The following is a 68,730-nucleotide window of genomic DNA, read 5'->3' on the forward strand; positions in this document are numbered from 1 at the left end:
CGCGAGCGGAATGGGCCGGAGGTGGAGGTGCATTTCTGCACATCTCAGGATCAGAGCCCCGGAGGCGGCGGTTGAGAAAGTCCGCAGGGCTGGTACTTGCGGGTGTGTGGGCAGGGATTTACGAACATGCCCACAGCCGCTCTAATGAGCGTGCCCCCTACCTGCGCTCCTCGGAAGGGACGTGCTCCATCGCCACCCTCCTACCCCTTCCCCCAGCGGCCAATCCCACCTTGGCTCGGGCTCCCGGAGCCTCCTCGGCAGCCGGGAGGCGTGGCCTCAGGTGGCCCGTCCCTTTGATGTGCGCCGGCTCCGCTGTGATTGGATTGTCGCTTGTGACGTGTGGGGACTGCGGTGGGCCCGGCTGCTGCAGCAGCCGCAGCGCCGGCCGCGGCTCCGGCTCCGGCTCCCGGGCATTTAAAGGGGACGCGGCGGCGGCCCGGGGGGATGGGGGGCAGGTGGAGGGGACGGCCCAGACGCACATCATCCACAGTCCCTCGGGACTGGAGGGACTCGTGAGCCGGAGCCCAGAAACCCGGGGGTGGATAAGACACCGCGTCCCCTCCAAATCCCTTGCTCCATCCTGCGCCCAAATACCTCAGCTAGCCCCCCTCCCCACTCCTTACACTCCAAACTCAGCCGGGACAGACCTCTGCCGCCGCCGCCCCCACGTGAGTCCTGGGCTCTGGGAGGTAGGGGAGGGCTGGGGTCCCGGCGCGGGGTGGGGGCTGCGTGGAGTTTGAAGGCGCTCCTTCACGCGCCTGGCCGTGGGAGAGTCCTGGAGCAGAGGAGTGAGTCCCCTTCTCTCTCCTACCCCGGGAACGTGGTGCGCGGGTGTCCCTCTGTCCCCGACTCCGGCAAAGCCAAGGAATCGGTGCCCCCTTGCTCCCCGCCACCCACAAGTCCTCTCCCGGAGCTGCTCACCCCCCGCCCGCATTGGAGCGAAGCGCCCGCCAGCTGGGGGTGTGCCAGAGTGCCGGCTTTTCAGTCACCTCTAAAAATATCTCTCCCCCCACCCCACCGGCAGCTGCCACCTCCCTGCCCCTGCCCAGTGAGGATCCCCTCCCAGCTTGTCTGCCCAGGCAGGGAGAGCCCAGAGGTGACGCCTAGTCCCAAATGCCTCATGGGCACCAGGGCGCCGGGTCATCAGCGCCAGCTGGTCAGGACCTCAAGCTCACACACAGCCCAAGGGGGCCCCCAGGGCACTAGGGGACGCTCCAGCTGCAGTTTGCCCAAGAGGCACCAGAGATGACTGAGTTCTAATCCTGATTCTGATGCTGTGTGACCCCCACGATGTCAGCCTGACTTCTCTGGCTCTCTGTGTTTCCTATTTGCTAGCCGGGGGTGGTGAGCACGGAAGGTGGTCAAGCCCGGGACGCTGTCTGGGGGAGGGAGGGAATTCCAGCTTAGTTCTTGGATCTGATTTCTCGTGATTGATAGGAGGAGACTTGTTCTTGGCCAGAGAGGGCTTGTTACTGTTGTATTTCTGGGGTCCTCATGCTCCCGTCCTCATCCTGCACATTTCTGGTGGAAAACTGTCTCAAAACTTTCCTTGGGGTTCCATCCATCCAATAAGAGGGGAACTTCAAACTCAGGGTCTATGCCAACCAGAGGCCTGTGACTCCCTTCTACCCCATTCCCACAGATTTAATCTGAGAGCATTTGTGTAAAGGGCAGGAGGGAGCAGGTAGGTAGGAGTGTGACCTGGTATGGGATCAGGGAGGTGGCACTGCTTTTAGATGGGACAGTATTATGGACTCTCTGCCACCTCCTAGAAACCCTTCTCTCCCTCTAGCCTGTGGGAGAAGCTCAGAGATCCTGCCCCCCTTTTCTCTTTGGTGACCACAGAAGGATTTGATCACTCAGGACAAAGCTGCCTGAGGTGAGAGACCATTTGGAACATCACAGGAACCAGATTCCATCTGGGGACAGGGTGGGGCATCACAGCATGGCCTCAGTTTCCAGAGGAAGAAACCCAGGAGGCCTGGCATTCTCCTTGGAGACTAAAAGAAAGGAGGGCAACTCACCAAACAAAAAGTGTTTTAACTGATTTCCCTAAATATAATTAGATGAAAAAATGTAACCATGTCTTTTACGATGAGAAATGAGAAGTTTTGAATATAAAGATCAAACGAATATTTTTTTTAAAAAGGAAAGAAAAAACAAGAGCAAAGTAATGAGACCCTTTTCTATGGGTTGAAAGTTGGTCTCTGGGTGGCTGCCAGTGACACTTTTCTTTGTATCTGCCCCTTGCTTCTCCCCATGTGACACGTGCCTGTCCATGTTTGCTTTTACCACGACAGTGGCATCCCTGACCTTTCTCCTCTGATTCACCTGGCCAAGGTTAATTGTGTAGACAGCCAGGATTCCAGAAGGCTGGAACTCCCAAATGGGGACTGGGGATGGTCATTCCTGTGTCGCCAATGCCTCCCTCCTTTCCTTTCCCACCATCTTCTCTTCCGCCCCCTCCCTCTCTTTGCCCGCTGCCCACCCAGCTTTGACCACCCCTCCCAATTCCAATATTAAAAGTTCTTAGGGAAAAAACTGATACCCACACCCCACCCCCACTGAAGGGTTTAATGCATGTGTGGTCAGGGAGTTGGGAGGGAGGGGGTACCTCAAGGTGGAGGGTGCTAGAGCCTGTGCCCTGCTCCTGGGATGTGGGACATCTCTGTCCTGGGGGCAACTGCTTCTCCCTGCTGTCCTGGGATGGTGAGGGAAGAGTTTCACCTTGACAAAAGTCAGAGGGGTTTACAGTGTCACCCATTGCCACCACCAGAGGGCAGCAGCTAGCCAGACCTTTGCTCCTCTCCTGTTCTGGTCTCCTGGATCTCAATAGCTAGCCAATCCTGTCCCAGCTGCCTCTGGTCTCTCATTCAAACCCAGGATTAGGGGTGGGAGAGTAGGGAGGCACTGGAAGCTGTAGGTGGTGTCCTTTGTAGCTGTCTCGGTAAAGTCTTTAAGAGGCCAAACCCAGTCCCCAAAGCCACACGGCAAAGTCCAGCAGAGATTTCAACCTGTCTCTCTTGTCTGACTGCTGGATCCCTGAAAGCACAGGGGAGGCCAGTGCGGGATCACTTGTGCGGACCCCGCTGGAGGCCTCAGCCCCCCAGCTATGGTACAGTAAGCCCTGAGTCTTCTGCCCCTTCCCTTTTGGGGGCATAAGGAAGGCAACGCTGTGACCAAGTGTTCGTGAACCAGGCTCTGCCCCATGCAAACAGCATGGAACTCAGTTAACCTCTCTGAGCCCTTCTTTTCTGCCGAACTCATACTTTTGTGATGAGCAGTGAGAGAATAGGAGTGAAGGTGATTTGTAAACTGTGACGTGCCATACACATATAAGGGGCCATGATCATTCTAGAGGAAAAAAGCACTAGTCTCAGCTCTGAGGCCTGGGTCTGAGATCTGTCCCTGCCACTCACAGTAGGTGGTCTTTGGGCAAGTCAGTTAACCTCTCTGGGTGTCCAGTAATATCCTCTGGAATCTCTCGGGGTCGTAGGGGATTGCTAAGAGGATGCCTTAGCAAGGTGCTGTGTGGTCTATGATTGCTGGGCCTATGTGAGGGGTTGGTTTTTCTGAGACCCTGGGAGTGGCTCCTGGGGCTCAGCAGAAGGACCAAGCCCAGGTGGGTATTAGTGCTAGAAGCAAAGCCAGCCTACTGAGCATGCTCAAACAAACTTTTGTGGTTGTGACAGCTGGAGGCCGACCGAGTCCCTGCAGGTGGTGCCCAAGGTGATGTACTGACCATGAGCGGGTGTTTCCCAGTTTCTGGCCTCCGATGCCTGTCTAGGGTAAGTGGCTCCCTCCAGGGGTCTCTTAGGATGAGGCCTCAGCCCCTCCCTTTCCATTGTGGGGTGGGAGGACCCTATCCAACCCCTTTTAGGCTTTGCCCTCACCTCCACTGGGGCTTCATTAATCCCTGGAAGCTTCCATCCCCGCTGTGGAGTCCTGATGTTTTACATCCTCAACTCCAGGAATCCTGGGCCACTGAGACTCCCAGCTGGATGTTGGTGAGACCAGAGGGTGACTCTAGGGATGAGGCTGGAGGGACAGTTGTGTGAGGGAGGCAGATAGGCAGGTTCAAATCCTGGTTCTGAAATGGGGAACTTGGACTTGTTTCACAAGGTGTGCCAGGCCATAAACATCCCAGGAATATTAGAGAGGGGGTTAGGAAGAAACCAGAAGGAGGAATGGCTCCACCTTGATTAACTGGGGTGGGAGGCAGAGAGGCCGAGTGTGGATAACCGGAAGCTGCACGTGATCTGCTCGCTCTGTTCCTCTCACGCGCTGGCAGGCAAAGGTGGTGGGTGTGCTCAGGGCTCCTGCTGACTCCATTTGTTTGTCTTTGTGCCGTGACACTTTCCCTGTTGTCCCCCATCCTCTCCCACACTGCCCCCTCAACCTCCTCTCCTCAACATGACTCTGGCCCATTTCCTGGGGCTCCCCCACCCCTACTCTGCATTCCTGCCCAGAGGTCTGTCTCTGACTCATGACTTCCTCCTAGCCCCCCCACCCATGTCCCCATTAGCTGCTCACTCCTCCTCTGCCTTTTCAGCCACTGCTGCTCTCTCCCTTACCTGTCTCCCAGGTATGTCGTGGCTTGGTGCGGGAGGCTCCCACCTCCCTAAGCCCCACTGCTTCTCCTGCTGCCGGCTTGCTTCGGACTCTGGCAGAAACCCCACCCGCTGACACGTTCCTCCCGGGGAATTGGCAAGTGATTAGTGATGAGCTGTCAGCACAGGGCCCTAAAAATCTCTGGAGAAGCCGTGCCCCACCCCTGGACCCCTGCCCCTGCCCAGGGCCATCTGGCTGGAAGCAGCTCCCAGAAAGCCTTCCTGGGTCTTGTGTGGTCAGTTTACCTACCTAGTTATTCCAAGGGCTAAAATCCAGTTCTCTGGCCAGTGCAGAGGCCCAGGCCAGTGCCCTGTAGCCTGGCACTTAGCTCCCATCCAGGCCTCATTGTTCACATGCCTTGGATGACGCCAAAAGGAAGGAGGAGTGGGCCTCCTTACCGTCCACCTCAATCCCAGGACCCATGGGCTCCCCATGGCGCAAAAGGGGATGACGAAGCTGATCTAGTTGGGCCAATGGGCGGTTTCCCTTGACTCTGTTAGGGAATGAGGGAGTGGAGAGTTCCTGCCACCCTCTCTCTATCCACACCTACAACACGGGCCTTTGGAAGTCTCCAGTACAGTCTAGTCCAGAAACCTTCCCAAAGCGGTGATCTTTGGAAGCTGCTCTTCTGTCTTTTAAACTGACCCCTCATGAAGCCCCAGATAAGAGTAGCAGAAACAGAGAAGCCCTTCCGGGTTCAAGAGTAGGATGGTCCTCTGGGCATAAACCCCAGCGCAGTTAACTGAGAGGTGCCAAGCGGGGGGTAGGCAGGGAAGGCTGGGGATGGGGGGGTGGGGTGGTGTGCGGGACTCCTCCCAGCTTAACCATCCTTGGGTCCTCCTCAGGTCTTGGATGTGCCAGCACCTCTGGCCGTGGCCCGCTAACCAGCCTCTCCCCGGCCGGCTCCCGCCGCGCCCCCTCTCGCTTGCCCCTTCCTCCTCCTGCTGCTCTCCCCCCTGCTCCCAGGACGGCGGCATGGCCGCGCAGGGCGCGCCTCGTTTCCTCCTGATCTTCGACTTCGATGAGACTATCGTGGACGAAAACAGTGACGACTCAATCGTGCGTGCGGCGCCTGGCCAGCGGCTGCCCGAGAGCCTGCGTGCCACCTACCGCGAGGGCTTCTACAACGAGTACATGCAGCGTGTCTTCAAGTACCTGGGCGAGCAGGGTGTGCGGCCGCGGGACCTGCGCGCCGTCTACGAAGCCATCCCTTTGTCTCCTGGCATGAGCGACCTGCTGCAGTTTGTGGCCAAGCAGGGTGCCTGCTTCGAGGTTATTCTCATCTCCGATGCCAACACCTTTGGCGTGGAGAGCTCGCTGCGCGCTGCCGGCCACCACGGCCTGTTCCGCCGCATCCTCAGCAACCCGTCGGGGCCCGACGCGCGGGGCCTGCTGGCGCTGCGGCCTTTCCACACACACAGCTGCACGCGCTGCCCCGCCAACATGTGCAAGCACAAGGTGCTCAGCGACTACCTGCGCGAGCGGGCCCACGACGGCGTGCACTTCGAGCGCCTCTTCTACGTGGGCGACGGCGCCAACGACTTCTGCCCCATGGGGCTGCTGGCGGGCGGCGACGTGGCCTTCCCGCGCCACGGCTACCCCATGCACCGCCTCCTCCAGGAGGCGCAGAAGGCCGAGCCCAGCTCCGTCCGCGCCAGCGTGGTGCCCTGGGAAACCGCCGCCGACGTGCGCCTCCACCTGCAACAGGTGCTGAAGACGTGCTGAGGACGGCCGCCTGCAGGGGGCGCCCCGGGCGGACGGGCGGAGGAGGGGGCGGGGAGGGGGGAATTGGGAAAGACAAACCTAGTTTAACTACTCCCTTTCCCTTTTGCTTTACTATGTCCCTGGCGGGGGGGGGGGGGGTTCTGGAATCTCGTCCCTTTGGGGGCTGGGGGGGGGCGGGATTCGAAGCCGTCCCTATCTATGCAGTTAACCCAGCTCGGCTGCCTCCCCCAGTTCAGTTCCACCGCAAACAGTTAACTTCCGGAGTCTGGACCAACGCGGGGTGTTTCCACAACCCGTGCCCTGCGAACTGGGAGGAAGGTGCTCCCGCCGGTGAGAGAAGGAACGTCTCCCACTGCTGTAGCTGGGCGCCTGACCTCCCCTCCTCCAGTCTTCTGTAAAGGGAACCCAGGACCCCGACACACCCATGGCCACAAGGATCCCTGCCGACTGTCCCAGGCCTTCTCGATCTTCACCCACCGCAACCCCACGCTATTTCTGCACTCGCTACACCTTCTTGCCTTCCGCCCCCGGCCCATCCCTCTAGCACCCCCAAAGGAAAAAAAAAAAGCCGGAGGGACTAGCGGCCTCCCGTTGGTGGAACGAGGAAGCACACTGTCCCCGCTCGGGTCTGGCCAGCCAGGGACCTGGTAGCGTGGGACAGTGTTCTCCTCGAACCCCAGCCTCGTCTATGCAGCAAGAGACCAGGGACTTCACCAAAGTCGCCCCGGTGGGCTGGGCCCTCTGCGCCCGGCTCCTCTCGTTTGGAACAGAAAGCCATGATGTTTCTAAGCTGAACCAGCGAAACCCAAGCCCCTCCTCCCTCTGGTGTTTTAGAACTATAAAGGAGGTGAAGGGGAAGAGACGACTGAGATCTCTTGCGCCGCAGTCTTGGGTGATAGGTTGCTTTCTGCTCTCAGAAAGCCCCACTTAAGTCAGGGATATCGTCCCACGCTTGGGCAAGTGCCCAACTTGAGAAACCAAGACTGATCACAACACACACAGCAAGCCGTGGGCAAAAGAGCCAGTTGCAGTCAATGACTGCGGAGGCATCTGGGGTCTAGTGGTAGGTGGCGCTTAGTGAGTACTAAGGAAATGGGAGAGGGGCTGCTGGGGTGGGGGTGGTGGGCTGTGATTAGCAGGATCCTTAGAACGGGGATGCCATTCAATCCCCCTTCTCCCTTGCCCCCCTCCCCTGTGGGGCAGTCATCAAGAGGTCATCGGTTTTATTCAAAGTTGGCACTTGCTGCTGGAGACCCCACCCTGCATGGAGTAACGTTTCTCTGCACAAACTGCTTGGCCTTCAGTTCTTTCCCCTGGGCAGCAGGTCTCTGGGTACCTCCTCACTTTCCCCGGGACCCCTTACCTCCACCATGGGGGGAAGGGACAGGAAACAGCTCACAGCCCGAGAGGTGGGCAGACCTAGTCCAGCCATGACTGGTGCTGGCGTGGCTGGGGCTCAAGAGGCCCACTCCAGTAGAGCCTTGGTCAGCTGAGCCCCAGGCGGTCAGCAGCTGGGCTCCACATAGTTCCCGGGGAAGAATCCAGTCCCCTCTGAGCTGACGCCCTCACACCAGCCGTCCGAGTAGCGTCGGGTGACGCAGATTACAGTGCCCTCAGAGAAGGAGAGTTCGTTGTCCTTCTGGCGAGTGTATGGGTACAGTGTCACCACTGCAGGGCAGGAGGAGAGGGTGCCATGAGATATGCCCCTTGCACCCTCCCCCCATGGGTATGCAGGGGCCTAAATACTGAACTCGTGCAGGGGAGAAAGCTACAGAGGAGGGCTTCCTTCAAGCCTTCAGGACCCCTCCTCAGCTTAATGCTCATACCAGGCCAGCTGCTCTCTTCCCAGTTTGGTTCTAAGCTCAGTGCATCAGAAAAAGGAGGGGAGGAGGCAATAACAGGCTCAGATCTTTGCAGAGGGAGGGAAGGTTGCCTCTGGGGTGGGGGGGGGGGGGCGGCGGTCAGGGCAACAGAAACCGGAAGATGGGATCTGGTGCCCTTCAGTCCCAGGAGTCAGGTACCTTTCTCCAAGTATGTGGCAGGGACCCAGCTGGGCTCATCTGACTCAAAGCCTGGCGGGGGTGGAGGCGGCAGCCCCAATTCATCTCCATCCAGGGGTGGGGGAGGGGGCAGGTCCAGGGGCAGGGGCAGCTCTGGGCCTGGGAGGGAAACCAGAAAGGCTGCACGTGTGGCACAGGGACCTCCCCTTCATTTGCCTCTGGAAACTTCGCTGCTGGACAGCAGGGCTCCAGAATCCACCCATTTTATGGTTATCTCCCTCCAGCCCTTACCCGTCCTGGTCCTCCCACAATGCCTCTAGCACGTAGCAGGTGTTCAGTAAACACGGAAAGATTGAGCAGTGTAAGTTAGCCAGACTCTGCCACGTGTTAGCTGGGTAGCCCTTGAGCAAGTCATTTAACCTCTCAGCCTCAGCGGCTTCGTCTGTTAAATGAGAGCGTACAGATCCTCTTAGGGTTAAGTTTAGACGAGAAAATAGATGAGAAGCTTCGAACACGGCCTGGCATAAAGCAGGTGCTAAGTTAGTTCACCTCCGCCGACTTCCCTCCCGTCCGCTTTCCTAGGACGAAGCGTTCACTGAGGCTGGCGGGGTCTGATCCAAGAGGGGTGAGGTGGGGAGGCCCGTCGGGAGGTGACAAAGAGACCCCGGGTCAGGAAGGAGGAGAGGGCGGAGCTCCTTACCCGGTGGGGGCGGGGACAGCTCCTCCAGCGGAGGGGGCAGCAGGAAGATCTCGTCCGCAGCTGGTGGAGGGGGTGGGGTCGTGGAACCGGGGAGAGGTGGGGGTGGAGGTGCTGCCTGCCCCTTGGTCGTGGAGGTCCCACCGACACCTTCGGCGCTGCTGAAGGCCAGAGACAGCGGGGCTCGGATCGGGGGACGTCTCTAACTCAGCATCCCCAACTGGCCCCACCCCTCCACTCCTAAGCCCCGCCTCCGACTCTGCCCCAACTCTGCACCTGTGACCCGCAGTCCTCTCAACCCCTGTAGTCACTGTGACAACCCACAGGAGGCCCCCCTCAAAAACCACCGCCCGCCCACCCACTCGGACTTGTTATTAGGGCTCACCCGGCCGAGGCCAGGGAAGAGGCGGATGAGGCTGCAGAGAGCTTGCCATCGCGCACCACGGGGGGCTGCACCGGCTCGGGGATCCGGGGGGGTCTCCTGGGGAGGGGGAGTATGGTGAGCAAGGAAGCAGGGCAAGCAGGGCCGGCCGGGTGCGAGGAGGAGGAGGCGGCGGCGGCTGTCAGAGGAGGAAGTTTGGCACTGGGCATAAACACGGCATGATGGGCACAAGGCGGGGGGTGGGGGGGAGGGGGCCGTGCCGAGCGGGGGTGCAGAGTTTCAGGATGGCGCGGGGCAGGGCCAGGCTGATTTGGATCGCAGCGAGGCCTCACCCCAGCGTGGCAGAAACGGGTGTGGCAGGCGCCTTGATGCTCTTTCGAGACAGGGTCCCGGTCCGCGACAGCTGCGTGCTCAGGTCCTGCGAGGGTGCAGGGAATGGGGCTGGCATCTGAAGTGGGGGGGCCAATCCCCACCCTCATCCCAAAGAGGAAATGGGGGAGGGGCGGAGGAGAACTGGGAGGGAGCGCACAGCAAGTTCCCCCTTCCACTTCCCAGGCCCCTCTCCCACCCTTCCCCCAGCCCCACCGCCCTCTCGTCATTGCCTGGGCCTTGGGCCTCAGTTCTGCCGACAGCCACTTCCTCTGTGCAGCCACAGCGGGCTGAGTGGGCCCATCACCCCCTTTCCTCCCCGAGACCATCTCAGAGCCGGGGAGCTGGAGCCCTGGCTGGTCCCCTTTGATTAGACCCAATCCCACCAGGGACCGAGGAGGGGGTGAGCAAAGGACAGGACACATCACACGGAGAAGTCTCCCACCTCCCATTTTCGCAGACCTGTGGAATTGGCTTTGGGGAGTTCAGGGCAGACAGGACCAGGACCCAGGACACTTAGAGGGAAGTATACGAATGACAGGATGTAAACCCATATGCAAGAGGACACCTCTGTTAGCGATGGGGTTTCCCCAAAAGTGAGCACATGGGAAATGATATTCTTTGTTCGTTGCATTTCACTGCAGACAAGGCAAAAGGGACCTGAGCTGAAGCATAAAGAGTTTAAATGGGGGGGGGGGGGGGTGACCCCGCCTGTAATCCCAGCACATGGGAGGTGGAGGTGGAAGGATAGCTTGAGCCAAAGAGTTCAAGACCAGCCTAGGTAACATAACCAGACAGTCTCAAAAAAAAAAAAAGAAAAAAAGGAATTTAAGTTGGACAATAGGAAGAACTTACTGATGGGGAGGAGGCCTGGTGACTGAAGAAGATAGTTTAATTTCCCCTTTTCGGGGGACTGGTATGTTAAGGATATGAAGGGAGTCATTTAGACCCAGAGACTCCTAATCTAATCTGGGATGTTGAAGTGTGGAGACAGGAGTTGACAAATGGGATGGGTGTGTGTGTGTGCGTGCCCTCTCTCCTCCCTTGCAGAAGGAGATGGGCTGAGACGAAAATGCCAGAGTCATGCCCCTCTCTCTCCACCATGTCCCCTTCGTGTGGCTGCATCCCCGCCCCTTCCACCAACAGCAGCTCTGGGGTGCAGTGACCTCAAACCCCAGACAGAGGAAGTTGCTGTTCTCATGCGGCTGGGGAACCACTCTCATGCACACCCTGGCCTTTTCCCTTCCCCCTCTTCCCCTTCCCACACAGCCAGCACCTGCAAGGGGAGGGGGGGTGCACAGGATCTCACACTCAGCGTCTGAGCACAGGGTAAGGGCCAGCTACGGAGGGAGGGGGTCATGGAGGGATTACAAAACAACGGGGGCTCAGCATAATGGCTTCAAGGAGTGAGGAAAGAAAGGGGCTGTAGGTTGAGACAAGAACGCGCAGGAGAATTGGGGACCTGGAGAGAAAGGGGCCATGAGGCAGGAGAGGGTGCATTGTGGGGAAAGAGGAGGCCCCTCTCCCTACCTTGATCCCGTGGCCAATGTCATCCAGGCAGCCAAAGTTGAGGGGTCTCCTGTAGTAGGGCGTGAGTGGGGGCAGGCTCTCGGGGGCGATGACCTTCTGGCCGGGGGGCAGCCGCTGCACAGTGGCTAAGGTGCCAATCTCCCTCCGGGCCACCTTCTCCATATGCATGTTCACCATCTGCATGACAGGGTTTGAGGTGACAGTGGGGCAGTCTGTGTCCAGCGCCCTTCTCCCTGAGGGAGGAAGAGGACAGCAACTTTTAGGTGGGGGTGAGGATCATGGGAGGCAGTGAGGTCCAGACAAAGAGTGAGTTTTGTTCCCAAGGCCACATAGCAATTGGGAAAAGAGTAGCAGGGAGAGGATGGAGCCACTTTGGAGCCACTTCCTGGTGGAAGCAAATGAGGGTTATTATTAGCTGAGCAGGAACAGGAGGAAAAGAGAAAACACAACATCCCTGGGGATGCTGGAAAGAGACGAGCTTGGGGCTGGCTTGGGAGCAGAGCAGGGTGACACTGAAGTGGCAGAGCATCGAGGTTGGATCAGTTCTCCCCTTTGGGGGACAAATAAGTGAACTGACTTCCTCTTGGAATGTTCCATGGAGAAACCTACAGCACTGAAAGGGTGGGGGCTGCAGTCTGCTGGGGTGAGAGGAAAAGACACACCCCGAGCACTGCGCATGTAGGTGATGCGCAGGCCGGGCCGATGTGTAGCCGGATCTGTGCATGTGCTGTGTGGGGCAATTCCTCGGTCAAGGATCCAGGAAGGAAGGAGGAGGGTGTGTGTGCTGGAATGGGTGGGCGGGGGTGTTACTGTGTGCTGGTGGCAGTGCTTCCAGGGCTGAAGATGGCCTTGCCGAGCAAGCATCCTGGGTCTGGAACACTTATTAAGTCATCGCCTGATTTAGATGCAAACAGGGTCCATTAGCATCTGTCCTGTACTATGCAGCCACTGTAATTAGTAGACATTACTTTCTAATGTCCAGGGTAGAATTTAGAGAAAGAAAAAGCTCTGCCTTTAGGGAATTCACAGGGTGACGGGGCAGCGAGGCCCTCCCTTGAGACATAGCCACAGAGATAAGGAGGTCCCCAAAGCTTGGGAAGTGCCCACCCTCTGCAGTAGAGTAGGGTATTTGCACGTGGAGGCAAGCAAGCAGGAGGGAACTTTAGCAGCAGAAAATGTCTGAGTGGGGCTGAAGAGTTGTGGCCCGATGCATGACGCCTTCCTGCACCCCTTACCTGGTCCAGCGTGCTTACGCGGGCTTCCACCTGCCGCAGGCAGGCTCCCTGCAGGTCCAGCATGCGCAGAGTGTGCCCGGCCAGGTTGCCCACCTGGTAGGCCACGCTAGCCAGTGCCTGGGTGGTGAAGGCCATGGTCTCCTCCAGCGCCTTCCGCTTGTCGGTGGCCTGAAATACACACAGCCCTGGGCTGAGGCCAGCATCTCCCACTGGGTGGGGTGGGATGGGATTGGATGTAGTGAAGGTGGGGGCTGAATTGGGAGAGTGTGGCAACCCTTAGATGTTTGAGGTGGCTTCCATAAGAATGACATTGTAGTAAGAGGGACTCTGGGGACATTAAAAAAAAGTGAATCTGCAGCCTTGGGGATTGGGCGCAAGGGGAGGGGAAGATACCCCTCCTCAAATAGTCAAGCCGAGGATTGAGTTGAGATGACCTAGCCACCTTCCTGAAGACTTCAGTAACAGGGTGTCCTTTTGGGGCTTGCAGGCGGTGAATAGTAGAAAGGGAAGAGGAAGGCACTGCTGGCTGGAGCAGACATTCCTAAACTTGAAAGACACCAGCCAACTTCAAGCCCCAACCTCAGACCTTCAGACCCTAAGAGAGTGGCCAATGAATGTGTGCCATTAAAAGCTCTCTCCGGCCAGGCACGGTGGCTCACGCCTGTAATCCTAGCACTCTGGGAGCCCCAGGTGGAAGGATCACTTGAGCTCAGGAGTTTGAGACCAGCCTGAGCAAGAGTGAGACTCTGTCTCTACTAGAAATAGAAAAAAATAGCCAAACAACTAAAAATAGAAATAAAAAATTAGCTGGGCATGGTGGAGAGGAGTGCCTGTAGTCCCAGATACTCAGGAGTCTCAGACAAGAGGATCTTTGGAGCCCAGGAGTTTGAGGTTGCTGTGAGCTAGGCTGATGGCACGGCACTCTAGCCCAGGCAACAGAGTGAGACTCTGTCTCAAAAACAAACAAACAAAAAAGCTCTCTCGGTGACTCTTGTTTTCCTTATTTAGCTCCCGTCTGCAGGTTGGTGTTTGGTAACTCAGATAAGGAAAGTGAAGCCCAGAACAGAGTGACTTCATTCATTCATTCTCTCTAATAGCTTCCCAATACACTAAGAATAAAATCTAAGCTTCTAATCATGGCCTGTGTACAGCGACTTGGGTCTGGCTCCTGCCTTCCTCTTCACCACCCCCTCCTTTTTTTTCACCCCTCCAGCCACAGTGGCCATTGGATTTCTGTTCCTGAGCAAGCTAGATTGTTTCTACCTCAGGGCCTTTGCATTTGCTGTACTTCCTTTTAGAATCCTTCTCAGTAGCAGGTCTCAGCAACTCAGAGACACATTCCCTCACCATCCTAACTAAGATTTCCCCCAGCTCATCTCTTTGTTGACCCTCTGTCATATTTACCCTGTTCTCTTTTCTTCCTGACTTTTAGCACTATCGAACATTATCTATTTACCTTTTTATCTATTCCCCCCTCTGCTAAAATGGAAGTGCCATGAGAGAAGGGAGCTTATCTGTTTCATTCTTTATCCTACTCTGGAATACTGCCCAATACACACAAGATACTTCATAAATACGCACTTGTGAGTTAATTAGCAGGTCGAATGGGAATCAAAACACCAGCTGGGCACGTTCCTACTGCATGCCAGGCCCTGTGCCAGGCGCCGGCCAGGGTCACACTGCCAGTCGGTGGAGGAGGGGTGGGCAGGGAGTAGTGAAAACAAGAGTTTTTTTCATTCCCAGATCAGACCATGGGGGCTGGGGCAAAACTTCTCTGGTCTTTGGTTCCCCAGGCAGCTTCCTCATTCCTGGTCCAGTCATGGAGTTTGCTAAAGTCTAGCCTGTACCTTTCTCAGGAGGCAGGGGGCGAGTCCAGGGCAAATCTGGGGCAGGGGATGGACAAGCAAGGCTGCACACTGGGGTCCCCTTGCTTGGCCCTCGGGTGCCCCTCAGTGCCTGTCACTGCAGAGCAGACCTAGAAATGATCAGAGAGGGGTCCAGACAGAGACCAGGTGCCTCCAGGGTAGCCCGAGCCAGAGCCTTCTGGGAAGCCCATGCTGTGGTTCTCCCCTCCCTGCCTTTCTGTTCCAACAATGGGAAAGAGATGCTCATTTGCATGCCAATTTACACATTATCGGTATATGTAACCGAAATGCCATCTCATCAGCATAGGTCACCGAGAGCCTTGACTAGGCAAAGAAATCACCTCAGGATGCTAAAACCAGAAAGGGTAGCATGTCTTGATCTAGTTCAAGACCTCCCTTGAATAAGTGAGGAAACAAGCCCAGAACACACCAGTGACTACTTCTCCATCTCCACCCACATTTCTTAGCTTGCCTCCCTTCTCCTGCACTGTCCCCTCCCGGGCTGAAATGTGGAATTGTCAGCCCAAACAGGAAAAGAAAGTATCTGCTTGGGCTCAGCCCTGAGCACCTCAAGCCTGGAACCCTACTGACCCCTGACTGTGATCTTGGCCCACAGTTAGGTCTGGAGGGACAAGGGTCTGGGATCCATGTTGGAGGCTGACTGCTTGTTCGTCATGCAAATCGCCCCGTCTGTAAACTCAGTCAACCCTGACTGACGACTCTGCAGCTGACCCCAGTCTGCCTTCCTTAAGTCCCCATGGGTTTCCTGACACCTGGTTGGCGGTTGGGGGATGGGGAGGATGGAGGGCATGGGAACCAGTCCTCATTCAAGAGCAGTTCTGAGAAGTCATCCAAAACCTTCCTAGGCATTTGCTCCCCAGACAAAGATCCTCAGAGAAGCCAGGAAAGGGAACTGGTTGTGTGATCTGGTAGTTAATGTTCTGCAAGAAGGACACAGGAGTTCAGGGATTCCAGCCTGGGTCAGGGCTTCCAAGGCACTGCATGTTTTTGCAAGGAACACTTCTCCTCCCTAGAAGTGAGTGTTATTCTCCATCCTTCTGATGAATGCTAATAATAACAGTAATGGTGATAGCTCTTTCTTCTTTTTTTTTTTTTTTTTTTTTGAGACAGAGTCTCACTCTGTTGCCCAGGCTAGAGTGAGTGCTGTGGCGTTAGCCTAGCTCACAGCAACCTCAAACTCCTGAGCTCAAGCAATCCTACTGCCTCAGCCTCCCGAGTAGCTGGGACTACAGGCATGCACCATCATTCCCGGCTAATTTTTTCTATATATATTTTTAGCTGTCCATATAATTTCTTTCTATTTTTAGTAGAGATGGGGTCTCACTCTTGCTCAGGCTGGTCTCGAACTCCTGAGCTCAAACGATCCGCCCACCTCGGCCTCCCAGAGTGCTAGGATTACAGGCGTGAGCCACCGCGACCGGCCAGCTCTTCCTTCTTAAGGACAGGCACTGGGCCGAATGCTCTAATACATTGTCACATTTAACCCATGTAACCACCCCTGAAGGAAAGTGTAGGGAAACTTGCCACAGGTCCTGCAGCTGGTAGGTGGCAGAGCTGGAAATTGGACTCAGGTCTTGGTGACCCCAAATTGTGTGTGCACACCGTGTGTGCAAAAGAGAACCCATGAGGAAGCACTTTAAGATGTGCAGAAGTTATGGAAGGAATGGAAAGGACTCCTGTCCATAGGGCAAGCATGCCTCTCGGCGCTAGGGCAACCGGCTGGTTTGCAAGCCACGTTCCTTCTCATCTACAGGTTGGTCACTCAACATCCGTACAGATGGAAATTATACCCAGGGTAGCATTTTCACCTAGTGGTATGGAGAGTGGGCTCTGGAGTCAGGTTTCTGGGTTTGAATCTGGGCTCTGCACTAGCGTGGAGACTTTTGGGAAAGTGACATAACTTTCCAAACCTCAGCTTCCTCATTGTGTAGTGGGAAAAGTACTCATCTCACAGGCTTGGGGTGAGGAAGAAACGAGGCCACGACAGTAATATGCCTGGCCACAGTAAGGACACAAAGCATGTTAACTGTCATTGTCATTGACTCCCTTTAATCTGTCATTTCCCCATAAGCACTTGCTCATTTTTTTCTCCTTCCAACATTCTTACTACGGTAGGAGGTCCCTGTGCCTCTTCTCACAGTTTAGTTAGTATGTGTTAATTGATAAAGTTTTATCAATAAAAAATTTTAAAAAGAAAGAAAAAGTTTTGCACAAGGGGTAACAGATTTAGCCTGGAGCTCTTAAGGAATCGAGGACAGAGAGTGCACATAAACTGTCTTCAAGTCACGCAGTGTGTCAAGGGGCAGAAAGAAGGAAAGGAAAGAGCTCCGTGTCAAACGACAGGGAGGCCTGGACTGATGCCTGGCGCTGCCATTTGGAGCTGTGTGATCTTGGACAAGGCACCTGGCCTCCCTGAGCTGCTGTTTCCACATCCATAAAATAGAAATTATAATACTTGTCTCGTGAGGTGGGTATGAGGATTTGTGAAATGTCAAAAGTGTTCCGTCATGGTTAAGTGGCCTTGCCTCTCCTCCCTTGATCTGGGGTCTATATTTTCAATCCTGGAACAGCCACACAATGTCAAAAGCTCTTCTACAATGCCACCCGCCTCACCTTTTGCTGGAAGCCCGCTCCCAGCAGTCATGCCGGCCAGCCCCCTGCCTCTGCGTGAGACCTCCTGTCTCTAACCCAGCCTACTCTGACTTCTCCCCACTCTCCCCCGAATGTCAGGGAAACAGCTCCTTTCCCTCATCCACCTCAGGTTCCATACGCTGTTTGGGAAGTTCTGAAGCCCAGGTAGGGCCTTCACGCCCAGCATGAAGTGCGAGGACCGGGCTTTGGGTCTCCGGGGCGTCTGAGGGAGACGCACCTGGGTGAGGCCTGAGAACAGGATGGAATCGTGCTGGCTGTCTGGCCATCTCCCAGCTCTGAGACGGGGCACATGCCAGGGTAGCATGGGGTCAGGGTTAAGTTTTCGCGACTGGGAGAAGGCCTGGAGTGGGAGGGTTTCTCAGCTAAGGGCGGGCCTGACAAGCACCTGTCGGGATGGCTCCCGTGGCCCTGCCTGGGGCTGGGCTTCTGGGCCCCCAGAGGGGCTGGGGAGTCCGGGCCTGTGCCCGCTCCACTTACCTGCACGTAGTTGTTCTCGCAGTAGTCGGCAACCCGCAGCAGGGCGCTGTGGTTGCCCCGCAGAGCCTCCCGGCCTGTAGGGATGTCAAACTCCTGCAGCTGCTGCAGCTCCGCCATCACCCCCAGCCTCCGTCTGGCTCCCCGGGGAGCCCGCGGGTTTCGAGCCTCACCCTGCCCTTGATTGGTCGCTCTGCCTTCCCTCCCTCTCACTGCTTTTGGTTTCCTCTGCGTGAGAGAACCAAACCTGCCTGCAAAGGGCAGGCATGCTCATTCCGGGACAAGAGGAAGTCAGTCCCTGCTCCCGGGGCCTGCGCCTCTCTCTCCCCTGCCCAGAGGAAGGGGGAAGCCAGGGGCCTGTTTGGGGGCCCAGCCCCCAATCCCACCCAGCAGAGGAAGCCAAGGTCGGGGCAGCTGTGATTGCTCCCTGGTCCGGGAGAGGAAACTGGTGGGTGGGGGGATGGGGTAGGAGACTGGGGAGGAAGGGGGCTGGCCTGTTATGGGGGGGAGGTGGACTTTCCACTCATGGAAGGGGGGAGGAAAGGGCAGAGGGTGGGGGCTTCCTTGGGAAGCTCAGGGATGAGTCACCAAGGGACGAGGGAGTGGAGGGTGGATAGGATATGGAGGCCAGTCACTGCGGGGGACTGTGGGGTGGCAGCGCAGCAGCAATGGAAAATGGCCTATGCATCAGCAAGAGTCAGGGTTGGACCCCAGGAAGACACACCCAGAGGTTCCCAGAGAAGTGTCGCCAAGCCTGCGGAGGGTCATATTCGGTTAAGGTCTGCTGTACATGCCCTGTGCCTGATGGAGGCAGGACAAGATGAGATTGACCAAGTGTAACGTGAGGAACTCAGATTAGACAACAGGAAGGACTTGGATTTGAGAAGCACCAGGCTCCAATTCCAGATTAACTTGTTGGTTTTAGGAAGCAGCCGTGCACAGAGCACTGAGCCTGGCGCAGGAGGGAGGGGCTGTAGGTCACCCGTTAACAGGGGGTTGGACTCGATGACCTGGAGGATCCTGTTCTGATCTCAGATTCTTAGAGCTCACAGCTTGAGTGGGACTCGGGTCCTGGAAGGGAAGTTAGGATGGATCACGGGCTCCTTCCTGCCCCTCCCACCAATCAGTCTGTCATCCTAGAGGCAGGAGAATAAGAGGGGGAGGCTTGGTGGCAAAAAAAATGTGCCTCCCCCATCATACCGGAAGCTTCCTGGACTAGGATGGGGCAGGCGTGCAGAAAGGGTGTGAATATACCATATTGGTCCCTCAGCTTCTGGTCATAGAGAAGGTCCCTTGTCATTGCACAAGTGTCCCAGAGCAGGAGCTCGGTGTCTGTTAGATTGCATAGCCCTTGGGTGATCCTGGGAGGAGACCAAGAGAAAGACCAGAATGTGGGACCTGAGCTCAGGGACTGCAGATAAGGGAGACTCACACTCAGGGCTCAGGGGGAGGCGTGGTGGCAAGAAGCATGGACACAGGCATTAGGTGGTACCAACTGGTATAGCATCGTAAGCGAGGATACACTTGTATTGAATGAGTGAATGAAGAGTGAGCTAGGAGAGCCTTGGAAGGTGAAATCGTGGGGAACCAATGAGGGACACGAAGGCTTCTTGGTTAGGGAAGCTAGGAGCTGGTCTAGGACTTGTCTCATCGGGAGGAACAGCCTCAGAGCAGGCTCAGAGGTAGAGGACCAGGAGGGAAGGAGGAGGCAGGGGAAGGGCAGCAGGTGGGATAGGGTGCAAAGTGGGGAAATTGGAACCCTGGGGACTTTAAAACAGGGGTGTCACTAACAGAGTGAGGCTGACACAGGGAGCAGGGTGGGGAGAAGGTGGCCTAGAGGCAGCCAGATGGAAGATGGCCTCTGTTTCCTGCTTTGCTTTTGTGGGGAGATGTCAGTGTCTCTCAGTGCTGGTAGCAGTGAAGGCTTGGAGGCTCAGGCAGTGGACGGGCTTAGAACCTTGAGCCTATGATCAGCTTAGGCAGCAGAGATTTTGGTTTCCAGACCATCTGCCTTATCCGAAGATTTTCAGCTGATGAGGAGCTAGGAGGCTCAAACACCATCTCGTCTGGGTCCGGGCCGAGTGACTTGGAGAGCACGCTCTTCCCTGGTAGGTGAGATGGGCTGCGGTTGCCCTGGGCTGGGATCTAGTCTTAGTGTTACTGAGGTTAGGCCCCAGGCAGGCCTTCCTGATAACTCTGCAGTAATAATAATGGCAATAGTTTTATTATTAAAAAAAATAATAAATGTATCATGTTCATTATGTGCCAGGCAGTGTATTAAAATATATACATATAATTTTTTTTTTTTGAGACAGAGTCTCGCTCTGTCACCCTGGCTAGAGTGCCGTGGTGTCAGCCTAGCTCACAGCAATCTCAAACTCCTGGGCTTAAGTGATCCTACTGCCTCAGCCTCCCTAGTAGCTGGGTCTACAGACATGCGCCACTATGCCCAGCTAATTTTTTTGATATATATTTTTAGTTGTTCAGCTAATTTCTTTCTATTTTTAGTAGAGACGGGGTCTCGCTCTTGTTCAGGCTGGTCTCGAACTCCTCACCTTGAGTGATCCGCCCGCCTCAGCCTCTTAGAGTGCTAGGATTACAGGTGTGAGCCACCTCGCCCAGCTATTAAAATATTTTATGTGCATTATTTTCTCAATACTCTCAGTAATAATATGAGGTAGGTACTATTATTACACCCATTTTGCAGATGGGGAAACTAAGACTTAAGGAGGTTGAGAAACTTGCCTAAGGCCACACAGTGTGGCAGCAGCAGAGCTGGGATCAGAGTTGGAGTCTGGCAGGCCCCAGAGCCCCTTCTCTTGGCCACTGGGTTATACTCTCCCCTGCCAGGACCTGGAGACAAAAGAGAAAACTTGCAACCCAGTCATTGTGTGGAACAACAACTTTGCTTCCTGAATCTTCTTCATTGTAAGAAACTCCTTTTTTCTTACTTCTCTGCTTCCTCCTTAGACAGGTCCTTATCTAGAGGCAAAAATGGACCCTCCCCCATCAGACTGGGAGCTTCCTGGGCTAGGGTGGGGCCAGGGTGCAGGGAGTGGGGAGTTATGCTGAGTGATGAGGGATACAGCAGGGAGAGGACAGAAGTTCAGGTGTGGGGGCAGCGGGAAGGGCTGATGGGATTTGCGATCCTGGCTGCTGAATCCTTCCCGGGCCGTGTCTGTCCAGGGCAGGATGACCCAGGAGCTCAGCGAGAAGGACCTGCTGCGGATGGAGGTGGAGCAGCTGCAGAAGGAAGTGAAGAACTCAAGGGTCCCGGTGAGCCTCCTGGCTCCTCCCTGCTCATCCCTTCCTGTTCCTGGGACGCGAAGGCGGAAGGGATGGAAAGGGATGGCGGGCCTTTCCAGGACAGCAGAGGCAGCGATAGGTGCCTCTGGGATGGGGGAGGATGTAGGAGGCTGGGGTTTGACCCCAAGAAGCGCCACCTTCCCTGAGCTCAGGAGAGAGCCTCGGGGCCTGGGAGAGCGCAGCATGTCCATGTCTCGGATCCTGAGAAAGCTCCCGGGGCTGTAACCATATCTTGTGTTCTCACAGATTTCCCAGACGGGAAAGGAAATCAAGGATTATGTGGAGGCCCAAGCAGGAAACGACCCTCTTCTCAAAGGCATCCCTGAGGACAAGAACCCCTTTAGGGAGAAAGGCTCCTGCATGATAAGCTGATGGCACCGGAGCCCTCACCCCGAATGTCTGTCCCTCCTCGGCCAGCACCAAGTACCCTAGGACACTCAGGGAGCCAGCGAATTTTCACCTTCTGTTCGTCACAGAATGAGTAAAGATTCCTGAATGAAGGTGGCCTTGTGCATCTATTCCCCAATCCCACCTTCCACTCTTTTCTCCTCCCCCTCTGGGTCCCTGCTGCCCCGGCTGGGAACACTCCCAGGAGAGCTCCCGGCAGCTGGCACTGCGGGTGGCAGGGCGTGGAGAGCCGTCCTTAGGAAGCACTCACTCCTCCTTAGAACTCCTGCACCTTTTCCCTCCGCTCTCTTCCTAGGAAAAAGGCATTTCCCCATTACAATAGTTTGGGTTGGGGGCCCGGGGTCAAGGGGTCCTTATTCCCCATCTCATGTCCAATCCCCCCCAGATGACCCGATGACAAAAAGAGTTTGTGAAGTTATGATTTCATAATTTATTTAATATTGTTGAGTGTCTACTATGTGCCAGGCACCTGGGATGGAAGAGTGGGTAGGATTAACACGGCTTCTGTTTTCGTGTAATTTTGCAGAGAAGACATGAAACAATTTACAATGAAGTCTATAAAAGCTGCCATGGGGAGAGTCAAGGGCGGTGTAAGAACACACAGCAGACAGACGACGGGCAGTGAGCATGGATGCAGGGCAGGCCAAGGTGGATGAGAGTGGAGGGGGCGCAGAACAGAGGCTAGAGAAACACAGGGCTGGAGGCGGGGGGCCAGGGCCAGTCTCGAAGGACCTTTCTGTGAGCTCAGTCACTTCCTCCTTCCTCCTAAGGTCAAGAGGAGGCCTAGGAAGGTGTCTGAGCAGCCAAGAGACAGGCTTCGCTTAGCAGAATGGGGACTGGACCCTGGTAAGGGCTGGGGATGCCCTGATGGGTGAGACTGGCTCCCAGGCCTTGTCAGCAAGGAGAGGACTGTCTCAAGGAGCCACAGACTAACTGACACTCTCTATATAACGTCTGCGTGCGATTTGGGAGGAGCCCACAGGAGGGCCACCTAATCTCGCTGAATAGGCACACTGAGTCCTGGGAGGGAGGCCAGGAAAGGTTTCTAGGAGGAAGTGGTAGCTGGAGCTGAGTCCTAAAGGGTTAAGTTGCAAAGGGGCAGATGGTTGAAGGGCCAGTGTAAGCAGAGGCATGGATATGAGAAAAAAGAACCTGGTTTGAATGGGAACACCAGTGAGGCAGGACTGGGGGTGTCAAGAGGGAGGCCTGGGTCGGTAGGGTCTGCTGGTTAGAGAGGTGGGCTCAGATCTCGCTTGTTCAACTGAACAATCTTATCTGCTGCGAGTGACTTGGTAATGTTTTTGGTAAAGAAATTTGCTTTGGACAAGATTGAAAGGGGAAAGAGGCCGGGCGCGGTGGCTCACGCCTGTAATCCTAGCATTCTGGGAGGCCGAGGCGGGTGGATCGCTTGAGGTCGGGAGTTTGAGACCAGCCTGAGCAAGAGTGAGACCCCGTCTCTACTAAAAAAATAGAAAGAAATTATATGGACAACTAAAATATATATATACAAAAAATTAGCCGGGCATGGTGGCACATGTCTGTAATCCCAGCCACTCGGGAGGCTGAGGCAGTAGGATCGCTTAAGCCCAGGAGTTTGAGGTTGCTGTGAGCTAGGCTGACGCCACGGCACTCACTCTAGCCCGGGCAACAGAGTGAGACTCTGTCTCAAAAAAAAAAAAAAAAAAAAAAGAAAGGGGAAAGAGTGAAGGCGGAGAGGGAGTTAAGGAGGTGCTTGTTAGATCGGGGGAGAGGTGAGAAGGCCTGAATTAGGGCCATGGCTGTAAGTCTGAGGGTGGGGAGGGTTGAAGAGTTCTTTGAGAAATAAAGTTTTCAGAGCTCGATATTTCTTTGAGTTCTGGGTGAGGGACGGTGGGTTGCCAAGGATGACGCCCAAGTTTCCAGCTTGGGAGGTTTACTAGATGCGATTGAAAGCAAGTCTCTGAAAACAGACCTAACGTAACACAGTGATCCTACATACAGCTGCAAACTCAGCCTCCCTGCCCCAACCGGCCGCAGCCCAGAGGCACATTACCAAGGGTAAGGTCCTGAGGCCACCATGGTCAAAATCCAGGCTGTCCAGTTCCCAATTCCGTGCTGACTCCATCTCACCATCCGCAACCTAGAGGAAATTCAACCACTCTCAATACACTCCACTCAAGGGAAGGAAAAGAAGAGGAATGAGAAAGAGAAAACATTGAAATACAATAATTCTTACTTCAGGAAATGGGGAAAGTAAATATTCCATATGGCTCTGGCAGTACGAAAGGAAAAACAGGTGGGAGCTGCAGTCGTGTGGCTGTGGCTCCCTTCTCCCACCACCCAGTCTTTGTTCTCCTACCTTCGGGCAGAATCTCACTGGTTGGAGTTCTGGGTCTAGGGAGGCGACTCTAACCTTTATTCCCGAGGAGTCTGAACCTTTGCTGGGACTCTGTGTAGAGCAGCAGTTTCCTCTGTCTGCCTTCGCTGGGACACTGTGCCCCAGGCGTTCTCTGGCTCCTCCCATACTTTTCCTGGCCATCCCAAGGTGAGGTAACAATCGTAGGATCCCCTAAGTCTCAAGAACAGTCATCCACCCAACACCCTGACCCCCTTTTCTGTCTGTTTAATGAGCCTCAAATGGCCGGGTAGAGATCTCAGCTTCCATTCAAAGGAATTACTACATTGTGGCCCACTAGCAAGTTAGGAGGATGAGAATGATCATTCTGAGCCTGGATCATCAATGCCATCTGAGCCATCCCCACCGCTAGCACACAGACCTTTGAGTATTTTAGCTGTGAAAGAAAAGCACTACAGGTTGTTCAGAGCACAGCCAGCAGCCTTTGGACAGCACCTCATCTGTGCAAAGAAGTGTCTCCTAGCTGATACCACCCAGGGTCTTTGTTTTTTTTTTTTTGAGACGTAGTGTCTCTCTGTCACACCAGGTAGAGTGCAGTGGCGTCGTCATAGCTCACTGCAACCTCAAACTCCTGGGCTTAAGTGATCCTCCTGCCTCAGCCTCCTGTGTAGCTGGGACTACATGAGCGCACAACGACGCCTGGCTAATTGTTCAATTTTTAGTAGAGATGGGATCTTGTTCTTGCTCAGGCTGGCCTCTAACTCTTACACTCCACCAACTCTCCCACCTCGGCCTTCCAGAGTGCTAGAATTAAAGGCATGAGCCACCGTGCCCAGCCCCACCCTGGGTCTTTACTAGGCCAGCCTGTCCCTCTGTAAAGCCACCTGCTTCTAGATGATGGACATATGATATCAGCAAATCCTGCTGACATTAGCTCCTGGCCTTACTTCTTCTTTTTTTTTCCCAGTAGTTTTATTGTGAAATGATTTAAGGGCTGGGCACAGTAGCTCATGCCTGTGATCCCATCACACCTATGATTCCAGCACTTTGGAAGGCCAGGAGTTCAAGACCAGGCTGGACAACATAGCAAGACCTCGTCTCTACCGGAAAAAAAAAAAAAAGAAAAAGAAGAAGAAAAGTTACAGAAGAGTTGCAATGATAGTACAGAGAGTTCCCATATATCCTTCACCCAGCTTTCTCTAATGTTAACGTCTACATAGCCATGATACTTTTATGAAAATTAAGAAATTAACATTGGTACAATACCATTAACTAAACTCCAGACTTTATTTGGATTTTCCTAGCTTTTCCACTAATGTCAGTTTTCTGTTCCAGGATCCACATTACATTTATTGCCTTACTTCTTTTTCTGGGAAGAGCTTCTTGGTTGGAGATAGCCTGGTCTAGGATGCCATGACCATCTAGAAGACAATCCATGAGTCCATGGATGGTGGTGTTGGCAGGGACATGACAGGGAATGCAGACACAATTCCTGAATAAGTGTCTAGGCCAGTGAGGGCAACTCTCTGTCCCCACCACTGACCTGCCACCAGAGAGCTGTCCAGTTGCCTTGAAGTCTGGCACTGCTTGAGGAGCTCAGGGTTGTCACCGGTGCTGGCTCGTTGGGCAGTGGTGGAGCCGTGCTGACCTTGGTGAAGGGAAGTCTTTGCTGCTTCACCCAAGCATAGCCTTGACTCCTGCTTCTCTGGCTGCTTGTTCCGTGGGCCCTTGTCAGCCCAGTGGTCACCCTATCTGTGAGTTGTGAAGAACCTCTTCTGCAGGGGCCTTTCAGGTAAACATGTTCATGACATTTGACCATTTTCAGTGTCTGGGCTCACCCAAAGAGGTCCGGCCACATAGCTCTCCCCAGATCTCCTTGTCTGAGTCTTTCAATTATGCTACACGTCCGTGATCACCTGACCAGAGCCTTCCTTTGCTTCCCAGGAATCAGGAAGGAAGGAATTCTCTTCTCTGCTGACTTTCAGGGCCATGCTGAGAAGGGCAGTTCCCAGAGGAAGGGGAAACACTACGGTGCAGCCACCCCAGTGTGATCAGGACCTGAATTGGGGAGATAGAGGAAGAATGGACGGGAGGAGGGAAATTGGAGAGATAGGAAGTAGAAATTTCTGGGACCTAGAGATTGATCAAATGTTGGAAGGACGGACAGGAGACCATCCAGCATGCTCTCATGTTTCCTCTTTGGGTGACTGGGTGAATGGTGGTGTTGCCAGTTGAAAAGCCGTGCCCACCAGGTGTCTACGTGACTCCCTAGGCTTCTCCTCCCTCCCCTGTGCCCTGTTGAGAGTCACTGAGAGATGGTAGCTGCTACTACAAAAATGAGCAAGAGGCCTGGCGCGGTGGCTCACGCCTGTAATCCTAGCACTCTGGGAGGCCGAGGCAGGCGGATTGTTTGAGCTCAGGAGTTTGAGACCAGCCTGAGCAAGAGTGAGACCCCATCTCTACTAAATATAGAACGAAATTATATGGACAGCTAAATATATATATATATAGAAAAATTAGCTGGGCATGGTGGCACATGCCTGTAGTCCCAGCTACTTGGGAGGCTGAGGCAGGAGGATTGCTTGAGCCCAGGAGTTTGAGGTTGCTGTGAGCTAGGCTGACACCACGGCACTCTAGCCTGGGCAACAGAGTGAGACTCTGTCTCAAAAAAAAAAGGGGGGGAAGACTGCTCAGGAGGGTTGTGTGGATGGAGAGAAGAGGGCCAGGAATAGCCTTTGGAGCAACTCAGGCTGGGTGGGGGAAGGAGGGCAGACCAGACCAAGAGCAGAGGGCCAGAGGTGACAGGGTGCCAAGCAGAAACTGAATGACTGAAATTCTCATGATCCGCAGCAGTAAAATGATGCCAAGGCAGGAGGAAGAGGGAGGGGATGCTCTTGAACTCCTTGATTTCCTGGTCAAATAACATGGAGCTAAATCACTCTCAAGTTTCAAGTTCCGGCCAGGCTCGGTGGCTCACGCCTGTAATCCTAGCACTCTGGGAGGCCGAGGTGGGCGGATCGTTTGAGCTCAGGAGTTCGAGACCAGCCTGAGCAAGAGCAAGACCCCCATCTCTACAAAAAATAGAAAGAAATGATCTGGACAGCTAAAATTATGTATATAGAAAAAAAATTAGCCGGGCATGGTGGCGCATGCCTGTAGTCCCAGCTACTTGGGAGGCTGAGACAGAAGAATTGCTTGAGCCCGGGAGTTTGAGGTTGCTGTGAGCTAGGCTGACGCCATGGCACTCTAGCCCGGGCAACAGAGCGAGACTCTGTCTCAAAAAAAAAGAAAAGAAAAGAAAAGAAAAGAAAAGAAAAAAGAAAGAAAAAGAAAAAAAGTTTCAAGTTCCATATCACCTTCCTTCCACACTCTGCCAGGGACTCCCAGGGTGGGACTCCTGCGGAGGAGGAGGAGGGGAGGGGAAGCCGGGAACAGCTGACTGCCTCAGCTCCTGGGCAGCCAGCCCCTCCCACCCTGTGCCTTTGGGATCTTACCCACATGCCTGGAGGGAGTGGGGCAGGGACAGGGTCCTATCTGCTTGCATCTGAGTGCTTTGTCACCATGACCTCAGGGCCTCTGGCAAAGTCAGTCAGAGCCTCCAGTTCCCTCCACCCCCACCCAGTTTCCTCCCTGCACTTGAGGCCTGGGGACAGGAGCAGCTTTGTGGGCATTTGCCTTTGCTGTGGGTTTTTTTTTTTTTTTTTTTTTTTTTGGTGCGGGGATGGGGAGGACACCATTGATTGGAGTGCTGTCACCTTCTTGAAATGCTTAATAATTTTTGAAGAGGGCGCTGCATTTGCATTTTGCACCAGGCCCCACATATTGCTTGGCTGGTCCTGTGCTAAGCAGAGGCCCCAGCCTGATGGAGGAGGCAGGGTGCGGGGGCGGGGTGTCAGGAGGTGTCCAAATTAAGAGCCAAGATGATCCTGCTCCCCGCCCTGCGGCGCCCCACAACCTCCCCTCGGCCCCTCTCACTTTCTCATTCTGCAGCAGACCACGGTAATGGGAGAAGTGGGTGACTCATTGCCTGCCGTGTCTGGGCTGAGGAAGCAGGAACCAGGGAAGCCAGGAGAGGAGACAGAAGGGAAGAGGAAGCCACACACGGACCTGGCTCTTCCTGCTCTCCCTTCCCATCTAATCGCGCTGGTTCCTAACCAAGTTAATTCTCAAGGGGTCCACCTTCCAAACCTCTCACACATCCACCTGTTTATGGCTTTACTCCCTCTGCCACGCCCTCGGTTACCGCCCTGTGGCCGTTCACCCTGGTGGTTGAACAGCCCCTGCGGAACGCCCCTCCTTCCCCGCCCACTCCCCACTTGGCTGCTCGGGTATTCCCTGTAGCTCCCTTGCTTAAAACCCGTCGTGTCTTTCCACTCCCTGCGAGACCTAATCTAGACTCCTGGGCACCGAGGCCACCTAGGCCCTTGCCCATGGTGGGGCCCTGCTTGCCCCTGGGCCTCATCACCTCCTCCGATCCGCCCCCTCCCCCCGTGCCCCGGGCTCCAGGCTTCAACCTGGAGCTGCTTTTATTCCTTGACCCGCTCATGCTGCGCTTAAAACACCCTCCTCCTGCTGCCCCTCCGTCATCTAGCTAATCCGTTTAGTAAGTCACAACTAGGTTTAAGCCTCACTTTAAGCTTTCTCTGGCTCCCTGAGTCCCTGAGACTTTGTCACCAAATGAATAGGTAATTAAAAATTAGCTGGCTCAAAATTCAAGAGGTGTAAAAGGGTATACAGCGAACAGTCCCTTCCTCCTTTCCCTGGTTTTTCCCTGGAGAAACCAAGGGTTCCAGTTTCTCATGTAACCTATATTTTATGCATACCCAGGCCAATACATATAAACGTTCTCCCCTTTGTATACAAATGGTACCGCTCACATGCTATTCCGATCTTTTATCTGGATTTTTTTTAACCTTATCTAGTTGGATTTCATTCACATTTGAGTCCACATATACTCCTGAATCTGTTGTTTTTTATTTTAGTTTGATGAAATTTGTACTTTAGTCTTTGATTTAGTCACAATTTCAAGCTCCTCGAGGGCAGAGATCAAGTCTTTTTTTACTTGGTATCTCCAGCACCTAGAACGTGGTAGATGTTAAATGTCTGTGTGTTCTATAATTTGTAGGTTTACTGTATGCTAGACAGCGTGATAAGTGTTGTACACACTTTGTCTCACAGTCAAATTCATAAACAAAGAAGAGAATGAATGAACGACCAGGGAAGGTGGCAGTCGGGGAGGCCAGGCTGGGCACAGACCTGGCTTCCCTGGTGGTACTGAGTGCCAGTGCTCTGCCCTCTGCCGGTGACTCTGGTCAGGGACACATGCTGCAGATGCTCCCTTCTGGAAAATGCCATCCGGCTCCCCCCCCCACCAGAATAAAACCATTGGAAGAGGCTCCTCAGACTGTTGAGAGAGAGAGAGAGGTTCTCCCCTAAGCTACTGGGGGTAGAAAGAGAAGGAAATGTGGAAGGAGTCTCAGAGAAGCTGGAGCCAGGAGAAGGACATTGGGGATGGTAGTGAGCTCCTAAGAGTTTCATGAACTGTGAGTTATAAAATCAAGTTAGAAAGTTGTGACCAGCTTCAAAAAAGTAAAACACCCAGAAAATAATCAGAGTGTACTTTAAATATTGTTTCTTAAAACTTTGTTTCCATTTTGTGTATGTGTGCACTGGTTCTTGATGTGATCTTAGTGAGGGTCTTGGTATAAACAAACCAAAAATGGTGAAAGCCACAGGAGAAATAATGAAAAAGCTCACGGTGAGTAAAGACCTGAACTGGGAGCAAAGATTCACAGCAGAATCAAACCTCAGAGAGGAAGGCAAGGTACCCTTTATGGGGCCCAGTGTCCATTTGAGTACAGACATCTTCCCACACCCCCAACTGACGAAGACCTTTGAGCCTCCCTGGCAGCTAAAAGTTCCATATTTGTCAAACTTATTCTGTTGGTGGACATCTCAAGTTGTTAGAAAGTTCTTCCCATTTGCCTCTCTAACTTCCACCCAGGAGTTCTCATTTTCTGCTTCTGTTGCAACCCAAACTAGGAACAAGTAGGCAAACAAATGAAGATGGTTATCTTGTGCCCTTTAAGTTTCGTTTCCTCCAAGTATTTGTTCTTTTCTAGAATATCTGAGCTTCCATAGATTTCACTGTTCTGGTTGTCTTTCTAGCATTTACTGTTATTGAGTATATAATGAATCAGACATAGACATAAGGACTTTTCATTTCTATTTTTCTAATTCTCACAACACTGCTACACAAAAGTCACCATTATTATCCTGTTCCAGACGAGGCTCAGAACATTTAAATTGTATACCCAAACGCACCCAGCCAGTTAGTGGCAGGATAAAAATCTGTCAATGTCTTTTGTGTGATGCCTAGAATTGAACTTGATCCTCTGAATGTGGTTTGGCTGGCTCAAAGTATTTATCCTGATTCCCCCTCTGGGGACAAATTTTTCTCAGACTCCTTATCTGTAACCAGGGCAGAACCATGTCTCTAAATAGGTACTTTTTGACCTTCTTGAGAAATATAACATACATACAGAATAGTCATACATCATAAATGTGCATTTTAACATTCACCCAAGTGAACATCTACTTAACCTTCACCCAAGACCAGATGTAGAACAGCACCAGTACCCTCTAGTGACTTCTGCTGGCCCCTCTCCAATCACCACCCCTCCTTCCCCAGAGGTATGCCCCATAGCAAAAGTATGAACTTTGGGCTGGGCGCAGTGGCTCACGCCTGTAATCCTAGCACTCAGGGAGTCTGAGGAGTGGAGGATCACTTGAGGTTAGGAGTTCGAGACCAGCCTGAGCAAGAGCGAGACCGTCTCTACTAAAAATAGAAAGAAATGATCTGGACAGCTAAAAATATATAGAAAAAATTAGCCGGGCATGGTGGCACGTGCCTGTAGTCACAGCTACTCGGGAGGCTGAGGCAGAAGGATTGCTTGAGTCCAGGAGTTTGAGGTTGCTGTGAGCTAGGCTGACGCCACGGCACTCTAGCCTGGGCAAGAGAGCGAGACTCTGTCTCAAAAAAAAAAAAAAAAAGGTTCATCCATTTTGTTGCATGTAGTTCATTTGTTTTTGTTGCTGTATAATATTCCATTGTATGAAGTTCTTGCAAGTTATTTATACATTCTACTGTCAAAAACATTTCAGTTCCTTCCAATTTTTGGCCATTACATTTCCAACAACATTCTTATATATGTCTCTAGGTGCACATATTTCTGTGAGTAGATGAACAAGAGTGAAATTGCTATATCACAGGGTAGGAGCATCTCCAACTTTAATAGTTAATGTCAAACTGTTTTCCACCAATTTACTCTCCTTTGACGGTTCACATTATTCCATATTCTTGATAACATTCAGCATTGGCATTCTGGTGAGTGTGTAGTGGGATCTGATTGAGCTTTTAATTTGCATTTTCATGATGACTAATAATTTTTTGCATCACTTCATATGTATATCAGTTATTTTGGGTTTCCTTTTTTAGTGATGTGCCCTTTCAAGTCTTGTCATTTTTCCATTACGTTGTCTTTTTTCTTATTGTTTTTTTAGGATTTCTTTATTGTAAGCTAGATTTGAGTTCCTTGTCAGTTATATATTACAAATGTCTTTTCCTATTCTGTGGCTTACCCTTTCACTTTTTAAAAATTTTTTTATTATTTTTTGAGACAGAGTCTCACTCTGTTGCCCAGGCTAGAGTGCAGTGGCGTCTCAGCCTAGCTCACAGCAACCTCAAATTCCTGGGCTCGAGCAATCCAACTGCCTCAGCCTCCCGAGTAGCTGGGACTACAGGCATGCGCCACCATGCCCAGCTAATTTTTCTATATATATTTTTAGCAGTCCATATAATTTCTTTCTATTTTTATTAGAGATTGGGGGGGGTCTCGCTCTTGCTCAGGCTGGTCTCGAACTCCTGAGCTCAAGCAATCCTCCCCCCTCGGCTTCCCAAAGTGCTAAGAACCTTTTGTGTCTTCTTTATGAAGACTTTCTTTACCCCGAGGTCACGAAGATATTTTCCTACGCTGTCTTCCAAAAGCTTTATTACTTTTTCTTCACATTGAGGTCTATAATTCACGTGGAATTTATTGCTGTGTTTAGTATAAGTTTGGGAGGGATCTGATTTCATATTTTTCTGTATGAATACTCAATTGTCCCAGAATAATTTATTGAAAAGTAGGTCCTTTTCCCCACTCCTCTGTTGTGCCACCTTTGTCACACATCAATTGTCCGAATACGTGTGGGGCCGGATTTGGGTACCCTACTCTGTTCCATTGGTATGTTTGTCTGTCCTTGCACCAGTACCACACTATCTTAATTCCTCTAAGTTTATACTTGGTAATCAACTTTACTCTCTTGTAGAGCAAGTCCTCCTCCCACCTCTCATGTCTAGGTATTTTTGAGGCCGGGATCGCTCATACACACAGGTCCATTCAACCGTTTAGGGAGTGCGTGGGGTAAGGTGGGGGGAAGGGGGGAAGAGGGGTGCTCAGGGGAGAGATGGGAAGAGCAGTGCGAGGATCCTCTCTGTTTCCATGGCATCGTCCCAAAGGGCGGGAACATAACATAACCACAGTACCAATCACCCTGTAGGGAGATCATAACTGCGTCAGCGGGCTCCCTCGTCACTTATCCCAGAGGGACAGACACTTCTCAAAACCCAGATACTAATCCAAAGAAGACAACAGTCCACGCACATCTCTTCCACACTATCCTAGAGGCAGGCCCTTTCCCGCAAGTCGCGTGCGCTGGTCAGCACCCTTAACACGGATCCTGGGCAGATTGGTCCAGAGAGACGCGCTCGACCATTTGGAGAGTCCCTTAGAGATTCCTGTCCTTCGCTCGGGAGAAATACCCCATCCACGGTGAGAAGCCGCCAGCCGAGATACCCTGGGGGAATGAGATGGACGAAAGAACCCAAACCGTGACTGAAGGACTGTTTTCTGACTGAAAGACACAGACAGCCTCAGCGCCTGAGCACTGGACAACCGAGGCAGACGCACTAGAGGGTTCTCTGAACCGCCCACATACCCCTTCAGGGCCTGCAGCCTTGTTTACTGCTCGTGACCAATGGGAGTCCCGCGAGTGCCGTTTCCCCGCCCCTTGGCTTGGACCGGCCCCGTCATTCGCGACTCATGGAGCAGTCGCGTACCGCTCTCTGCACAGTGGCCAATAGGAGAAGGGCGCCCGGCAACATTGGGCAAGGGTGGGTCTCCTACACCGGCAGACCGAGCTGTGCCCCGCCCGAAGCAGCATCCTCGGGATCCTTCGGGCTCTTTCGGGTGCTTCCCTCCAGGGTAAAGTCGCGTTCCATCTTCCATCAATACCTTTATTTTTCTGCCCGGCTCTCGCGCGTGCGTAGTGAGAATATCCCGAGACCCTGAAACGAAAGCATCTTGAGAGAAGGGGAGGGACCCTAAGCCGCGGTCCGGTGGGACAGCTGGGCCACCGCACAACCCGAGGTGCTGCCTCAGCAGCGGTCCCCAAAACAGGAATTACAGGATCAAAAGATGTGGAGAGGTCCCACCGAGATTTGAACTCGGATCGCTGGATTCAAAGTCCAGAGTGCTAACCATTACACCATGGGACCCGCTGGCTGCTTTAGGCGGCCGAGAGTCTTCTCAAGCCTCACGGCGCGTTGGGCAGCTTTTCGAAAGCTGCGGCAGAGCCCGGATGCGTCCGGCTGGACCCGGGGCTCCAGGCCTGGCCGCGCGGGAGGCGGAAGCAGGGCTACGAGGGCTTCCGCGTCCCTCCGTTCCAGGCGTTCCCGGTCCCAGAGGTGTCTTATCTTCCCGCCGCTCTTCCTGAGCTCCTCCGGGGTCCGGACCCACGTCCCAGGATGTCGGAAGGGCGGTGGGCTGGCTGGATCCGCGATTGCTGGGCCAGACTGGGGTCCGGAGAAAGCCGGGTCCAGCTCCAGCCCCCGGACTGGAGGCGCGGCGCACGCAGCTTGGGCTTCGCATTTGTTTATTTATTTATTTACTTGGGGAGTACCGTGCAGGGGACACTTTGGCCAAGCGGGAAGGGTAGCGGACTGGCACCTGGGGGGCCAGTGGTTCAAGCCCCAAATCGCCCCTGGGATGCGCGAACTTGAGGCTAGGAGAAGCACGCCCGCGTCGGTGTGTGTCCCGGTGTTCCGCAGGGAGATTTGTATCTAACGCCTCACCTGCACTTTGTGTCTTCTACAGCTGCCTGGTGGGACTGCTAAAATAACACCAAAATACTAACTTGATAAGCGATTGCCGTTTAATGATTAGTTTCAATCAGATCAGTTAAAAAGACACTCCCCCTCTGGGCTTTCTCTCATACCTCACTGAGAGTGCATGTAAACAAACAAAAATGTACTTACCAATTAGTGTGTATAATAAAATCTCGCTTATATACAAACATGTGTAATGGGCATTTGCCTTTCCTTTTTATGACATCTGACTCCTTTTCTTGAGGGTTCCAACATTGTGTGGGTGTAGATGGCAGCAGGCCTGTGTCCCTAGGTAGCTATACTCAACTCTGCAGGCTTCTGGCTGTCAGAGTGAGAGTGAGTGTCTTTTGCTTGGCCAATTGGACTTAGAATCCAGAGACTGATGCCCAGTAGCGGGGGCGTTTTAGAACTTGTTCTGCTGCTGGTGGTGGCTGTGACAACCAATGTCCCAGGGTCAATGGGGGCAGCGATGCCATGTCCACTGGCAGCAGAGCTGCCATCCTAACCAGACTGCCCAGGATCCTAACTTTGCCTGGACTCCTGACTGCCTAGTTCCCCTGGGTTTTTATCCATTTTCCTGATTTTGCTTTTTCAGTCCCCGTCTGGTGCTTTGAGCTATCTGACATCAATAAGTCCCTTTTTTGTTTAATGTACCCAGTCCTTTTGTGTTGCACGCAGTGAAGAGCCTGGTTAACCTAAATCTGAAAAGGTCTGTTGATGTGTAATCTCTGGGGAGTAAATTTATATGGGCCTTTCTGTATTGCTTAAAAACATTTTCTTATAACTCTGGTATACTGTCAGAAGAAACAGTAAAGGTTTTTCCATTTTGAGAAACAAACCAATTTCCCCTTGAGCTCCTATGGTGGGTTAAGGGTATCCATCCAGTTAAGGCCTCAGCTTCCTGAGTAGCTGGGACTACAGGCAAGTACCACTGCACCCAGCAAAATGCACAAATCTTAGCTGGAAAAAATCAACGTGTTTTTTTTTTTTGTTTGTTTGTTTGTTTGTTTGTTTTTTACAAATGTATAGGCCTCTGTGACCATCACCTAGACCAAGCTATAAAGCATTTCCATCACCTCAGAAAGTTCCCTGGTGCTCTTTCCAGTCACTACCTCCTACCCCCCTGGAGTCACTGTACTGGTTTCTATCACCATAAATTATTTCTGCCTGTTCTTAAATTTTACATATATAAAATATATGTTTGTGTCTATATATATGACATTTACTTGTATCATACAGTATCTTTTGTGTCAGTCTTCTTTTGCTCTATCAATATTTTTGAGATTCATCTGCCTCATTTTATATATAGTAGCACATTTATTGCTGAGTAGTATTCATACCATATCAAATTCCAAGGAATGGAATTGCTGGGTTATAGGCTACCTGTATACCTAAGTTTATTAGGAACTCCCAAACAGTTTTAGACCAAAGTGGTTATACTATTTTATACTCTCACCAGCAGTGTATGGAAGAGTTCCTGTTGCTCTACATCTTTGTTAGTAGCTGGTATGTTAATCTTTTAAATTTTAGCCATCTGGTGGGTATATAGTGATCTCTTATTATGGTTTTAATTTGTATTTCCCTGATAGTGTTGTTAAACATCTTTTTTTACATGCTTACTAGCCATTTGGATATCTTCTTTTCTAAGTGCTTCTTCAAGTATTTGGTCCATAAAAATGTTTTTATTAATTTATAGGAATTCTTTATATATCCTGATGTGAATCCTTTGTCACATATATGTATAGTGAACATATTCTCCGAATCTGTGACTTGCTTTTTCACTTTCTTAATAGTGTCTTTTGATTAGTAGGTTTTAATTTTGATCAAGTGAAATGTATCCTTTTCTTTTCTTTTATGATTAATGCTTTTTGTGTCCATTGCATGTGGAGAACTGGGTTCTTTAAGAGCACAATGGGATAGGAAGGGGACATATGCAATTATACAGGTTACTCAATTACATGGTGAAAATCTTGCCAGGCACCCATGGCTCACATCTGTTAATCCCAGTGATTTGGGAGATGGAGGTGGGAGAATCACTTGAGGCCAGGAGTTCAAGACCATCCCGGGCAACATAGTGGGACCCTGTCTCTACAACAAAATGACAACAAAAAAATTAAAAAAAAAAAATTACATGCCATGAGTTATTCTAAAAGAAAAAAATAAAATCTTGATAATCTCTTGGTAAAAGTTAAAGGTGAAGGAATTAAAATATATGTATGGGATCTAAATTCTTTACATATCAGATAAAAAAAAAAGAAACTACAACATATGTGGGAGATTTGTCTGAAGCTGGAGCAGGAAGACTGAAGGGCACAAAGAAGGCTGGAGTATCCAGGCAAATGATTAAGGAAAAGATGAGCTGTATGTAACTTGAATCCTCTCTCAAGACCATTAGATAGATGGAAGGTTGAGTGGAGAGGTAGGTTGGAGGGTGGGGACCTCTTGGAAAGTTAGTGATCCTGAAACTGTTGCTGGTGTCTGGAACACAGACTATGTGCCTATCAAGACTGTAGAATTATGGGAAATTGTGGGGGGAAATCAGAATGTTGGCAGGTGTTAGTGATTTCATGCAGTCTTCAGGATGGTCCTATAAAAGAGACTACTTTTAGTCTGAAAGCGCTCTGTTTTAAGTTTTTTGTTTTGCTAACAGTGGCTTGCAATCCTATAACTTGGAAGGCTGGAAAAACTGAATTTTAGACCCCAAGAGAAAGTTAGCACCAGCAGACACAGGAGATTTAGCAGGAGACTAACGTGAGTGAGAGACCAGCCTGCTGCATTGTACTGCTTTAAACATTTTCTACCCACGAAGAGGAAAAACTGGGGCAAAGAGCAGATTATAGATGATCCCTCTGTACCTTAGCCAACTATTCTGAATAGCTTCAAGGCAGAGGCCATTTAACTGACTACCAGAGGCGTAGCGGCCTGTGGTTCCGCGAATGGATTTCCTAGTCTCAAGGACTGTGTCTAGACAAGATGTCTGGAATTGACTGGAAATGACAGGAAACCTGCAAGTTTTAAGGAATTGCCAATGAGATCTTAAAAACCTAACTAATAACAACTAACGACTTTTTACTCCTACGGCTATCCCCAGGCCATGAACTTCACTAACAGGCAGTGTGGGCAGTTAAAGTCGTGTAGGCCTCAGAAAGGTCAGCTTGCCCAATACACACCAGATATGGATCTAGCAAGTAAAGAGCTGGGGAAGCTCCTCCTAGAGAGAAGAACCTGGAACTGCCAGATGGGCTAACCAAGCCACCTCCTCCACTGCCAAGTCTTGGAATCCCTGCTATGCCTGCAGGGTCATAGGATCATAGGACACCTGTGGTCTGCCCCACCTCTGGGCTTCAAGCTACATGAGACAGTTTAAGACAGTTGGGTCAAGTTTTTGTTACTTGCAGGTAAAAGCATTTTCAAAGATACATTTTTTGGAGTGGCATTATATATTTTTGGACTATCAAAAATTATTAACAAAACATTTGGGGAAGGACGTTCCTAAGGTAGAGAAGAGAGCATCCAAAAGCAAGCCAACCAGTCCGGACTTCCCCTTCAGCCACAGGAAATGGACACGCCCATGCGTGCGAGAAAAAGACCACTAGCCCAGTAGCCAATGAGACTCCTCCTTTCTGAAAGTCCTAACACTTTTCCTTTCCTGGGCAGGGGAGTGGGGAATAAGCAGAGAGGAAACAGACAGGGCAGGCTAGAGCGCCCCCTGGAGGCCCTTATAATTATTCGGATATTTGTCCTCAACTTGTTCCGGAATTTGGAGTTTAGCAGAAAGTATCAGGACACAGTCACTGTTCTGGAAGGACACCTTTATCGTTGGTTTGGTCCAAGCCGCTTGGTTATGTCTGAAATTCAAGGCTGGAGGAAAGCCTATGTGGCTGTTACTGCCTGTGAGCGGATTTTTGCTTCCAAACCCTCCAAGGAGAAAACCTTTCATTTATACCGGTTTTGAAAAGAGGCAGATGTACAGAATGCTTGTATTATTCAGGCCACTTTGGTTGTAAGTAACAGAAAACAACTGAAATTAGGTTAAGCCACAAGGAAGAATGAAAAGGGGATGGTGTCTCACACAGCCCTAGAGCAGGCCTGCAGCCGACCTCGGGAAAGCGGCAGAAAGTTGTCAGCAGTCTCTCCTTTCAGCCCCTCTCTGTGCACATGCTCAACTCTTTTCCAGCCGCACAATGGCCTTCCCTTCTCCCCAAGCCACACAGTGTAACGGAGTAGCTCTGCAGCTCCTGAGTGGAGTGTACCAAGTTCAGCCCCTGACAGAGCCTGATTTGATGGTTTTCAAGCTTAAATTCCAAGAGAGACAATCTTGATTGGCCATTGGCTCAGAAGTTGGCCTCTCTTGGTCCGATATGTTGTGGGGTTTTTTGTTCTGTTTTGGTTGGTTTGGTTTGATTTTTTTTTTTTTGTTGAGACAGAGTCTCACTTTGTTGCCCAGGCTAGAGTGAGTGCCGTGGCGTCAGCTTAGCTCACAGCAACCTCAAACTCCTGGGCGCAAGCGATCCTACTGCCTCAGCCTCCCGAGTAGCTGGGACTACAGGCATGCGCCACTATGCCCGGCTAATTTTTTCTATATAGATTTTTAGGTGTCCATATAATGTCTTTCTATTTTTAGTAGAGACGGGGTCTCGCTCAGGCTGGTCTCGAACTCCTGACCTTGAGCAATCCACCCGCCTCGGCCTCCCAGAGTGCTAGGATTACAGGCGTGAGCCACCGCGCCCGGCCTGGTTTGATTTTTTGAGACAGGGTCTCTCTCTGTTGCCTGGGTTAGAGTGCAGTGGTGTCATCATAGCTCACTGCAACCTCAAACTCCTGGGCTCAAGTGATCCTCCTATCTCAGCCTCCCAAGTAGCTGGGCTTCCAGGCATGTGCTACCACACCCAGATAATTTTTTAAAAAATATATCTTGTAGGCCGGGCGAGGTGGCTCATGCCTATAATCCTAGCACTCTGGGAGGCCAAGGCGGGTGGATGGTTTGAGCTCAGGAGTTCGAGACCAGCCTGAGCAAGAGCCAGACCCTGGCTCTACTAAAAATAGAAAGAAATTATATGGACATCTAAAAATATATGTAGAAAAAATTAGCTGGGCATGGTGGCGGATTGTCTGTAGTCCCAGCTACTCAGGAGGCTGAGGCAGGAGGATTGCTTGAGCCCAGGAGTTTGAGGTTGCTGTGAACTAGGCTGACTCCACGGCACTCTAGCCTGGGCAACAGAGTAAGACTCTGTCTCCAAAAAAAAAAAAAAATATATATATATATATATATATACACACACATATATATATTTTGTAGAGACATGGTCTCACTATGTTGCTTAGGCTTCATGGTCCAATACGTTTCAGCCAGAGAGTGGGGACACAGACACTCTGCAGTAGTCAATCAGTTCCTGCAGAAGGAGGGTTACTAGCTCACAGAATAGGCAAACACACCACCAGAGCTCCATTTTGACTATTTCTCCCTACGGGAGTAGATGGTTCCATATCTTGGGCCAGAGAAGAGAATGCACCTGGAACATGCTAATGATGTTAAGTACAGCATATCCAAATGATCCCTGCTGGGGGATGTTGGAGAATGCTGTAATTGCCATGAAAGTATACAAATCTATTCTTCATATGTCGAGAATGTGAGTAATCAAGATGGCAGACATTTTTGTGGAACCAGGCCTGGAACAAGAGTACCAGTGAAAACCCACATCCTTATGTCTAAATATTTAAAGCTATAAAAATGAAGTTGGCTGGGTGAGGTGGCTCACACCTGTAATCCTAGCACTCTGGGAGACAGAGGCAGGAGGATCACTTGAGCTCAGGAGTTCGAGACCAGGTTGAGCGAGAGTGAGACCCTGCCTCTACTAAAAAAAAAAAAAAAAATAGAAAAATTAGCTGGGCATTGTGGAATTTAAGGTAGAGTGCAGTGAGCTATGATGATGTCACTGCACTCTAGCCTTGGCCAACAGAGCAAGACCCTGTCTCCAAATAAATAAATAAATAAAGTGTAACTGTGTTCAAAATGTATAAAATTTACTTCAAGGGTAAACTGAAGCAAATGCAAGAAATTTTAAAATTAGAATTATTTTTCTGAGGTGGGGATGGGGGAGGGGATGGGTGTATGCCTACCAATGAGTGCATTGCGCACCCTTTGGGGAATGGTAACGCTTGAAGGTGCTGACTCGGGAAGGGGGGGGTGGGGAAGGGAGGGATATATACCTACATGATGGGTGCAACGCGCACTATCTGGGGAACAGACACGCCTGGAGCTCTGACTTGGGGAGAAAGGCGGTATATGGGCAACGTATGTAACCTGCAATTCTGTATCCCCCATAACAATAAGATGGAAAAAAAAAAATAATAACCTAATGTAATTCATAAATAAAAAAAAAAGAATTATTTTTCATGTTTTTTAAGTTTTCTTCTAGAATATTCAAAATTACCCATTAAAATTAAAAGACAAAATAAAAATGATAATGAATAAATATCACATTTCAAAATCAAATTTATTTTAATAAAATTATTTTAAATTTAATTTTTGAAAATTTAAGCCATTAAATATTTTTATAAAAATAAAATTATTGCAATTTTAGCATTCAACACCCACTTAATGGCCAATGTAAAGAATTGGTATCACACTTCATGCAAGCCATGTCTAGACCTACATATATAAAAATTAAAGAGTAATACAAATTGTTTATTATATTTATTTATTTATTGCTGTTTATTTTGAGCATCTGTGTGCAGATGGGTGGAGACCAAAAAAGGCATCCACTGTTTACTATTTTTAAATCACCTTAAGCCACCATGTGCAATTGTGACTACTATGCGAATTTTCTAGTACTTTTGGAAACATGAATGGAAATGGGAAGACAGGCCAAAAAAATAGATGCTAGGAACTAGGCCAGACTCTATTGCTATTTATGCTAAGAGGAAGAATTTGACAAATTTTAAAATTTGTCTTTCTTTTACCTAAGCTCATTGCAGCTGAAATCCTATCAGTACTGTCCACAAATTTTCATTTCATTTGGATGCAATTGTGTTTTGTTTTGTTTTGTTTTGTTGTGTTGTGTTTGTTTTTTGTTTTTTGTTTTTTTGAGACAGTCTCGCTCTGTTGCTCGGGCTAGAGTGCTGTGACATCAGCCTAGCTCACAGCAACCTCAAACTCCTGGGCTCAAGCGATCTTTCTGCCTCAGCCTCCCAAGTAACTGGGACTACAGGCATGTGCCACCATGCCTGGCTAATTTTTTCTGTATATATTTTTAGCTGTCCATATAATTTCTTTCTATTTTTAGTAGAGATGGGGTCTTGCTCTTGCTCAGGCTGGTCTTGAACTCCTGACCTCGAGCAATCCTCCCGCCTCGCCCTCCCAGAGTGCTAGGATTACAGGCGTGAGCCACCACGCCCGGCCCCAAAATATTCTTTTTAAGATCAGATGAGATAACGTGAGATATTGTATGTGCAAATGCTTCATAAAAGATAAGGTTATTAAATGGTTATTAATACATTCTCCATTGCCCTGATCAGTGATTGCTCTATTTCTAATGACCCTTCACCTTTGATTGGTACTTCCAGTAACTTGTGCCAAGCCCGTTTGCCTTGCCCACCAGCTGATCCATTATGATGTTCTTCTTACCAGGGGTCCAGTTTTTCATGGCTCTAACCACCGTTGCAGATACCCACAAGCGGTCAGCCTAGTGCTTTTCCTGTGTCCCTCCCTGCACTTTTATGTGGTACATTCAAGATGGTTCTTGAAGTAGTGGAGAGCCAGCTTGAACCGGATCTGGGCATTGGTGTTAGTCCGGTACGTGCTGTAGATCTTCTCCAGGGTGGCCAGATCTGAGTCCGCCGCTGGAGATCGGGACTGGTGACCTATCGTCACGTCTGGACATGACCCCACGAGCAGGCTCCCTAGCCCGTCAATAAAGAACTCTGCAAAGACAGGGAGAGCAGGAGTCAGGAGCTGCCGCCAGACACCCAGGTCCTCTTCCAGGTCTGGGAGGAGAGTCCTGGGGAGAGGACACGATTTATACTCTGCTCAGCTCCACATGAAGCCGACACCCTTAATTCTAGGATGAGTCGAAAGGAAATGAAAAAGCTCATTTCTCGGGCAGGGATACGGGCGCAGAAGCAGAGAGGCACAGATTAGCTTTCCAACTGGACAGAACTGTAGACTCCGGGGCTGAAGGAAAAAGAGGGTAAGAGAGACGGCAGTTGTGTAGGAAAGGATTTCTGGAAAAAGAGAATACGAAGCAGGGTGGGAAAAGAGGGAGAAGACAGAGCTGTAGGGGAAAGAAGGAGAAGGGTGTCTCAGACAGGCAGAGACAGCCTACGGGAGACGCACAAGTCAAGAAGTGGAGAGGGAGGCAAGAGAGACCCTGAGCTCCCTAGTTTGGGGTGAAAGAAGAAGGAGACCCCCTGCTGCTGGGCGGGCGATCATGATCAGTGGGGTATTGGGAAGAACAAACTTCTGAGGCTAATTCACAGCCCAGCTCCCTTCCGCACTCTTCCAACCTTCCCACCTGAGTGAGCCACTCGTTGCAGGCGGGGATCGAAGCCAACTCTTTGGAGTCGCTCTGTGTGGGCCAGGAAGAAGTTGACAACGCCACTGGTCACCACACAGCTGGGGAAGCCTTCTAGGGGCTGGAAAGATCCTGTCCTCTTGTGAAGGCAGTCTCCGTTCTCACTCTGCTCCAGCAATAGCTTAAACTGGAATGTATTTCCCTGCACACTGCCCCCTACCTAGTCAGTGGGCAGAGAAATCCATGTTAGAGAGTACACACTCGACATCCATCCTGCCGTCTCCAGGAAGCCCTGCTGGACTTGCACCTTAGTTATAATAAGAACTGCACCCTTTCTGTATCTATCCTCCCAAATTATCCTTTTTTATCCCAAATTACTCTCTTTTTGCTGTTGTGGCCGCAGTTTTCACCATACTACTGTTGGGTCCTTTGGAACTTTTACTTCCTCCTACCTCAAAAAGACTTGATGTGAGCAGCGTTTACCCCAAGTGCAAAGAGCAGATAACTACCACCTGTACTCTGCTCATACGACAGCAAGATCACCTTTCCAGAAGGTTACTCACTCCCTTCCATTAGGAAAGCAGTGTTGGAGTGCACGCGAGAGGCGCCCTACGTGCACTGGTCCATCTCTGGGGCCTCCACTTGTTGAGTTTCTTGCAGGGAGAAGTTTGTCTCAAGCTCTGTTCCTCCCATTCTCTGCTCCTGGCTCACCTCTCTGAGCTGCCTCCGTGCACTCATGGGCAATATGTGTATTTGCACTTGAACCTGAGCAGAACAGGATGAGCAAGGACATCTATTCCCAAAACAACTTGAATCCTCTAAGGATGACATGGTAAAGTCTGCTCATTGTCCCTTGTCACCTGTTTTTTCCTTTTTCCTTTTAGTAAATGAATTCTCTGTGTTTTAAGTGGACTAAATTAAGATATAGTCAACCAGCCAATTGAAGACTGCGTTTCCCCGCCTCCCTTGCAGCAAGGTTTGACCATGCGACTGAGTTCTGGCTGAAGGGATATGATTTAGAACTCATGTGTGCAACTTCTAGACCACATCCTTAAAAGAAACCTGCCTGCCCTCCACTGCCTCTTTCCCCCTTCCTTCTGGCAGGGCAGTCGGGACCCACGAGGATGGTGGAGCCACAAGAGAAGGTCCAGAATGATCTTGGAAGCTGACTCAAGTGCCTCTGTGGCTTGTTACACGAGCAGGAACTGCATCTTCTCTCTTGCTTAAGCTATTGTGAACCGGTCTCTACAAGTCACCAAGGGATGTCTTAGTTGATCCAGATGCTTTGGGCATTGCACACTTGCAGTAAGAGATAACTGTGTTCATGATGCCACTTACCTTCTTTTTTTAACTTTTTTTTTTTTTATTTCATCTTATTGTTATGGGGGATACAGAATTGCAGGTTACATACGTTGCCTGTGTACCACCTTTCCCCCCAAGTCAGAGCTCCAGGCGTGTCCGTTCCCCAGGTAGTGCGCATTGCACCCATCAGGTAGGTATATGTTCCTCCCCCCCGACCCCCCTTCCCGAGTCAGCACCTTCAAGTGTTACCATTCCCCAAACGGTGCGCAATGCACTCATTGTGTAGGCATACCCCCATCGCCTCCCCCACCCCCCACCTCAGTCTGATATCCAATTGGTGTCGTTCCCAGATTTGTATTTAGGTGATGATCAGGGAAACCAATTTTCTGGTGAGTACATGTGATGCTTGTTTTTCCATTCTTGGGATACAGCCACTTACCTTCTTATCCGTTTCCTTTTCTTCTTCTCTTTTCTATAGTGAATTGACTTTTGATGGTTTTATTATTTTCTTCTTCTTTTTTAACGTCATTAGCGCCATGTGTGCTTCTAAAGCTTTGTACCATTTACACTTCTTAAAATATTGTGTGACAGAACCTGACTGCTCTCTTTAATTGCACATCAGTCCAGGGAGGGAGTTAGAAGTGATGCACAAATGCACCATTTTAAAAGTGGAACAATTGTGAATTGTGGGGGAGCGTAATTTTCTCAACGAAAAGTAAGTGTGGAGACAGAAGTAGAATTCATGCATCTGTCAATTCCTGCCGTGATGCCCTTGACCCCAGAGCTCTGCTGACTTAGTCGTCTCTTGCATCAGCCTCTCTCCCTCCCCTCTTCCCTCACACTTTCCTCTCTCTCTTCTCCCTCTCCCCGTCTCTACAGATTGCAGTTGGGTAAAACCGGCAACTCTCTCTTACCACATCCAATTCAGTTTTCTCCAGAACATCCACCAGCACCTCAATCTTGGTCTTGTCGTTAAAGAGAAAGTCATCATCCACCCAGAGAACATATTTGGTGGTGACCTGAGATATAGCCAGGTTCCTACCGGCAAACCAACCCTGTAGGTAGAACGAGTTAGATCGGTTGTTGCCTGCCCTGGCCACATATGAGAATCACCTGGGGGAACTTTCTAAATTCCCAGTTGCCAGGCTGCATGCAACCCAGACACATTCAGTCAGAACCTGTGGGGGTGAATCCCATGTACAGCCAAGGCTGACAAGCCACTGGGTCCAGGGAGTCCATGTCTCAGAGAAACACTGGAAGGGACAGTGACTACTTGGATCAAAGACTGAGACACAGAAAGATTCAAATGTCCTTCCTTGGCCCTGTGGCCAACTGGCTGAAGTTCTTTTTCACCTGATAGAGTTTCTGCAGCTCTCTCTGTATCTCCTGGAAGATGTTGAGTTTAGGGGGCATCTGGTGTGTGTAATATCCATTTCCTCCTCTGTCCTTGCGCCAAGGTATGTGGGGGAGAGAGGGAGAGGGAAGAAGGGAGGAAGGGAGAGAGAGAGAAGAAAGAAAGAGGGACAGGGATGGAGGGGGAGGGAGGAGAGAGAGAGAGGCCCTAGCTTGGGTGGAATCACGGGGACCAGAGGTTTCTCTGCTGTTGGATCTACGAGCCAGGAATCCTTGGGATGTTGAATACCTCAAGTCACTTGTAAGGACCCCAAACGATTTCCATACCAAAAATGAGAAATGCAAAAAAGTGAGAGTGACCCAGTTTTTCTCTGAATCAGGAGTCAGCCGGGGGACTCAGAGGACAGTCCTCACCCCCTCCCACTCCAGGACTCTGCATCCTTGGGAAGACCACTGAGGCAGCCCTGTCCAGAGTAGAACCTGACTCTGGGACCCTCTTATCCCAGGACCCAGGTGCCCCCCAATCTAGGAGGGCCATACCTTCCCAAAGGGCATGGTATAATACTCCACGTGGCTGTCCTTAATGTCCAGGGGCTTCTCGCTGTCATCAGCCACTATCACTGTCAAGTCTGGGTAATACTCTCGAATACTGCGGAGCATGATCATGAGCTTGTGGGGGCGGAAGAAAGTCTTGGTGGCAATGGTGACCAGGTCTCTGAGCTTCCTCTCTGCACAGAAAAGTGTGGCTGTCACAGCTCTGTCCTGCGGGAAACCTCACTGTCTTGATTGCTTTGTTCCTGTGGCTTCTTTAGGCTATGACCTGTCACCGTTTGTGGGCCTCATACCTCTTGTACAAGGGAGGTGTTTAATAAGAGTTTGTTAGTTGCATTGGAAAAGAAAGACATTTACAACATACCCAATTTTGTTGAATTTCCTTGTTCTATTGGCTCCACTATGCCATTTACCTACTGTCTGTTGGAATGCTTCATTTGTTTAATTTCAGAATATTACAGGGGTATAAATGTTTAGGTTACATATATTGCCTTTGCCCCGCCCCGTCAGAGCTACAAGTGTGCCCATCCCCCAGATGGGTGCTTACCACACCCATTAGGTGTGAATCTACCCATCCTCTCCTCCCCCTCAACCTCCCTGACACCCAATGAATGTTACTACACTACCGTATGTGCACGTAAGTGTTGATCATATAATACCAACTTGATGGTGAGTACATGTGGTGCTTGTTTTTCCATTCTTTTTTTTTTTTTTTTTTTGAGACAGAGTCTCGCTCTGTTGCCCGGGCTAGAGTGCCGTGGTGTCAGCCTAGCTCACAGCAACCTCCAACTCCTGGGCTCAAGCAATCCTCCTGCCTCAGCCTCCAGAGTAGCTGGGACTACAGGCATGTGCCACCATGCCCAGCTAATTTTTTCTATGTATATTTTTAGTTGTCCAGATAATTTCTTTCTATTTTTAGTAGAGACGGAGGTCTCGCTCTTGCTCAGGCTGGTCTCGAACTCCTGAGCTCAAACGATCCACCCGAGTCGGCCTCCCAGAGTGCTGGGATTACAGGCGTGAGCCACCGCGCCCGGCCGTTTTTCCATTCCTGTGATACTTCACTTAGTTCATTTTACGGGTGCCTGTTAACATCTTTCCTGTGTCCTGCTTTCCTCTTTTTTTTTTTTCCCCCTTCCTTTTCTACTTTCATCTTAATACTAGGAGTTGAGACTTGCAGAGCTTTTCCTACCGAGGGGTTCAAAATGGAGGGTCACAGAACCCGAGACAAGAAAAAAGGGCTAAGGGCTCAAGCAATCAACTCCTGAGACTACAGGCATGTTCCACCACACTGGTCTAATTTTTCTATTTTTTGTAGAGACAGGATCTTGCTCTTGCTCAGGCTGATCTCGAACTCTTGACCTCAAGCGATCCTCCCTCCTCAGCCTCCCAAAGGGCTGGGATTACAGGCGTGAGCCACTGCACCCGGCCAGATTCAACTTTTTATCTTCCATATAGCTACACAGTTATCCCATATGATTACTTCAGTAATCCATCATTAATTTGTCCAAGTTCAGCCATGGAGGAATTAACAGAGAAAGATTGTGTTAATTTGTCCCCCTTTAATTTGAAAAGCTACCTTTATCATACAGTGAAATTCCAACATGTATTGGGTCTATTTCTGGATTTCCAATTTGATTCTATTGATGTATCTACTCATGCTCTGGTATCATTCTGTTTTTATTACTATTACTTATCAAAATGTTATAATTCATTAGTGTTTTTTTTTTCCAAAATAAGCACAAACCACATAATACGTTAAATATAGGCCGGGCGCGGTGGCTCACGCCTGTAATCCTAGCACTCTGGGAGGCCGAGGTGGGCAGATCGTTTGAGCTCAGAAGTTCGAGACCAGCCTGAGCAAGAGCGAGACCCCATCTCTACTAAAAATAGAAAGAAATTATATGGACAGCTAAAAATATATATAGAAAAAAAATTAGCCGGGCATGGTGGTGCATGCCTGTAGTCCCAGCTACTCGGGAGGCTGAGACAGGAGGATCGCTTGAGCTCAGGAGTTTGAGGTTGCTGTGAGCTAGGCTAACGCCACGGCACTCACTCTAGCCTGGGCAACAGAGTGAGACTCTGTCTCAAAAAAAAAAAAAAAAAAAAAAAATACGTTAAATATAATTAGGGGAGTGTGTTCTAGAATTTTTTCTCCCAAACAGAGCTTGCTGTCAGGAATCATATCAGAGCTGTTATTTTGACCAATTCTCCTCCATCTCAGAGGTGACCCTCTCTGAATTTCACCAGTAGCTCCACAAGGTGCCACCATGGAGCCCCAAGGACAAGGGCCTTACCTGGTCCGGGGTCATATAACTTGGGTATGACAGGATGGCGGATGGTCACTGGAAACTTGGCCACTGAGGACTTGGACTGCAGACTCACTGGAGGGAGAAATAAAGTCACAGCCTGGGCAGTGTCCTGCCTACATCAAATCCATTCCGCCCCGGGGAGGTTTGGTAGGGAGAGTCCCAGCTGGGATGAGTCGATGGCATTCAGGTTCCTGGCTTGCTGTGTGTCCCTGGGGCAGCCTGCTAAACGCCTCCTAAGCTCACATTTGCCCCCCGTGGGAAAGCGATGGGTGGAGCGGGCTTGGGATCAGAGGGTCTGGATTCGGTTTGACTTTGCCATTTCCTATCTGAATCTTTTTCTCCTTCTACAAAACCAGGATAATAATACCCACCGTATTTCAGCTCATAGGGTCATTTTGTGAAGGGAAATGTTTGAAAATCTCAAGAGGGGGGAACTATCTCTTTAGTTAGCGGTCGTGAGTGTCATCTGTCCCGTGTTTCATTTTTTTCTGTTGGTGCCCTGGGAGTGCATCCTGTGTAGCTAGTCGAAAGAGACAAGGGTGCTTTTAATTCATCCAGAAGGAAACTGAGGCTGCCCTGAGGGTGGCAGGGATTGTTCTCCCAAGAATTTCTAGGATGGGGGGCAGGAGTGGGGAGACACAGCCACTGCCCTTGGAACTGGGAGTTCCCCCATCTCCACTCTTTCCTATTAGTGCAAGATCCAGACGCGCAGACTGGCTCCCTCCTCTACAGCAGCTGAAACCTTCAGCTTTCAGAGCTGCAGAGAGTGGGTGGTGGAACAGTTCTCACCATGCGCTAAGTGCACAGCATGAACGATCTGTCCTCTCCTCCAGTCGCTCTATGGGGCCAGTGGCAACATGGGGGAAGTCCCGGGTACAGTAACTGGGAAGTTAAGTGTCTGGGGTTAGAAGCAGGAGCAAGAGAAGAACCTTAAAAGCAGGCAGGCTTCCTGGAGGAAGAAGACTTTGAGAGGGCCCAGTGCTACTTCCCGGCTCCCTAAGCATGGTGCAACACAAGGACAGGCCTTTACCCGTGTCCACCATGTGACGCTGGTACCCTGTGCTGGTGTAAGTCACGTGCTGGAGTATGAACTTCAGAAGCTTCCGGTCACTGGTTGAAATGGTCAGCTGCTTCTGACCTCTGCCCTGCACCACACTGTCTGGGATGTCAGCAAGGGTGTTCAGTGTCCCCAGAGAAGCTGTCAGGGTGACCTAGGGTGGGGAAGGTAGAAAGATGCTAAATGCAAGGGCTGGAAAGTATCTGTCCTCGGGAAAGGCACCTGGCCAGGATGCCTCCCCTGGAGTGGGGAGACTTAAAGCCACATTCCCCAGACCCCTCTTAGTTAGGGTTCTGGGGGGACCCCCACCCATCAGCTGTGCGGTCACAAGACCTTTGGATCTATGTTAAGCAGGGAAAGGAAGGCAGGGCACAGAGCACCCTGTCTTGCGGTCCCAACCCTGGCAGAGGCCACACAGTGCGGGAGCCTGTGGCCATGCGGCAGTTCCTATCACAGCGGAAGCAGCAGCATCTGAGGGTCCTTCCACGTGGTCTTGCAAGTCCTCCCGGAACTCCAGCCACCGCCATGGCTGGAAAAGTCACACCAGCTATACACACCCTTCTCCCCCTCCCCACCTTGGGCTCATGCCTGATATTTAATCTGGATAGGAGCCCTGTCACAGGCTGAGACCAGCCACGACTCGGGGAATAAGGACAGGATGCCAAGTATAAACAGGGGCTGGGAAGGGGACTCTTACCTCATAGACTGGGGCGTCCGGTCCTTCAAACTGCAGACCTGGAGGACACGGAGGGGGCAGGGTGAAGACAAGAAAACACCACCTGAGAGGCCACCACAACTCCCTGCTGCTCTCACCTACCTCCATAGCTCCTACACGTCCTAGTACACTCTCTTCAAGTGTCACCTCCTGTCCAGAGTGTTTGCTGACACAGGCCCCCCTCCTCAGGGCTCTGTTAGATGGTGTTCTGTGTCTCTTTCCAACCCCAGCGGTTCTACAGCCTCTGACACCCATCTTCAGCTCTGGGTGCTGTGAATTAATCCATTCCCTTCTAGCACCTCTTATCGAGGGCAAGAAAGCAATGGATAAGTAATGAATCATCCTTCTATGAGGTCAAATCCATGGAGACAGAAAGTAGCATGGCAGTTGCCACGGGCTGGGGAAGGGAAGCGTGGAGTTCATGTTAAACGGGTGTGGAGGCCGGGCGCGGTGGCTCACGCCTGTAATCCTAGCACTCTGGGAGGCCGAGGCGGGTGGATTGCTCAAGGTCAGGAGTTCGAGACCAGCCTGAGCGAGACCCCGTCTCTACTAAAAATAGAAAGACATTATATGGACACCTAAAAATCTATATAGAAAAAATTAGCCGGGCATAGTGGCGCATGCCTGTAGTCCCAGCTACTCGGGAGGCTGAGGCAGTAGGATCGCTTAAGCCCAGGAGTTTGAGGTTGCTGTGAGCTAAGCTGACGCCACGGCACTCACTCTAGCCTGGGCAACAAAGTGAGACTCTGTCTCAACAACAACAAAAAAAATAATAAAAAAAATAAAATAAAAAATAAACGGGTGTGGAGTGTCAGTGGGGGATGAGGAACAAGTTCTGGAGTCGGAGGGTGGTGACTGATGCCTGCATGACCATGTGAATGTACTTAGTGCCACTGGACCGGACACTTAAAAATGGTGAAAATAGTAAATTTTATGTTATACATATTTTATCACAATAAAAAAGAATCATCCAAAATGAAAAATCATTTTTAAAATGGCTATTCAAAAACACTAGCTATTCACCCCAAATGTATTTATTTTAGAATCTATCTTTGTCCTTAGAATATGACTCATTTGAATTCGAATTCAAACAATATCCTCTCTATGTGGCCTTTGATAACTTATTAAACTCTAACCATCCGTAAAATTGGAAAAATATTGTGTACCTCACAGGGTATTTGTAAATGTGAAGTATTTGAAGTCAGCTTTTATTTATTTATTTTTTTATTTTTATTTTTTATTTTTTTTAGAGACAGAGTCTCACTCTGCTGCCCAGGCTGGAGTGCAATGGCGTCCTCATAGCTCGCTGTAGCCTCCTACTCCTGCACTCAAACGATCCTCCCGCCTCAGCCTCCCAAGTGGCTGTGACTACAGGCACACACCACCACACCTGGCTAATTTTTCTATTTTTTGTAGAGATGGGGTCTCGCTATGTTGCTCAGGCTGTTCTTGAACTCCTGGCCTTAAGCCACCATGCCCCTCTGAAGTCATCTTAAAAGGAAGGATGCCAAGAGCAGAAAGAAGGTGAGCTGGGCCCACTTCACCAAGGGGCTGAGCCTCAGCCAGTTTCCCCCTCCCCTCTGTCCCCTGTCTGGCACCTGCATTTCCTTTTGTCCAGCAAATGCCATCCGTTGACACCCTGCATTCCCCTCTGTCTCGGGCAATCACTTTCATCTCACCTGTTTGATTTGCAGGTTTGTGTAATTTGGGTACCTGCCTTGCTCATTGATGCTGTACCTGGAGAGAACTTAGCTAGATCCATGAGACGTGCCAGATCCCCAGGTGTCACCACCACCCAGATCCTACTGGGAGGTTTTTTCCTGGGGCCTGTGGTGGGGGCTGTTTGCCTCAACATGCCAAGAGCCCATATGCAGAAGAAGACTTCACTTGGCAGGCCCAGAGTCCAACATCTCTGCACTGGGGGAAACATTTGCACCTGCAGGTTCATGCCTCTGGTCTCTCCTGATAATATTCCATTCTGCTCTGATAAGAGATGTGATGCTGAACTAGAGGGGTGTGTGAAAGTTCATGGTGGAAGGCAGTTTTAACCAACATAAACATTCTTTTCAAAATGCACTCCCTGGAGGTGGGCTCACGCTTTGCCTGCTCCCATGATGCTGGAGGACATCAAAAACCCAATTATGTCCTGAGATTCTTTGAGGCACACAGATTTCTGGCCTCCTCTCTGCTATCTCAGAGCCCCAGGGAGAGGTCACAGCTACTACGAGAGATTTCCAGTTGTAGAAACAGTGAGGCTGACATTAAATGAAATCACGTCAAGCTTCCTACATTGTTGTGCTGAGTACAGGTGTTTTGCCTAAGAAGAGTAAGAATGTTGCCAGGGTCCTCTCGGGATTGGATGATGTACCTACCTGGGATGGGAATTGTGTGCAGGGGCATCACTTCCACTCCGTGAACTGGGTACCCGAAGGGCAGGTTGGGCTGAGCCAGCAGGGGCGGTGGGCGGGGCAGCCCTTCTCTGCAGGAGAACAGAAACATCAGCAGCTGCCCGGACACTGGTGCTTGGTGAGTTCTCAAAGTGGTGCCTGTGCCCCAGCCTTGCCCTGCCAACGTGCAACGATCGAAAGTAGATTGTCTGTGTCTTCCCTCTGTTCTCTCCCCACCACCTCTATTTCTCCCCCTCCCTTCAGTCTCCACAAAGGCACAGAAGCCATGTACAACAAAGCCCATAAAAAATAAAAATCACAATCAGCAAAAAGGAAGAAATGAAATTATCAGACCATAGGGGCCAACCCAGCTGCAGGAGCTAAACACCAAAGTTACAACTGAACTTCTTGGTGGCCAGGGTAAAAAGTGATTGGCAATCAGGACACTGTCCTTATTACCAAAAGGAAGAAGCAGACCAATGCCTGAAGGGAAGTGAAACTTTCGCTAGCACTGAACTAAAAAATACACTGTCACAAGTAACTTTGTATGGGAGTGGTGGTTGTCACAGTATTTTTATTTTTGTTTATTTATTTTTTTAGAGACAGGGTCTCACTCTGTTGCCCCAGGCTAGAGCACAGTGGTGTCATCATAGCTCACTGCAACCTCAAACTCCTGGACTCAAGCGATCCTCCTGCCTCAGCCTCTCCCAAAGTCACAATATTTTTAGAGCAAACACAGTAGCTACTTTCACATGTTATTTGTTGTTATTATTAACAATATTTAGTCAAAGGCAAGTGCATAACACAATCTGGTGAGACTGATTCTTTGAAGGACTAAGGTAATATGGTTGAAATGTAGCCTTCAGGGAGCCAGTTTAACCAAGGATATCACTAAAATTACTTTGAAAAAAGGTTAGGCTATTGTAGTGGATATTTATGGGAATATGAAAAAGACAAAATTTTTAAATGGAAAAGGACATAAACAGGCAATTAACAGAGGAGAAAATACAAATGGCAATAAACATATGAAACATGTTCAGCTTCAATATCGATCAGGGAAATGTGAATTTAAAAGAGAATTGAGGAAATCGTCCTTAAATGAATATTTATGAAACTTTGCATGTTTAAAACATCTCATAACAACAACAACAAAAAGAGCACTCTTTTTTTTTTTTTTTTTTTTTGAGACAGAGTCTCACTCTGTTGCCCAGGCTAGAGTGACTGCCGTGGCGTCAGCCTAGCTCACAGCAACCTCAAACTCCTGGGCTCAAGCGATCCTCCTGTCTCAGCCTCCCGAGTAGCTGGGACTACAGGCATGCACCACCATGCCCGGCTAATTTTTTCTATATATATTTTTAGCTGTCCATATAATTTCTTTCTATTCTTAGTAGAGATGGGGTCTCGCTCTTGCTCAGGCTGGTCTCGAACTCCTGAGCTCAAACGATCCGCCCACCTCGGCCTCCCAGAGTGCTAGGATTACAGGCGTGAGCCACCACGCCCGGCCATAAAGAGCACTCTTAAAACTGGGACTCCATCCTTTCCTTAGATTAAGGTTCCCTGAAGGCTGGCACTGCTTTTAGCAGGATGTGTCTAGCTAAAGAAATCACATGGAGTCCATAATCCAGAATCTTTGGCTTCCTGGCCAATGTCTCATAACCTATACAAATCTCTGGGGCATAAAAAGGAGCTGCTTCATATCTTACGTGCTTCCTTACGTGGTGCGAGAGTTAATCTGGCAAAACTGCATTTGGAGACCACATCTGTGATCCTCTGCCCAAGAGCACATGTCTGATGTGGAGGGAACGAGCTGGGCATCCACACAGGATGGCCAGTTAAGAGGATGTCTGTGCCTCTCAGTTATCTGCGTCCTTGACATTATGAGAGGGGCTTGATACTGGGTCAGATCCCTGACTCATCTGAGTCTCATTCCAATCTGATCCTGTGTGCTAGCTCCGTACCATACCCCAATTAAACTACTTGGGAGGCTCACGCCACTGCACTCTCCAGCCTGAGTGACAGAGTGAGACCCTGTCTCAAGAGAAAAAAAGGTAGCACATGAGTAATGCTTCTCTAAGAAAAAGTTCATTTTACATTAAGTGCTAGGATTACAGGCATGAGCCACCACGCCTGGCCTTCCTTCAATTCCCTTTCTTTGCTTTATTCCTAATAGTTCCTCCCAGGGACCGCTGCAAAGGAGGGAGGGAGTTCCTTCCTCTTCTCTTTCATTTATTTATGTATTTATTTATTTTTGAGACAGAGTCTCGCTCTGTTGCCTGGGCTAGTGCCATGGAGTGAGCCTAGATGACAGCAACCTCAAACTCCTGGGCTAAAGGGATCTTCCTGCCTCAGCCTCCCGAGTAGCTGGGACTACAGGTGTACACCAACATGCCCGGCTAACTTTTTTTTCCATTTTTACTAGAGACAGGGTCTCACTCTTGCTCAAGCTGGTCTTGAACTCCTGACCTCAAGCAATCCTCCTGCCTTGGCCTCCCAAAGTGCTAGGATTACAGGCATGAGCCACTGCACGGGGCCATCCTCCTCTTCTCTTAGGACCCACACCCTCAGGACGTAGAGAAAGCTCTATAGAGCTGAACTTGAGGACCCAAGAGCCCTTAGTCTACATTACCTCCTCTGAAAGTGTTCAAATTCAGCCTGTCTCCTCGCTTTCACCGCTGGGAGGTCGCTCTGGCCATAGGCATCCTGAAAGTTATAACTTTCCCGCTCTTTGGTGGCTTCACATTTGCACTGGTTTTTCGGGAACAGCCTAAAACGAGCAAGAGGACTGTAAGCATGCACTGAGTGGGGGTCTGTGGGGAGAGAGGGAACCTGAGGCCTAATCCAGTGTGTCATCCACCCTGAAAATCTCCTTTCTCTCCCCCCGGCTGTGCTAATTGGGTTGAGGCCCTAGAATCCCCAGCAGAGACTCCTCACAGAGACACAAGGAAGGAGAGAAGGGGAAAGAGTGAAGGCTGAAGACTGTCCATCTCTTGAATTCTCCCCTGCACCTAACTTCTTTAAACCTGACAGCCATGTGAGCATCACTGGCATCTCAGCCCCCCTAGGAGAGGAAGGCAAAGGGGCAGAAAGGCAGCATCTTTCCTACAGTTTTGGTCAAACAGGCCCTTCCAAAGTTTTAAGGGATGTTACTGGGTGCTATACAGAAGGGAGACTGTGCCCTATAGACCACACCCTTTCCTGGTCCCCACAATTTGAAATCTCTCGTGCAACCCAGTTCAGGAAGGCAGGAAAACCATCTGTAAAATGGGCACAATAGAGCATAGGACACCACAGGAGGAGCAGTGAGGACGTCCGGACTAAAGTGGGAGAAAGAACACTCAATATCTCACCAGATGCCGTCATAGGTAAAGAGGTTCCTGAGACGTTCCTCAGGCAGAAGCTTCAGCACCTGGCCCCCCAGCGGAGGACGTGGGGGCTCTGGCTTAAGACTCCAGAACTCTGCCTGAAGGGACGCACTTCTGAACATAAATAAAACAACACCAAGTCCCACGATTAAGACTGACATCTTGAGGAGCCACAGAAATCTATAGCTGTTGGGACACAAAAGAGCAACGTATGTTAAAATCTTTTTTCTTTATTAGATAATAGATAACTTGATTTTATAGTGTATATAGGAATAGTAACTTGAAGGAAAATGTCAGTTAAGCCTATATCTTGTAATGGTCACTAAAATTGATTTCTGATAAATAGAGTCGTAAAAAATCGAGCTACAACAAAGGGACTCAGAAAAATCACAAATAAAAGGATAGGCAAAGACATCCAGAAAAAAATAGGCTTTCAATGTTAATGTCAGCAGAGACGAATTCAAGGCAAAAAAAAAAAAAAAAAAGTATTAAATAGGCCAAAAACAGACCACTTATAGTGATCAAATTCGTAATCCACAAAACAGATATAGTAGTCATGAACTTTATCCACCAAATAACCGCATTAAAGTACACAGAGCAAAGAACGGCAGGCTATGAAGGAAGGGTTAGAAATATAAAGATTCTAACATGCCTCTCTCAGTCCTTAACTAATTAAGTCCCAAAAATATATAAAGCAGCTACAACAACAAAATGACGTCATTCATATTTTATTAAAGAGCTCTTAGAACATTTACGAAAATTGGCCACAAATTGGGACACAAAGAAAACTGTAATAACGGAGAAATAGTTCTGATCATATATTCTGTTATTTATTTTAAAATTGTTTTTATGGAACACTTCACAAATTTGCGTGTCACCCTTGCACAGGGTCCATGCTAATCTCCTCTGTATCATTCCAATTTCAGTATATGTGCTGCCGAAGCGAGCACCCGATCATATATTCTGACAATGCAATTGAAATGTAGACTGATAACAAGCCCTCTTCCCAATGATATGGAAATGATTAAGAAAAAACTCTCCGAAGCAACTCTTGAATCTAGGACAACATCAGAACATAAAGTCAGTCAAGGCCGGGAGCGATGGCTCAAGCCTGTAATCCTAGCCCTCTGGGAGGCTGAGGCTGGAGGATCGCTCAAGGTCAGGAGTTCGAGACCAGCCTGAGCAAGATCGAGACCCCATCTCTACTAAAAATAGAAAGAAATTAGCTGGACAACTAAAAATATATAGAAAAATATTAGCCAGGCATGGTGGTGCGTGCCTGTAGTCCCAGCTACTCAGGAGTCTGAGGCAGTAAGATTGCTTAAGCCCAGGAGTTTGAGGTTGCTGTGAGCTAGGCTGACACCACGACACTCTGGCCTGGGCAATGGAGTGAGACTCTGTCTCAAAAAAAAAAAAAGATCAGCAAATTAGGCCCACATAAAGTAAAAAGAATAAAATAATAAAGACAAGAGCAGAATCTAATGAAATAGGAAATGTACACTATAGAGGATGATCAAAGCCAAAGTTGTTTTATTTTAAAAAATTAATGAACTCTTTGGAAGGTTCCAGAAAAAATGAGAGTAAGCACAATTCATTAATGTCAGGAACCCTGGGACATCACTTGGACCCTAAAGCTATTAAAGAAGTAATAAGAGAACATAAATGAGCAATCATATGCCAATAAACTTAAAAATGTAGAGGAAATAACTAAATTCTTACAGAAAAATAGAACTTATTGGCCGGGCGTGGTGGCTCACGCCTGTAATCTTAGCACTCTGGGAGGCCGAGGTGGGCGGATCGTTTGAGCTCAGGAGTTCGAGACCAGCCTGAGCAAGAGCGAGACCCCATCTCTATTAAAAATAGAAAGAAATTATATGGACAGCTAAAAATATATATAGAAAAAATTAGCCGGGCATGGTGGTGCATGCCTGTAGTCCCAGCTACTCGGGAGGCTGAGACAGTAGGATCGCTTGAGCTCAGGAGTTTGAGGTTGCTGTGAGCTAGGCTGACGCCACGGCACTCACTCTAGCCTGGGCAACAGAGTGAGACTCTGTCTCAAAAAAAAAAAAAAAGAAAGAAAAATAGAACTTATTAAAACTGACAGGAGCAAAGATAGAAAATTCCACAGGACCCTATAACTACTAAATAATTTGAATCTAAAAATGACACATACACACACACATATCCCAGGCTCAAATGGCTTCCCCTATATATTCTCTACATTTATGATGTGTAAAAAGAAACATGTCAATTTTTCACTTTCATTTCTTATTCTTCCAACGAATAGGAAAAGAAGGAACACTCCCCAATGGATTTTGTGAAACAGCATAAATATTTTACCAAAATCTGACAAGGATATTATGACAAAGGAAAACCACAACCAATGTCACTCATAAAAAGAGATGCAAAAGTCCTGTGGTAGCCAATCTCCAAGGTGGGTCTCCAAAGATCTCTGCCTTCAAGTACCCACACCTTTGTTTAGTGCCTTCCCATATTGGGCTGCATGAACAATATATATATACATAGCATATCCCATTTCTGAGATTAGGTAATAAAAGGTATTGTGACTTTCATCTTGGTGGTGAAGAACAGGAATTGATAGTAGAAAAATGTGTGCTCTCTTTGATTCTAACCGATGCTATTCGCTTCTGTGACTATGCTTGCTTTTAGTTGTTTAATAAATATAGTTAATCAGAATGAAAAACAGAGATGAGAACAAAGGTAACTCAATGATAGGCTAGGCTTCCTGGATGTGAAAAGCCTAGTTCTGCTTCTGTATATATGGCTTGCTGGCTTGGTGCTTAGCGTATGGCAGGCTTCACTAAAGTAAAGGAAAACAAAGCCCCTGGGAGGTAACCACAAGTTATTTCCTGATAAAGGGCTGGAGAGTCCAGGTGCCCTCCAACCAACTAAGTAGATAAGAAGAGCAAGACATGATCAGCGCATGAACGGCTTGTGCAGGGCGTGTGTTCCCAGTATCACTTGTAACCAAAAACTAGAAGGTATGCAACAACAGCCCCCCTCCCCGTCGGAGACCCTCCTCTTCCCCTGGATGACGTTAACTACAACTGGCGCCAGCACGAAAAGCCCGAAGCTTAGAGTCAACAAACCAGAAGCCAACACGATCAGCCACTTCTAAAAAAAGAACAAATAAACTGAAGGGAGATGAAGTACAGACTAGTGTGTCGTGTGCAGACTAGTGTGTCATGTGCAGACTAGTATGTCATGTGCAGACTAACGTGTTGTGTGCAGACTAACGTGTTGTGTGCAGAATAATGTGTCGTGTGCAGACTAACGTGTCGTGTGAAAACTAGCATACAGAAAAGTATAAAAGTTTATATACTTTAAAAGTTTATACTATATACACTATAAAAGTTTATATACTATACCCCGCAGGGTGGGGTCCTAGTTCCTGGAGAGGCCACTGTGATGGTGCTCTGGAATTTGGACCCTGGAGTCAGTAAACTCCTTTGCCTTTTTGCAGCCTCAGTGACTCTGCCTCTCTGTTCCTGGGGGCAAGCGGAACCGGATCTAACAGTGGCACATTTTCTCTCTGACCATTTGCTCTGGGGAAGCCAGTGACCATGCTATGACTTGCCCAGGCAGAGTCAATAGACACACAAGTGAGCTAGGAAGTAGAAACCCTGGGCCCAGTCAAGCCTTCAACAGATTAGTTCCTTTTCTTTTTCTTTTTTTCTTAGAGATGGGGTCTTGCTATGTTGCCCAGGCTGCTCTGGAACTCCTAGGTGCAAGGGATCCTCCTGCCTGAACCTCCCAAGTAGCTAGGACTGTAGGTGTGCACCACTGCACCTGGCTAATTACAGTTATTTTTCATTAAAATATGCCATTTATGTTAACACCTAGTAGGTTCATGATTGTTATTTTTAATGACAATAAATATTTTTAAAATTTTCTCAGCTTTACTATATTATTTGGCAAATATCTATAGATACAACCCACATGCACAAAAGCTCTTTGGAAGCCTCAGTCATTTCTTAGAGATAAAGGGTTTTGAGCCCAAAAAGATTGAGAACTGCTGGTTTAAGTTCTAAGCAACTGCTGCGGTTACTGTTAAATTTTAATAATATACATGAGCTTCAAGTGAGCACGTTTCATTACTTATTCTTTAATAGAAATTGCGGGGAGTTAGCTACGCTCCTCGCAAAGAGGTCCTTTTCTCTTTGTTCTGATCAGATCTCTAAGTTGACTACGCCAGTTTGCAGGGAGTTAGCTACGCTCCCTGCAAAGAGGTTTTTTCTTCCGATCAGGTCTCTCAGGCAGAGGTCATCGCAAAGGATGAAAAATATAGTAGGAAATAGAAATAAAAATATAAAGTAATGGCAATAATAATACACAGAGCCAAAGATATAGTTTATAAAGTAAAAGTTTATGAAAATAGATAAAGGAGGGTATCCGGATGGAAATATTTTACCCGGATAAAATATCTCCCCGACTGAAACTCCACACAGGTATTATATAGGGTACATACAGGCTTCCCGTTGCCAAGGGCAATGGGATTTGCATACTAACAGGCAGTTTGCTTTAGGGTCAAAGTCTCCTAAAAGGCTACTACAGATCCTTTAACTAACTCTAACTAGGGGAACAATGAGTTATAAAATCGTCTTGGGGCAAACTTCTAAGTTTTATGATAAGGCTATTACTTTAGCAACAAACAGAGACATCTTGGCTCCAGTGATTGTGTTCTTGGAGACAGAGATGATCCCAGAAGTCAACATGGGCTGTGCTTTGTGTTAATTACTTTAACCTCATGATTCCATCTGGGCCCGGCTTGGGCAATAGCATATCTATCTGATTAGCTCTCATCTCTGGGGGTCCACCTGTCAGCAGCACCGGCAACCTTTGGTCCTAAGGGAGGCCTGCCTTGTCTTTCAAAACAGGTGAGAACCAAAGGCCCAGTTTACAGCTGTCTCCTTGAGATGCAGCTTCTACTGACCAGCAAGACGCCCTCCTGAGATGAGGCAGCTTTTGAACTAACACATTTATTTTTTCCTTAAGGCAAAGCCTTATTTGACTTCTGAAATCAAATCTTGTCTCCAGAAATACAGGGGGCATTTCTATAATTCAGTATTCTTAGGCTCAACAAGAAATGATATTCTACATAGAAGTTAATCTGAAGAAGCCGGTTACCCAGTGAGTTCCCAACACACACCCAGCTCAGCTACATGGGTTCCTTCTGAGAGTAGGCTTGTAACCAGAGAAGTTTATAATATGCAGAATCGTTCAAACTGGCTTAAGGAGCACTCACTAATCCTTGTGGCATTACCTATTCCTCCATGTATGGATATGTGAAATAAACATTAACCACGCAGTGATTTTAAAGATTAAGAAACCAGGCTTTAATTACTCCAAGTCTGTCATTCTGTGTGACCACTTTGAGTTTTTAATCAGCAAAACAGTGCAAACTGCCAGGTGTAATATTTTTATTTGGTGAGGGTAATATTTTCTTTGGTAAGTATGAATTAATCATTTTAATTGATACACGAAGTATTTCACTCAATTTGATTTTTTTTTTTTTTCCAGACAGGGTCTTGCTCTGTCGCCCAGGCAAGAGTGCAATAGCATCATCATAACTCACTGCAACCTCCAGCTCCTGGCATCAAGCAATCCTTGCCCCTCCGCCTCCCAAAGTGCTGGGATTTCAGGCGGGAGCCACCGAGCCCGATTCCCCCATTACTTATTATTAATATATCACTCCTTAGCGGCATTACTTATTATTAACATATCACTCCTTAGAGGCTCTTTAGCACGCCGGGCTATACAATAGACGCTCACCCTGCTTTGCCGCTGTGTGCTTGGACCGGAAAAGCGACTTTTCCCTCACTCTGTGGGGACTGTTTTGGGAAGCTGCGGGAGGGACGAAGCCTTGACTCCCCGACTGCACGGAGCCCGCGGTACCGGGCGGGTACCCACATCTCCGCCCCTGACGGCGGGCGTAGGAAAGGGGTTCCAGCCCTGGTCAGCGTCTCCGGGTTCCAAGCCGCGAACCCCGAACCCCGCGCCTCCAAGGCAGAACCCCCGAGACACGTTCTCGGCCACGAAAGGCAACCCCACGTCCAATTTTCCCCACGGAAAAACCAGCGGTCCTGGTTCCTGAGGGCGCAGCCTTTCAGCACCCAACCGCAGGCTCCCAGCAGCATCCGCACGCGTTGTCCCCTAACTGCGGCCGCCACCTATGCGGGGAACGGGCTGGACTTAATTTAGACGCCAACTGCCGGCTCCCTCCTCGCTGGCGCCTGCGGCCGCCGCACCTGCCCCCTCCGGAGACAGCAGAAAGGTCCCACGGCCCACGCGCCCAGCTGGAGAAATTTCCTCTGCGCGGGGGACACTCACCTGCCCGAAGTCATCCCGAATCCCGACGCCCTTGGTCGGCCGGACCTCGCCGAGCAGGGCAGCCAAACCTCCAACTGCCCAGTCCGACGCGGCCAAATTCTTGGGGGCCGGGGTAGGTGGCGCAAGCTGCGAGAGCTTGGGGCGGTCCCCGCCCACGTCACCCACCCCCCGCCCACGCCCTAGGTGTTTCTGGGCGCCCAGCCTGGGGCGCCGGCGCGTCCAAGCATCTTTGTTGTGGTCTGGGGACCAGCGGACCTTGCGCGCACAGACCCGCCGCTGACCCACTCCCTAAACTCCGGAAGGTGACAGTAATGAGCCCTGCTTACGGTACTTAATATCTAAGCAGTGAGCTCGGCACTAAGCGCTTTATCTCCGTGTGTCATATATTCGTCACAACAGCCCTAAGAGGTGAGTACAGTTATCAGCTCCACCTTTCGGTCGAGGAAACTGAGGTAGAGTGGGGTAACCAGCTCATCAGTGGAGGAACTAGGATACGAACCGAGTCTGGGTGACCCTGAAGCTCGCGAGTCGAGCATTTTCTGTCCCTGGGACTCAAAGCTAAGAATACAAGACGCCTCCGCTCGCCCCCAGACCGGCGGGGCTGCACCGCGGGGGTACTCGGGGCGGATAGTCGGGGGTCTTCTCTGAAGGGGATCGTGTACATTCCGCGTTTGACCCAAACCTCAGGATGGAAAGGGGCGGGCGAGGCCGGGCAGGCAGCCTCAGGTAACCTGGGGTCGGTCCTGTCTCCCTCCCCGATCGGGAGCAAGTGGTGTCCCCCGAGCTTCCCTTCCCTCTCCCAGTCATCTTCCGCAGGCTGCGTGGGAGCCAGTCCTCGCTCCGTGCGCGGTTGACCCGCAGCGCGCCCTCCGCGAGCGCTTCTCTCCTGACGGCTCCCAAGCCCCGCGCCCAATCTCTATCTTGGACCTCCTTCTCCTTCTGGGCCGGGGCTGGCGGTCACCCGCCTTCGCTCAGAGAAACACGATCCCCGCGCCCACCCCTAGCTCCCTATTGCCGCGGCCCCGACCTTTCCTTCCCGGCTAGGCTGTGTCCACGCGCCCACCAACCTCGCAGCTCACACTTGGGGTCGCCAAACTCGGCCTTTGACCCGCCTCCACCCTCCTGCTTCACCCCACACTTCACCCGAACTGTTCTGGCAAAAGACGCCGGGAGAGGAAAGCTGGAGTGTGGTTGAATCCCTCTAACACACAGGGACCTGTGTGGCCACATAGTGTCTCGATGCCTGGAGGAAAGAGTCTGGTGAATTTCAGATGAAATTAGCACCCTTTCCATAAGCCGGGTGCGGCTTCTAGTGGTTCATCTTAAGTTCGATTGTATTGTGTTCTAATGCTCCAGCTAAGTCGCAAACATAAGAATTTTTTAAGTGGACATAACGTTGGTGTGCCAAATGCCTGCAAAATGGGCAGTGTTTCTGTGAGTATACGATATGTACTCAATTATACCTTGCTGTGTCCCCAAAGAGATTTAAGATAAGGAGACATACAAGGTAGTGTAAATAAAAGAGAACAATGGCAATCAATAAATTAACCAAATGAGTCTGGAAAGAGGGTAGAAAGAAATGCCAGCATGATCTACAACCTTGATGCAGGTGAGTCCCAAATTTAGGTCTGAGCTTTTCAGCAGCCAGCAGAGAAGAGAAGGGAGCCCCAGGCAGGAGGATCACTTGAGCCCAGGAGTTGGAGGTGGCAGTGAGCTACGCTGCTGCGCTGTATCCAGGGTGACAGAGACTCTGTCTCAACAACAACAAAAAGGAAACTGAACACCCCTCCTGGCTCCCCCTTCATATTAAAAAAAAAAAAAGTAGGAAAAAAAGAAGAAAACATCTTCCTTGGTAGGACTCTGGAGTTTGCCCAACTTAGACTCACATTTATAGGTGACACAGTGGACATAAAGTAAAGGACCAAGAGGCATTTACGAGACACCACCATTTCTAATTGGGGCTATCAGTGTCAGCATAGTGGACATGGCAGAGCCCTAAACCCAGATGCAAGAGACCTAACTGTGACCTCAGCTCCAGCTGTGCACAGCTCTGTGTACCCTTGGGCAGCCCCTTCACCGTTCTGGGCCTCAATTTCTACTCTATCCTCTCGCCCCATCCTTTCTCTATAATATGTAGAGATTCTTAAAGTCTCCACCTTCTCACACCAACACCCAGAATTAGAAGAAAGAAGAATATTAATTTGCATATTTATGACACTTTGTAGGTGATTCAAAGATGAGAGCTGTAACTAATGTATACACTAGATGACAGAAACAAGACTGACATTGGCTCTAATAATGACTGAGCCTATTCCAGTGAAATTTATGGGGGGTAAACATTCAGGGGACATCCACACTGATGCTCCATTACAGGAAAAAGGACTCAGAGCATAATGGCACCAGCTGGGAAAAAGATGAGAGCATTAGCCCCAGGAGAAAACCCAGGAGGCAGGCACACCCCTGGGCCCAAGGGGAGGCCACAGGTCAACTGTTTGCAGGGCACGTGGGCAGAGCTTGGCATGTGAAGGTTTGGGTGTCCATGCAAATGTATGGAAAGACAAAGCCTGTGATTGGAACAGTAAGGGCATGGGCCATAGGCTGCTGTAGGGCTGCAATTAGAATCTGGGTTTCTAGCTCCTTGCGAAGGTGTATTTGTTAAGATGGTAAGGCAGAGCATATGGCATTTGACTGTTAGCCTGATTTATAATTTCAGAATGTTTAAACATATGTACGTCCGCCTCTACTTACATCCTTGCCTTTGTTCCGTAATGCTAGGGGTGGGTCCGTGTGTTGTAGGACAAGTCCAAAGCCACAAGGTGTTGTATCCCTGTTAATGTGTAACCGAGCCTTCAGCAGACTCTCCCTCTGTTCTGCCAAGCTCCTGCTTCCTGGTAATGGTGCCACTTACTAATCCTGTGTGCATTGGCCCATTGTCACACCTCCTTCGCCATAACATGTGTCCCCTGGTTGGCATTCCACATGCTATGGGGAGCACCGTGGTGATGGATGAAGCATTCTGTAAGACCGTAAGAGGGGATGCTGGCAGAGGTGCTGGCGGTGGGGCAGGCAAACCCCTTCCCAGAATATGCGTCTATCCCCACGCAGACCAAGCACCCCCGAACCCCCAGGATGGGATAGAGTCCAGTGAAATCCACTTGCCCCAGGTAGCCAGCTGGTTCCCTGGGGACTTTCTAGAGCTTAGTATTAATCTCTGCTATCACCAGGTTGAGCCCTCAGTGGGACAGTAGCTAAGTCAACCTTGGGAAGAGAAGACTGTGTCTCCACTGTGGCCACTTTGTACCCCGGCCCATAGAGCAAGACTGGGGTGGCTGGGCAGGGAAAGCAAGCCCATGCCTGGAAGACACATCAATTTCCATTAGGACAAATTGCCACCCCCTCCAGGGCAGAAAGGGTCTGATATCATCGACCCGCCTCTGAATGGCAGAGTGGTCACCTTAACAAATGGCACCAAACGCCAGGCTTAGCCATGGCTTCTGCTGCTGACAGGTCAGGCATTCAGAGGCAGCAGCAGGAGCTGAATGAGCTTTGGTCAAGGGAGTCTGGGCACAGGCCCATGCATAGCCTGTGTCCCAGCCACCAGACTCCTCTGCTCGTGGACCTCTTCGCAGGCAAGCCCTGGTGGGGAGGTTGGGTTGGGGGAACAACAGAGGCTGGCTCACAACCGCTGAATGAGTTAGTGTATCCACCTGGTTGTTGAGTGCCTCCGACTTCGATGCCTTCTGGTGGTTATTGATAGAAAACATAACTATGTGCACACTAATGTCCTGTGACCTATACAGTCTCTGTCACAACCACTCAACTCTGCTGTTGTGGCATGAAGGCAGCCATGGACAATATATAAATGAATGTGGCTGTGCTCCATTAAAACTTTATTTACAAAAAAAAAGAGTCAGTGGCTGGTCTGCTGCCAGTGGGCAATAGTTTGCTGACCCCTGCTGGAGGCTGTGAGAGTGGGTTTAATGATGAGTACAGGATCTAAGCCGACTAACTGGAGTGCGTTTCAGGACTATTATGGGGTCCACCAAAAGCAGGCTTGCTCTTTCCTGTGATACATGTAGGCTGTGCTACATGTTAGAGGATAAAATCACATGCTAGAGGATAAAATCCAAGAGCTTCTTCTAGGGACCTCTGTAGTGGCTCAGATGTCACCATGGAACCACTTGATTGGACAGCTGGGAGTTGCATTACTACGCACGTGGGTTGTTCTAGTTCAATTTCCGTACTCTATAGCACCTCTGCTACTTGGCCCGTGCATGGGCTAGAGAGTGCTCTGCATTCTTTTGCAGCTGGCGCACCTCGTTATTTATGATTGGCAGATTCATAGGGTATTTTCTCCTCCCAAGTATGCAGAGGATTAGGGTGGGGCAATCGCACCAAAGCAAAGCGCCCACTTTCGTGCCTAGGAGACCGGGAATCCCTCGCTATCTGCCTAACATAAGGAACCTCAGCTGGACCTGCTGATCTCCGCTCCATCTGGTCTCCCATCTTCCAGCAGTCTTCTTCGCAAGTGGCACGAGGGTCCCTGATATCAGCATATCAGCAAGAGAGGACAAACTTTTTCAAGTCTCTACTTTCATCACTTTGCTAAGTAGAGCAAGCCACCTGGCTAAACCCAGATTAAAAGGTTGGGAAATAGAATCCATCCCTTATTGTGAGGATCATCAGGATCACAAATGCAAAGGGGTGTGTATAGAGCAACTGGAGGAATCTGTGGCCACTTTTGCAACCTACCACAAGGCCTTGGTGCAGAGACTAAATCAAGGGTGTGGCTGTCACACTCTTTTTCAGGACTTCTGAAAGGATTGTGGTGGTGCCTGTAGCTCCATTCAGCTAGACAAAAGGGTTCCTGGAATGAGTAACTCTGTGGTCCCACAGAAGCCTGATATACCTATTATTTCGTATCTGATATTAAGTCTAGAGAGAAAAACATGAAAGAATTGTGAGCTTAGCTTTTGGCCCATGAATTCGTCTGAAATTAAATACATAGAAAATACTGTGTTTTGAGAGAGTTATTTTGGCAAAGTGCCCCAAACCTGGACTGAAAGAGACCAAAGACGTCAAATAACCTGTATGCCCCTCGCTTCTACAGACAGGAGGCTAAAACAGCTTCTCAGCCAACACGGAGGGCACACTCTTCGATGCCCTCTTCCAAAGTGACTGAGGAGGAGGTTGAAAAAGGAAGGAGCTCATGAATATTGAGACAGAAAGGACACTCAGGTGGCAAGTGCTCCACCGAGAACTTCATGTAACTAAATGCCATGGTCACTTTTTTGGGCTTGTGCCATGTCTTCTCTGGAGAGTTTAGCACAATGACCGCTCCCTCTGTCTAGGAACTCGTTTTCCCTTGGCTTCCATCCCGGCACATCCTTCAGGTTTTCCCTCCTACATCCATCTGCAGTTGACTTCCAGTGTCTCCTACTGGCCCCTTTTCTGCTTAAGCTCAAAATATTGCCCCAAGGGTATCCCTGAGACTCCTTTTCTCCAGCTATACAGTATGGCTAGGAAATTTTGTGCAGACCATGGAATTCAGTACCATCTCCATGCCAATGACTATCAAATCTCTACCTTTACCACTTCCCCTGACCTTGACTTCTGCAATACTGTGATTAAGGTCTGACATAACCACCCAGAGTTAGCGCAGACTCCAAAGGTTTAAGGACACAGTCCCCAACAAGGCTGCCCTTGCTTCTGATGCTCCATTCAGAGGTGACCAGGCCATCTGAACATCTGACCAACTGGCTACAAATTGTGGGCTCCCCTTGGCCCCTTGGTTTCAATAATTTGCTGAAATGACTCACAGAACTCGGGAAACTCTATGTTTATGCTTAAAGTTTTATTCTAATGGATTACAAATCAGAAGAGACACATGGGGCAAGGTCTGGGAAGGTTTTAAATGCAAAGCTTCTAGACCTTCTCCCATGGAATCAGGACACATCACCCTCCCAGCACATCAATGTATTCACCAACCAGGAAGCTCAGCACGTTTTGGGTATCCAGAGGTTTCACTGGGGTTTTATTATATAGGCATGATTGATTGAGTCATTAGTTATGTGATTGAACTTCATCTCCAGCCAGCCTCTCCTCCCTAGAGCTTAGACTGATAGCACCTGACTCAAACCCCCAGCCCCTTATCACAGATTGGTCTTTCAACCAGTCCCCATCCTGAGTCATCTCTTTAGCATAAACTCAGCTACGGTCCCAGGAGCTTACGGATACCAAAGACACTTCTATCACTTAGGAAATTCTGTGGATTTATAGGTTGCCTCCCTGGAACCAATGAAGAAGCCAGCCAAATTCTTTTATTATACAATACTTGCATATCTAATCGTCTACTTGGTACAGCAACCTGAGCATCTCAAGCTTAACATGTCCAAAACAAAACTCCTGAATTTTCCCCAGACCTGATCATATGGTAGTCTTCTTTTTTTCTTTTTAAACAGAGTCTGGCTCTGTCACCCTGGCTAGAGTGCACTGGCATCATCAGAGCTCACAGCAACCTCAAATTCGTGGGCTCCAGCAATCCTCCTGCCTCAGCCTCCTGAGTAGCTAGGACTACAGGCATGTGCCACCATGCCCAGCTAATTTTTTCTGTTTTTAGTAGAGACAGGGTCTCGCCCTTGCTTAGGCTGGTCTCAAACCTAGTCTTCTTGAATTCAGTAAATAGCACTGTCTTCCAACAAGTTTCTCAAGCCAAGTATCTGGAAATCATTTTATTTTTTTTTTTGAGACAGAGTCTCACTCTCTTGCCCGGGCTAGAGTGCCCGTGGTGTCAGCCTAGCTCACAGCAACCTCAAACTCCTGAGCTCAAGCGATCCTCCTGTCTCAGCCTCCCGAGTAGCTGGGACTACAGGCATGCACCACCATGCCCGGCTATTTTTTTCTCTATATATTTTTAGCTGTCCATATAATTTCTTTCTATTTTTAGTAGAGATGGGGTCTCGCTCTTGCTCAGGCTGGTCTCGAACTCCTGAGCTCAAACGATCCGCCCACC

General features: G+C 50.0%; 4 protein-coding genes and 2 non-coding genes across 9 annotated transcripts; 2 read left to right on the top strand and 4 right to left on the bottom strand.

The window, feature by feature from the left end:
• Positions 1-437: 437 nt before the first annotated feature.
• Positions 438-6,427, top strand: PHOSPHO1 (phosphoethanolamine/phosphocholine phosphatase 1). Of its 2 annotated transcripts, XM_069481257.1 has the most exons (3): positions 438-668; positions 3,693-3,788; positions 5,578-6,427. In XM_069481257.1, the coding sequence occupies exons 2-3, from the start codon at positions 3,744-3,746 to the stop codon at positions 6,334-6,336; spliced, it is 804 nt and encodes a 267-aa protein (XP_069337358.1). In that variant the 5' UTR covers positions 438-668; positions 3,693-3,743; the 3' UTR covers positions 6,337-6,427. The 2 variants fall into 2 exon arrangements, with proteins under 2 accessions (XP_069337358.1, XP_069337357.1); XM_069481256.1 differs by lacking the exon at positions 438-668 and having other exon boundaries at positions 3,733-3,788; positions 5,457-6,427.
• Positions 6,428-7,345: 918 nt separating this feature from the next.
• ABI3 (ABI family member 3) lies at positions 7,346-17,960 on the bottom strand. 3 transcript variants are annotated; one of them, XM_069481260.1, is made up of 8 exons: positions 17,565-17,960; positions 12,568-12,717; positions 11,315-11,491; positions 9,748-9,833; positions 9,419-9,514; positions 9,037-9,194; positions 8,358-8,495; positions 7,346-8,004 (listed from the first exon to the last, which is right to left on the bottom strand). In XM_069481260.1, exons 1-8 carry the CDS (start codon positions 17,679-17,681, stop codon positions 7,841-7,843), a joined length of 1,086 nt encoding a protein of 361 aa, XP_069337361.1. In that variant the 5' UTR covers positions 17,682-17,960; the 3' UTR covers positions 7,346-7,840. The 3 variants fall into 3 exon arrangements, with proteins under 3 accessions (XP_069337361.1, XP_069337359.1, XP_069337360.1); XM_069481258.1 differs by having other exon boundaries at positions 12,550-12,717; XM_069481259.1 differs by having other exon boundaries at positions 7,559-8,004; positions 9,037-9,191; positions 12,550-12,717.
• A 1,651-nt stretch (positions 17,961-19,611) lies between these two features.
• On the top strand, positions 19,612-21,301 carry GNGT2 (G protein subunit gamma transducin 2). The gene is made up of 4 exons (XM_069481261.1): positions 19,612-19,673; positions 20,412-20,489; positions 20,748-20,837; positions 21,114-21,301. Exons 3-4 carry the CDS (start codon positions 20,754-20,756, stop codon positions 21,237-21,239), a joined length of 210 nt encoding a protein of 69 aa, XP_069337362.1. The 5' UTR covers positions 19,612-19,673; positions 20,412-20,489; positions 20,748-20,753; the 3' UTR covers positions 21,240-21,301.
• An 11,835-nt stretch (positions 21,302-33,136) lies between these two features.
• Positions 33,137-33,208, bottom strand: TRNAQ-UUG (transfer RNA glutamine (anticodon UUG)). Its single transcript has one exon. It is a non-coding gene; the product is annotated as a tRNA-Gln (tRNA).
• B4GALNT2 (beta-1,4-N-acetyl-galactosaminyltransferase 2 (SID blood group)) lies at positions 33,194-55,543 on the bottom strand. The gene is made up of 11 exons (XM_069483128.1): positions 55,353-55,543; positions 54,632-54,769; positions 51,991-52,097; positions 49,601-49,638; positions 48,877-49,057; positions 47,832-47,918; positions 45,526-45,713; positions 44,547-44,687; positions 42,331-42,550; positions 41,546-41,740; positions 33,194-33,546 (listed from the first exon to the last, which is right to left on the bottom strand). Exons 1-11 carry the CDS (start codon positions 55,526-55,528, stop codon positions 33,194-33,196), a joined length of 1,824 nt encoding a protein of 607 aa, XP_069339229.1. The 5' UTR covers positions 55,529-55,543.
• A 667-nt stretch (positions 55,544-56,210) lies between these two features.
• On the bottom strand, positions 56,211-56,317 carry LOC138392712 (U6 spliceosomal RNA). Its single transcript, XR_011234997.1, has one exon. It is a non-coding gene; the product is annotated as a U6 spliceosomal RNA (small nuclear RNA).
• Positions 56,318-68,730: the final 12,413 nt, after the last annotated feature.

Source organism: Eulemur rufifrons, chromosome 9 (genome assembly GCF_041146395.1).
Source record: "Eulemur rufifrons isolate Redbay chromosome 9, OSU_ERuf_1, whole genome shotgun sequence".
Lineage (NCBI taxonomy): Eukaryota > Metazoa > Chordata > Mammalia > Primates > Lemuridae > Eulemur > Eulemur rufifrons.

Coding starts and splice junctions, on each gene's coding strand:
- PHOSPHO1 (XM_069481256.1), top strand. CDS start 5,464: ATGTGCCAGCACCTCTGGCCGTGGCCCGCTAACCAGCCTCTCCCCGGC.
- ABI3 (XM_069481258.1), bottom strand. CDS start 17,681: ATGGCGGAGCTGCAGCAGCTGCAGGAGTTTGACATCCCTACAGGCCGG. Junction 9,515..9,747: donor CCCGTTTCTGCCACGCTGGG/GTGAGGCCTCGC, acceptor CCCCCTCCCCAG/GAGACCCCCCCGGATCCCCG. Junction 8,496..9,036: donor GCTGTCCCCGCCCCCACCGG/GTAAGGAGCTCC, acceptor TTTCCCTCCCAG/GCCCAGAGCTGCCCCTGCCC.
- GNGT2 (XM_069481261.1), top strand. CDS start 20,754: ATGACCCAGGAGCTCAGCGAGAAGGACCTGCTGCGGATGGAGGTGGAG. Junction 20,838..21,113: donor TGAAGAACTCAAGGGTCCCG/GTGAGCCTCCTG, acceptor GTGTTCTCACAG/ATTTCCCAGACGGGAAAGGA.
- B4GALNT2 (XM_069483128.1), bottom strand. CDS start 55,528: ATGTCAGTCTTAATCGTGGGACTTGGTGTTGTTTTATTTATGTTCAGA. Junction 54,770..55,352: donor TTTACCTATGACGGCATCTG/GTGAGATATTGA, acceptor TGCTCGTTTTAG/GCTGTTCCCGAAAAACCAGT. Junction 49,639..51,990: donor GCACACAATTCCCATCCCAG/GTAGGTACATCA, acceptor CGTGTCCTCCAG/GTCTGCAGTTTGAAGGACCG.